Genomic DNA, 72,089 nt, shown 5'->3' with positions numbered 1-72,089 from the left:
TCTTAAACGAACCAAATAGAAAATTAGGCCATACTCCACCTTCTGTATGGAATGGCATACACATCACAACAACCTCTGAGAGGCAATAATTTTCACCAATTCCATTTTAAAGGTGAGAAAAATCAAAGTCAACTAATTTATGTCAAGCTAGACAACAAAGATGTACAATCCTGGAGAAAGACTTGTGGTTTCTGGCATCCAGAGACAAATCTCCATGAGTTCTCCTTCCCCGCTCTTTATCTCCTTGGTTCAGTCCTTTCCCCCACCCGCTCACTGATATTTAGGCATCCCTGAAGCTCCTCTCTGAAGCTCACTTCTCTTTCCCTCCATCAAATGATGTTGTCAAGTCCCCCTTATAGTTTCAAAGACCACCTCTGTACCTTGTTGTTCCTACTACTTTGGGGGTCAGTGCTGTAAGCTCAAAACTGCTCCTCTGCATCTGAGTCATGGACTCTGTGGATCTCTAAAAAGCACCTGGGTGACTCATGCTTCCAACAGGAGGAGCTAGGGCCAGCAGAAGCAGGAGACCAGAAGGCCCAGCCCTCTGAACAGGGCCTGAAGAGCAGGCCTGCACTAGGAGGGTCTCTATGGAGTGACGTGAGCAGAGAGAGGTTTATCACACATTCTTACTGCACCCTCAAAGATTTAAAGATGGTAAGCGTGGTGATCTTTTTATTATTTAATTTATATATATAGTTTCTGCAAAAGATAGATAGATGTAGTGGGTGATAGTGGACTATTATAAACTAAGCCAAATGATAGTCCCAACTGTAGTTGCTATGCTGGACATGATATCTTTACTGGAAGAAACAAACACAGCCTCAGGCACTAGAGATATGGCTATTTATCTGGGCAAATAAGTTCTTTTCAAACCCACCAGTAATGTGTATAAAAAGCATCTCACCTTTACATGAAAGGACAGGAATACACATTTACTGCCTTGCTATGTTAATGCTCTTGGTGTGTTTCAACAGAGCTCTGGGGAGCTTGCTTATCTTAGCATTCATAAAACATCACACTCATCCACTATATGGATGACAGCATACTAACTGGACCTGATGAGCAGTGTTATGGTCAGATATAGAATGTCCCCTCAAGAGCACAGTATTGAAACAGCTAAGTCATGAGGGTTGTGATCTCATAAATATATAATAGAAAACAAATCCATCACAATGGATTTATCTGGGTGGTGATCTGGGCAAGTAGGGTATAGCTAGAGTACGTAGGTCCCTGGGAGTGTGGCTTGGAGATTATATATGGTCCCTGATCCCCTAGCTTGTTCTCTATGCCTTCCTGATGACATGCCCTGAACTTGGAAGACCCAGCCTCATACAGACAAAACTCTGAGATCTCCAAAACAATGTGAACAAATGAATCTTCTTCCCTCTAAGTTTTGTAGTCATTCTTTTTGGATATAGCAGTAAGAATGTTGATCAAGAGAGAAGTTAGTACCAAGAAGTGGGCTCACTGCCACTGCTATAGCTAAGTCTGACCATGTGTTTTGTGAATCTTTGGAACTGGTTTGTGAGAACAATATGGAAGATCCAGAATGTGGCTAGAAAGGCAGATGGTAGAGACTGTGCTCAGAAGATTTTGGAGGGCAAAGAGGACTCCGTAGAAAAATATAGTAGAGGCCACATGAATTACATTTTGACAAATAATTTATTGGCATTTTCCCCATGTCCTAAAACTTTGTGATGAATTTAAAGATAATGGACTGAGCCAGGCACAGTAGTGCACACTTGTAATCCCAGCATTTGGGAGGCTGACACAGGAAGATCGCAGTTTAAGGACAGCCTCAGTTACTTAGTGACATCCTTTGCAACACAACAAGACACTGTTTTCAAAGAATAAAAAATAGGGCTGGAAGTGTAGCTTGGAAGTAGAATGCCCCTAAGTTCCATCTCTAGTACTGCAATAAAATAAAATAAAGATAATGGACTGATCAAATTGGCAGAGGAAATCTCAAAACAGCAAAATACACAAACTTCATTATGGATATTGATGTCTATATTTAGCCAATTGTACACCAAATTTTGGGAACAGAAAGCAAAGCAGAAAGGCTGTATAGACATGTAGTTTAGCCAGAAAGACAATTGTAAAGCTGGAGCCCAAAGAGATGGTCTTGTGAAAGAAAGTATGATGGCTGAAGTGAGGTCAAATATTTTGCATAGGAACAAAGAAAGTAATGTGGTCAGGGAAGTTCAAGACCAAGTATAGGACCAATGTAAAGAGGACCTGACAGCAAAAGCCAGGATTGAGAGAAGTCCAGTGGCAAATATTAAAAAGGGTATGGCTGCCCTTGCAGCACCAGGCCCCAGAGAGGAGGGGTACTCAGAACGGAGCTCAGAGCCACAGAGGAGATATGCCAGCCTCACGCCCAAGGACACGGCAGCAGTGCCTTACTGCCGGCGGCAGCAGCGAGTTCACCGGACGGCTCCAGACCAACGCACTCAACAGCCCACCAGGCTCCAGAGAGGAGCAGGGGACAGCGAGCTGAGGTGAGCCCGCTGCAGAACAGCCAGGCGGAATTCGGCAGATTTTTCAGCGCAGGGAGCATCTAAAGCTCTCAGGAGCTGGGCTCAGCACACCCTGCAGGGACTCAGAGCGGAGCTCAAAGCCAGAGAAGAAATACGCCAGCCTCACGGCCAAGGGCATGGCAGCAGTGCCATATTGCCACCAGAGGCAGCAGCAGCAAATTCACGGAGTCCACTACAGCTCCACCAGCGCATTCAACAACAGTGGGTCAAATTGTGGCCCCTAGAGGATAAATCCCAGTACTGCAATCCCAGGGACTTGACCCAGTGGGGGAGTGGCGGTAGCAGAGATATCACACCATAGGAGAATGCCCAACCTGGCACCCCCCCACCATGGTCTAAAGCAGCCTCGATTGACTCTCTGGGTCTGAGACTCTGCAATACAACCCAGTAAAGGAGTAGTGGGGACTGAGATACCACAGACTCGAGATCCACAGCACCTTAAGTGAAGTCGTAGTGACCCAAGGGAAGAACCCAGAGAAGGCACAAACTCCAGAAACCATGGGAAAGAGGAATAACAATGGAGCAATGAATGCCCACAACCCCACAACATCAGAATCTGATAAAACAGAAATTCAGAGATTTCTAGAAGATCAAATCAGGAAAATAACTGTAGAAATAATAGAGGTGTTTCAAAAACAATTCAGAGAGAGCCAAAAAGAGATAAAGGATGCAATAAATGAAGTAAAGGCTAAAATTCAAAGTACAAACAACCAATTAGACCACATGGAGAATAGAATCTCCCTCTTAGAAGATGATCACTTCAAAAATGAACGCATAGTTTCTAATTTAGAAAAAAAAAAAAATCCGACAGCAGGAATCTGACATTGAAGAAATATGGGCCCATTTTAAGAGAACTAACCTAAGAATAATTGGAATAGACAAGGGAAAAGAAAGTGAAACCAAAGGGATCAATAATCTCTTCAAGGAAGTAATAGCAGAAAATTTTCCAAACATAGAGCAAGAGGTCGATACACAGGTCCAGGAAACTTATAGAACTCCCTTTAGAGAGGATCAGAGAAGAGGATCTCCATGCCACATAATTGTCAAAATGACCAATGTGGAAGCCAAGCAGAGAATCTTAAAGGCAACAAAAACAAAGGGCCAAGTGACATTCAGAGGCAAACCAATTAGAATCACTCCAGACTTCCCAAACCAAGTCATGAGAGCCAGAAGGGCTTGGAGTAACATATTCCAAACTCTGAAAGAAAACAACTTCCAGCCAAAAATTTCCTACCCAGCAAAACTTTCTATCAAATTAGATGGGAAAATAAGAAGCTTCCATGACAAACAAACTGAAGGAATTTATGTCTTCAAAACCAGCACTTGAGAAAATACTCAAAGAGATTAACTACAAAGAAGAAATAGGTAACACACACAAGAACCAGAGAAACAAGAGTTTCCATCCAACAGACAACTAAGATTGATTATCTTGGAGATTCATTATTTATGTTAGTCTTTTACCTATCTCTATATTGTATTGTTTGCTTTTATTGTTGCTAATTTTTAGGATTTCTAATTGGAATATTAATATACTTTCAGATATAGCATTTGGAAATATTTTATCCCACTCTATCAGTAACTTTTAACTCTGTTTACATTGTCTTTGGATATACATTTTTTTTTTAGGGAGTTTGTTTACCCTTCTGTTGCCTGTGCCTTTGAAATTATATCCAAGAAATAACTGCCAATTTTAATATTGTGAGGTTTTATGACCCAGATTTTCTTCTAAAAGTTTATAGTCTTAAGATTTATATTTAGGTCTTTTATCTATTTTGAGTTAATATTTGTATATGGTGTTAGGTAAGGGTCCAATTTTATTCTTTTTCATGTAATTATTATTTTTCAACAATATTTAGTCAAAAGATTATTATTTCCTCCACCAAATGTTCGTGGAAACCTTGTCAAAAATAACTTGACAAGCCGGGCGTGGTGGTGCACACTTGTAATCCCCGCGCTTGGGAAGCGGAGACAGGAGGATCGCGCTGGTTCGGAGCCAGCCTCGCTGGCTTAAGAGTCCCTGTTTCCACATAAAAAAGTTAAAAAATAGGTCTGGAAGTGTAGCCCATGGGAGTGTATCCTGGAAGTAGAAGGGCTTCCAGGAACCCCAGTACCACATAATAATAATAATAATAATAATAATAATAATAATAACAACAACAACAACAACAACAACTTGAAAATATATGGAAGAATTTATCTCTAGGCTTTTATTTAACTCCAATGGTTTATATATCTGCCTTTATAACAGTACTACACTGTTTCAATTATTGTAGCTTTATATGGTTTAAAATCAGAAAATATACATCTTCTAGCTTTGTTCTTTTCGAGATTGTTTTGTGTATCTAGAGTCCATATTCCATATTAGGATAGATTTTTTCTGAAAAATAAATAAATAAATGTATGACAGTTTCACCTAAAAAAAACAAAAAATATATTCTCTGGTAAGAAATAAAGCAAAAAGAAATACTGAAATGTTATCTTAAAGTCATCAAAAGCTTGGTATCAGACAAATGAAACTGTTATGTGAGATTATCATTGTTAATTTTGGATAAATTGCTATAATATTAGATGTCAACCACTAAGCCAAGCATGGGAAGGAGGGATGGGGAGGGAACGGGTGGGGATCAGGTGGGGGCTGACTGGGCGATGTGTGCATGTATGTCTACAAAAGTATTTTTTATCCCATTATGATGTATGAATACAGTGCACCAATAAAAAATAAATAAATAAATAAATAAGAAAAGAAAAAAGTTATGGCTACCTTCCCTGCTGGCGTTCAATTTGGGAGCTCATGTAATGCTGACTTTGCTGAAGAAGGTCGGGGGAGATCATGGAGTCTTTCCCCAGATATCAAAAGAAGGCCTGGGAAGCCAGGTTATGTGTGATAGGGTCGGAATCCCTGAAAACATGCCCAAATAGGACAATTTGTGAAGTTGTTAGGGTGAAACCAAGGTTGCAAGAAAAACTCTCATAATTTAGAAATGCCAGAAATGTGAAATAACCTCGAAGAAAGACCACAACCTGCCAGTCATGGAGCTACACTGGAAGAGCCAGTTTGCCACCCATTGCAGTCAACCAGGCTTCAGGAATGGGGCTCCCAAGGCCCCTCGGAGATGGCATGTCACCACCATCTCATTTGGCCCTGGATGCCAGAATTAGAGCTGAAGGATCAAATGCTTGTCCTGCTGGATTTTAATAGTTTGGGCCTCATTCCTTCTTTCTATGGTCCTGTCTTTCCCCTTTGGGATGCAAATGTTTTACTCTGTGGCATTGTACATTAGATGCATATAACTTGCTTTTTGTTTTCTTTTTCTTTTTCACAGCCAAAAGTTTATCTTGAGTTTCAAAGGAGACTTTGGACTTTGAGACTTTTGAATTATGCTGGAAGTATTAAAATGTTGGGAACTCTTAGAGATTAAATTAATGCATTTTGCATTTGTGTGTGTGTGTGTGTGTGTGTGTGTGTGTGTGTGTTATTAGGGGTGGAACCCAGGGGCTTTCCTACCTCCGGGCTATACTCCCAGACTTTTTTTATATTTTATTTGCAAACAGGGTCTCATTAAATTGCTGAGAGCCTCACTAAGTAGCTGAGGCTGTCTTCGAACCTGTGTGATCCTCCTGTCTCAGCCTCCCAAGTGTGGGATTACAAGCGTGCTCGACAACACCCGGTGTCAACTTTGATATTTTAACTTGTAGCTGATGGCTAGCTTTTCTCCTCAGGGATCCTGGTGCTTGGGCAGTTGCCTATGAGTAAAGAAGCTGCAAAAAGAGGGATATATGTTTCAAATGGTCCCCATGGTATGAGCTTCCTCTCACCAACACAACCTAACTACCACAGCAGCTGCATAACTGCTCTGTCCCTGGCAGGCTTGTGCTGAGCCCTTGATATGACACCAGCCATGAAGAAGATGACCAGCCAAATAGTAGCAGGATGATTACAATGGCCCCCTCCACTTTAAAGGGCACAGTGACTCATTCTTACTGGAATTATCACCTAATCCATATTGGCAGTTGGATTACCTACCTACTGAAGCCTCTTCCAGCTCCTAATGCAAGGATTTACAACTGCCTGGCATAGAGTCTTGAACAATATTACTTCAGACCAAGGGAAACATTTTATGACAAATGAGGTGCACGTGTATGGAAAATACCAGCCAGGAAAACAATGGAATTTTTTGATAGTTTTAGCATAAGTGCCAAACTGGGGAAAATATCTGTAGAGTTGGGGCTCTTTCCTCTAGGATACAATATATCTCCAATAAACCCATGCCTTACCTGCTGCCGTGACCCTACTATCCAGAATGTGCATTTGTTCAGGAACAAAGAGGCAGAGGAGCAGTAACCTCTCCCATCTCTGATGACTTTCTTGGAAAATGTGCGCTTCTTGCCTCCATAAATCTAAATTAAGCTGAATCATAGTTTGTGATCATCAGTGTTATGGTTGGGATACAGAATGTCCCCTGGAAAAGATCAGCAATGCAAAAATGTTCAGAGGTGATATAATCGAATCATGAGGGTTCTAACCTCATCTGTAGATAAATACGCTGGTGGATTTATAATTTGATGGATTTGTTGGATGATAATGTAAGCAGGCAAGCTATGATAGGAGGAGGGAGGTCACTGGGGGTGTGACCTTGGGGTCGATGTGTTTCTGATTCTCTCCCTCCTTCTCTCTGCTTCTAGCCTCCATAAAGTGGGAGCGGCATCTCTCCATGTTTCTGTTTATGCCTTGGAGTCAGCCCTATGTTCTAAAAGCTCAGAAACCAGGAGCCCAATTTAAATAAGTCTTTCTTCCTATATGTTGTGGTCACCAGGTACTTAGATCACAGTGCTGATAATGCTGACTGAAGTACCCAGCAAGGAAGAGCTGGGAATGCAGTAAGGTTCCACTAAACTGGAAACTATAACTACCACCTGGTGATTTGGGGCTTCTCATGCCAGTAAGCTAGCAGGCAAAGAAAGGAATTAACAAAGAGAACTGTCCTTGATTGTCACTAGAAACTCAGGGTCCAAATATATAGTGAGATTAAAGAAGGATATACACAGACACCAGGGACACTCACAGATATTCTTTGTATGTTTTCACCCAGGAATAATGGTAAAAAAAAAAGCAACTGTAACAACTTCCAGCCTATGTAGTAAGGGAAATAAGAGCCCAGAACCCCCTTGGGATGAAGTCTAGATCACCCCAGCAGCCATGCAACCAAGACCAGCCAAACTTCTGGATCAGGGCTTCCAGAACACCAGGCAGTGATCTAGGTTGTAACGATGTGAAGGTGAACAAGACAGTCAACATCTCTGTCTTCACAGCTCCTACATTTTAGTAGGGGAGATGGACAAGAGATAACTAAGATGGACAAGAGATAACTAAAGACAGTCATAGGTGAAGCAATTACAAATTATCAAAGAATCCAGAAAGAAAATAAACAGGTGCTATAACAAACAATAACAGAAATGACTTACTTAAGTATGGTGGCAAGGGGTTGCCTCTTCGTGGAAGTGGTATTGAAGCTGAGACTTCAAGGAAGGAAAGAACCAGGGCTGTGGGGAGTGGAAATAGAACAAAGGACATAAGACTGGAAAGAGAGTAACAGAGAGAAAGGAGACTGCTTTGGCTGGAGCATGGTAAGAAAGTCCGGAGAGAAAGGCAGGAGCCCTGCCCGGGCTTGAGGCAGCTTAGGTGAGTAGGCTGTATTCCTGAGCAGTCATGGCTGTTGGGGGTGGAGGTTGAAGGAAGTAATTCTTGACTTGGTATGTCTTCTAAATCACCCTAGTTGCCAGAGAGGCACCATGAGCTGTAGATGGAGTTTAAAGAGTGTGGGAAGCCCTGCACCCATGGTAGCACATCCCAGCCTATCTGGCTTGGATCCCCATCCCTATTTTCAGCTGTCACTGCAGATAAGAGCAGGATTACATTTGACAATTCTCACAGATGCAATTTTTACTTAGCATTTTCAGAGCCCATTTAGGTTGGCATTTGAGTAATGAATACCAGGAGTGTTCTGCCCACTCTGGAGAGGCAGGTCAGAGACCTTTCTAAAATGCAAAGCCGATTGTGTCTCTCTTTTGCTTAAAACCCTTCATTACGTGCTGGATAAAGGACGCATTGCCTGGGATGGATTTCAAGTCCCTTCCACATGTGGACTCTGCCGTCACCACTCCCTACCTGAACTCCCCAACCTTCCAACTCCTCATTCTAGGGAACCCATTATGTGGTTCCAAGTGCCTCAAATTCTCCTCTCTTTTACCCTCTTTTTTTTTTGTCTTTCTGAACTCATGCAAACATAAGGTGTGCTGCCGGTCCCAGAATTTTTCTAGTCTTGACAATGGAAGTCCCAGGTTGGAAACCCTTGACTCTGGACATACCAGTTCAGTCAGTTTGATGGCTTACTGCATGTGTCTACCTGATGGGCCACAGGGAGCCCATATATTTGGTTAAATATTATTTGGGGTGTTTGTTAGAGAGTTTTTTAAATGGGATTCACATTTATATTGATACACTGAATAAAATAGATTGCCCTCTTTTGTGCAAGCAGCCAATCCATTTGTGATAGTTAGGTTTAATGTTGTTGTTGTTGTTGTTGTTCTTGTTGTTATTCATTATCATCATTGCATTGTAATCATGTTATGATGAAATTCATGGTGATAGAGTTATACACGCACAAAGCACTAGCTGAGCCCTACCCCAGTCCCCACCCTACTCCCTCTTCCCTGCCCAACTTTCCATGGACAGCAATAAGATTGGCATTGATAAGTTTATTGGTAACTCAACTGGGCCAATGGAGGCTGCTGTCTTTTAAACACTATTTCTCTTCCTTGGTGTCTATGAGGATGTTCTCTGAATATATTAGCATTTGGATTGACAGATTAATTAATGCAAATGGCCCTCCTCCATGTGGGTGGGTACCACCCCATTTAAAAAAAAAAACTGGTAACTGATCCCAGGGGTATTCTATCTCTGAGCTAGACCCCAACCCTTTTTCTATTCTTTATTTTGAAACAGGGCCTTACTAAATTGCTGAGGTTGCACTAAGTTCTTGAGGCTGGCCTTGAACCTGTGATCCTCCTGCCTCAGCCTCCAAAGTACTGGGATTGCAGGTGTGTTTCACCACTCCTAGCTTTGTCCCATCTTTTGAAGAGCAGAATGAAATAGAAAGGCAGGGAGAGGCTGATTTGTACTTTGCTGACTGTTTGAACTAGAACCTCAATCTTCCCCTGTCCTTGGGGCTTCTAGTTTCCAAGCTTTCATCCTTGAACTGGAATCTATAACTAAGGACTCTGACTCTCAGGCTTTCAGACTACAACACTGGCTTTCCTGGGTCTGCAGCTTGCAGGCAGCAGGTCGTAGGACTTCTCAGTCTCCATAATTACATGAGTCAAAACCTTATAATAAGGTGCAAGAGCAAATCATTTGGTCCTGTTTCTCAGGAGAATTTTGACTAATACACAATTGAATGTTGCATAAAATGAAAAGGTGACCTTTTCTCTTCCTGCTTGACTGCCTTCTAACTGAGCATTGGTGCTTTCCTGCCTTCAGACTCAAAGTGCAACATCACTCTGTCTGGGTCTTAAGCCTCTTGCCTTCAAAGCCCACATCATTGGCTCTCCTGGTTCTCAGGCCTTTATACCTGCACTGGGACTAAATCCTCATCTGGGTCTCCAGCTTGACCGGTCACCTTGCATACTTGGGACTTGCCTGCGTCCAAATTGTTATAATCATGGAGGCAATTCCTCATAATAAAAACATCTATATATAGATAAATAGATCTTTAGATCTATAGACATTGATCTATAGCTCTATGTATCTATTGAAATGTATATGTAATATAGATATTACATAGATATACATATAGATCAAGAGTAAAATCTATATAGATAGATTTATATGCATGTAAAAATAGATAAAACTTTACATGTATATGCACATATATGTACAGTTCATGCAGTTGACCCTTGAACAACATGGGGATTAGGGGCACTGATCTCTCTGTACAGTCCAAAATCCATATTTAACTTCTGACTTCCACAAATTTACCCAATAGCCAGCTGTTACCCAGAGTGCTTGAACATTAAGGAAAACAGTTGATTCACACATATTTTATATGGTGTGTGTATTATATGCAGCGAAAGATATATGAGAACAATCAGAAATCACTTTCCACTACAATATACAATAAACTGAAGATGCAGAGACAATTAGCCACACACTGTGAACACTCTGCAGAACTTGGTCATGTAAGCAGAGATGAAAATTCTAAAAGAGAAGAAATAACACTAAAGATAAAAAAATATACAAATAAAGAATGTCTTTGATGAACTCATGAGTAGACTGGACCTCTCTCGACTTAGAGATTCATGGAAAGAACCTCTAAGCTTGAGGATTTCTGGGCAGAAAGCTCCAAAGCTGAAAATAAAAGATAAAAGAAAAAGGGAAGGAAGGAAGGAAGGAAGGAAGGAAGGAAGGAAGGAAGGAAGGAAGGAAGGAAGGAGATTCAAACTGTGGAACAACCACAAAAGGTGCAACATATGCATAATGAGCGTGCCTAAAGGAGAAGAAAGAAAAAAGGCAACAAAAGAAACATTTAAGGCCAAAATAATAGAATTTTTCCCCAATTTTCAGACACCACACTACAGATTCATTAATCTCAGAGAACACAAAAAAGGATAAGTGCAAAAAACAAAACTCTATATTTGGACACATCATATTCAGATCGCAAAAAATCAAAGATTAAAAAATCTTGAAAGAAGTCAGAGAGGGGAGAACATATCTTGCCTATAAAGAAGCAAAGATAAGACTTATATCCTACCTCAACTCGGATACTGTGTGAACAGGAGAGAGTACAATGATATATTTAACTGTTGAGAGGAAAAAAAAAAACATACCAGCCTAAAATTATGTGCCCTACAAAATTATCCTTCAAAAGTAAAAAAGAAGCTGGGTGTAGTGGTGCAGGCCTGTAATCCCATACTTGGGAGGCTGAGACAGGAGGATCACAGATTCAAGGACAGCCTCAGCAACCTAGTGAGGCTCTCTTTAAAAACAAAAACATAATAAGAGCTGGGGGAAGCTGGGCATGGCCGGGCATGCCTATAATGTGATGGTGCAGTCCTGTAATCCCAGTTCTGGAGGCTGACAGAGGATGATCCTAGGTTGGAGGCCAGCCTTGGCAACTTAGTGAGGCCCTAGGCAACTTAGCAAGACTGTTTCAAAAAATTAAATAATAGAGCTTGGAGTAGAGGTCAGAGGTAGAACATCCCTGAATTCAATCCCTAGTGCTAAATATATACACTCACTGGGGCTGTAGCTCACAGGTAAAATGCACTAAATAAATAAATAAATAAATAAATAAATAAATAAATAAATAAATAGTAAAAGAGAAATACTTTCTCATGCAAGCAAAAATTGAATTTGTTTCCAGAAGACCTGCCTTGAAAGAAATGATAAAAGAAGTTCTTCAGAGAGAAGGAAAATAGGACCTGTCAGAAACTTGGATCTACATAAAGAAGGTAAGAGCAAAGAGAATAAAGAAATGAGGACAAGACCAAAACATCCATTTTTATTATTCTTAATTGATCTAATAAAGATTGTTTGAATAATATAAGCAAGCATGTATTTGGTTATGTATATTTCTACACTATATATGCACATGAAACAAATGACAGCCATGATGAAAGTCTTGGGAGGGAGGAATTAGGACTATTTTAAGACACTTGTGCTGTTCAGGAAGCCGTATATTATTTTTTGAGAATGTGCTTGAATTCATTGTAAATGTACATTGCAATCTATAGGACAATCATACATACACACATAATGTTTAAAAGAAGTGTGATTGGAGGCTGAGACTGGAGGATCACAGGTTCGTGGCCAGCCTCAGCTACTTAGTGAGGCCCTCCACAATTTAGTGAGACCCTGTTTCAAAAATAAAGAATAAAAGCTAGGGCTATAGCTGGGAGGTAGATTGCCCCTGGGCTCAATCCCCACAGAACAATAGGCACATCGCGTTTACAACATATTTACTCATAATTTACAATCGTAATTTGGAATCAGCCAAGGATATCAGCTAAGACGCCCTTCAATAAGTAAAAATTACAACAGATAAGCTTGTGGTGTGTCCAGAAAATGGGTTATTCAGGGCTAAAAATAAATGAGCCACAAGCCATGAAAAGACATGAAGGAACCTTAAACTACTCTGACTAAATGCAAGGAGCCAATCTGAAAAGGCTATGTACTGCATGAATCCAAACATAGAACATTCTAGAAAAGGAAAGCTTTGGAAATAGCAAAGGAATCCATGGCTGCCAGGGATTGGAGGGGGAGGAGAGGTGAATGGGCAGAGCACAAGATGTTTGAGATGAGGAACTTATTCTGCATGGTGCACATGATAGACACGTCATTATACATTTGTCAAAATTCATAGAACACACAACACCAGGAGAGGATTCTGACGTAGCTCTGGCCTTTGGGTGATAATGATGTGTTCATGTACATCCATCATTGTAAAACAGCCCCACTCTGGCGCAGAAGGTTGCTGGTGAAGGGGGCCGTTTGTGGGGCTGTGAGGAGAGGACATATATGGGAGCTCTGTATTCCCCACTCAATTTTGCTATAGACCAAGAACTGCTTTATCTAAAAAATAAAGTTTAAGACTATACTCTCAATTCTGGTACAAAATGGCTTCTGACTAGAACTCCCAATGCTGCCTCTCCTGACTCTTATTAGTAAGGCAAATGTGAAAATGCTTATGTATATTGACTGACTAAGAATTTGATTCAAGAATCTGAAAGAAAAAAAAAAAACCTGAAGCAAAATGCAAAGCAGATGAACTAAGCAGAAAAAAAAAATGTATCTAGGTCCACTCAAGGCATACCTTGTTTACCTACCTTTCATGAAAAAAGAAACACCAATGATCAAAGACAGGCCTTCATTTTTATCTCTGTTTTCATCTATCTCATCTCAGATTCCTGGGGCCGGCCAGTGGTTGGGCATCCAATTCTCTGTTCTCTCTTGCTCCTCCACAAGGAGAGAAAGAGGCTGTTCTGACCTGTTTGCCATTTCTCTACTTCCAGGTGAAAACTCAAAAACAACTGAGCAGAAGGAAGGAGGGTGGGCAGGTCAGTGTGCACACGATATGTTCTGAAAAGCATGGCTCTCGAAAGAAAAAAGGTTTTCCTTCCCAAGAAATTAAGAATAGATTGCCTCTGGAAAATAGGAACGGAAAGTTCTAGGGAGACAGGAGAATTAGATGAAAAGATAAAATGATAAAGACACAAGAAAAATAAATAGAAAGATGAGTGAAAAATAAATGAGAGTTGAGGAGTGCTAAGCAGTAAATGGAAAACACACTGGGGTGGTTTTATTATATTTGTTTCATTTTGGTTTATGTATATGGTATTAGGAATGGAACCCAGGAGCATTCTGCCTCTGAGCTACACCTCCAGCCCTATTTTATTTTTTATTTTGAAACAGGATCTCACTAAGTTGCTGAGGGCCTCACTAAGTTGCTGAGGCTGTCCTCGAACCTGTGATCCTCCTGTCTCAGCCCCCCAAGTACTGTAATTACAGGTATGTACCATAGTGCTCAGCTCGGTGATTTTAAAACACAACCAGAAATGCTTTGGTACATTTGGTATATTTCCCTTCAGGAGTTGCAGTCTGGGGCTGAGGGTAAGGTTTGCTGGTAGAGTATTTGCTAAACTAATCCCTAGCATTAAAAAAAAAGCAGAAAAAGAAAAAAGAAAGTAAAAGATTTAGTCTGTGTTCTCATCTATTAAAACTGAATGAATGCTTTACCCAGAGCTGTTTAACATAAACATAATGCAAGTCACATATGTAATTTTAATGTTCCTAACAGCCACATTGAATTCTTTTTAAAAGGCAGCTAAAATTGATGTTACTTAACTAAATTCATGCAAAATATTATTTCAACACATAATAAATATTTTAAAATAACATCTTTATGTCTTTCTGAATACTAAGTTTTCAAAACCTAGAGTATATTTTATACCTATGGTATATCTCAATTTGGACTGGCCACAGCTCAGTGCTCACAGCCCCGAGCGAACAGTGTCAACCATTTTAAACAGTGCAGGTTTTGACAGAGTGTGGCAGAATAAATGCTATAAATGCTATGTGATTTCCAAAGATAGGTCATTAGTGGCAGTAAAGCTTGTGAAGGACACTGTCACTTAGAGCCCTGAGAGGTAATGTAAGAAATTCAACTACCCTGAGGTTACCACATTTGAGGAAGCCCAAGACACGTGGAGAGGTATCACATACGTGTTTTGATTGACATTTTTTTTTTTTTTTGGTGGTACTGGGGTTCCTGGAAGCCCTTCTATGTCCGGGCTACACTCCCAGACCTATTTTTACATTGTATTTGGAAACAGGGTCTCCTAAGCCAGCAAGGCTGGCTCCGAACCAGCGCAATCGTCCTGTCTCTGCCTCCCAAGCGCGGGGATTACAAGCGTGCGCCACCACGCCCGGCTTTGATTGACATTTCTACTCAGCATGGCCACTAGTCATCCCTGCCAGGTACCAGACATGTGAGTAAAGATTCTTATACCCAGTCATTCAGGCTACCCTCAGCCATTCAAGGTTTTCTGGCCACGGCCCCAGACACAGTGGCTCCATGACAAGTCATTCCCCAGGTGTCCTTTGTAAACTCCTGACTCAGAATCTTCAAGCATAGTAAAATGGTCATTGTTTTTCCAAAACTTAATTTTGGGTTTGGGTTTTTTTTTTTTTACACGGCCCTAGATATCTATCATACACAAATAAAAGTTACTGCCTCATAAAAAGGAGTTAAAGAGTAGATATAATGGAACAAGAAATAAAGTAATTGTTGTGGAAGGAAAATTAGAATCTGTTTTAAATTTCGGAGGAAAAGAAAAATCAAATGAAGCATAAAAAGTGGCCAGACCTTGAATTAGTCAGCTTTCTGTTACCATAACAAAATAGCTGAGATAATCAACTTATAAAGAGGTAATGTTTGTTTTGCATTGTGGTTTGAGAGGTTTCCGTGCACAGTCAGGTGGACATGTTGCTTTGGGTCCCATAGCAGGCAGTAGTACATCATGGCAGGAGTGCATGGTGAAACAAAGCCATTCACCTCATGGTTGAGATGGAAAAGAGCAAAGGAGGGGCTAGGGTCCCACATGCCCCTTCATGGGAAAACTTCAATGACTATAAAACCACGCCCACACCAGGCCCCATCTCCTAGAGCTTTCCTTCCTTCCAGTAGCATTAAGCTGGGGACCAAGCCTTTAACACATTGACCATTGTGGGACATTTAAGATCCAAACCATAGCGGCCATGGGGGTCAGAAGGTAAAGAGATCGTTTGTTTTTGTCTCATTGAGGAGTTGCCTGAATCAACACAATATTAAAGGAAACATTAGAAGAAATATCCCAAGCATTTAGACTGACCAAGGCTTATCCACAATTGAGCCAGAAGAAAACTAAGTGATATATTCAAAGCAACACTGTAAGTGGAGCCGCTGTCCCCACAGGAGGACACCCAGCACAGCACCCCCAGGGATTCATGCAGCCACAATAAACTCCCTGGGTCTGAGACTTTGCAGTTTAACTCAGAGAAGGTGGAGATGGAGTCTGCTGTTGGATATAGCAGAGGCTCAGACAGACTCAGACTCTGCATCAATGAAAAGTGTGTGGGGAGATCTATACTTAACACTAGTAGGACCCAACTAGTAGGATTTCTGGGATCATCACAGACTGCCCAATAATGGTGAATGGGGAGAAGTCAGACCATACCAGCCCTATCTGTGGAGAATAGTGACTCTTACATAGAGTTTGGTCTCAGAGGCATTTGCCACCTATAGAGACAGGAAGAGATCGAGACTCCATCTCTGTGGAAAGTGTGGAGGGTGACATGTGCTTAACACTAGATCCAGCCCCAATGATACTGGCCATCATCATAGACTAAGGAAGACTCAGAGAACTAGGCTTGCAGCAGGAAAGGTGCTGGTGGTACTTGGTGTCTGCACAGAGAGAGTCTGCAGAGGCCCAGTTTGCTGCATATTCATTTATTTGTAGAGTTGCATTAATTTATTGTTGGTGTTGCTTTGGTTTTTTAGTGTGTGTGTGTGTGTGTGTGTGTGTGTGTGTGTGTCTGTTTGTTTCCCCTCTTTCCAAACCCTCTCCCTTGTACATACCTACTCTCTGCTATTTATTTTCTCTCTTCTCTCTTCCTTTTCTTGTATTAAATCCACTTTATATCACTATACAAGAAACTCTACATTGGTTACTAAATACTACAACAGATTCACTTTCTCTAATCTCTAATATATACTACCTAGCCAAACTCATATTCTCATTCTATTCAGTCCTATCTGAAGCTTTACCCTATTCATGCATTTACAACTTCACTTCCCTCCTCACTCAACCTTCACTGTTAAATACAATACAGCTTGCCCTTGGATATACCAGCTGACACCTAGAGACTGAGAGAAACCTATCAAATGCATCAGACACAAACTTCTGAAGTCATGAAAAAGAGGAATAACAAGAAAGCAATGAGCTCCCACAACACCACAATAACAGAACCTGACAACACAGAATTACAGAGATCTCCAGAAGGCCAAACCAGGAATGTTAACTGTAGAAATAATACAGGACTTCCCAAAAGAATTTAGAGAGAGTCTGAAGGAAATAAAGGATGCAATAATCAAAGTAAAGGCATCAATTCAAACTAAAAACAATAGATTAGACCACATGGAGAAAAGAATTTCACGCCTAGAAGATGATCACTCCAAAAACGAATACATGGTATATAATTTAGAAAAATTATTATTTTCTACCCAGCAAAACTATCTCTCAAATTAGACAGAGAAATAAAAATCTCCCACAGCAAACAGAAAGTGAAGAAATTTATGTCTTCCAAACCAGCACTAGAGAAGAAACTCATATGGATTAACGGCAAAGAAGACATAAGTAATACATGCCACAACCAGAGAAACAGAATCTCCATTCAGCAAACAACAACAAAGAAGAACAAACACTACCTCTTACAGAAGTTAAATCTCAATATGTTAGGAATTAAAAATCATCTCTTAATAATCACACTGAACATAAATGACCTCAACTCCCCAATAAAAAGACATAAAGTGGCAAAATGGATTAAAAACTAGAATCCATCTATCTGCTGTCTGCAAAAAATCACACCTTACAAGTAAAGATAGTAAAAAAAAAAAACTTAAGGTAAAGGGCTGGAGTAAGGTAATCCATGCCAACAGAACTCAAAGACAAGCAGGAGTAGCATCTAGGATATCAGACAAGTTAGTTTTCAAGCCCAATCTTATTAGAAGAGACAAAGCAGGTCATTTTTTTACTGGTAAAAGGAAGAATCCAGCAAGAGGAAATAAAAATAGTCAACACTTATGTCCCAAAGATAGGTGCAGCTACTTTCATAAAACAAATTCTTTGTGACATTAAGTCACACATAAATCTCAATACAATAATACTGGAAGACTCCAATACTCCTCTCAAACCATTAGACCAATCTTCTAGACAAAAGGTCAGTGAAGATGGCTCAGACCTAAAGAACACCATCAACCAAATTGACCTATTTGACACATATAGAATATTCCACCCAACTACAGCAAAGTTCACATTTTTCTCAGCTGCTCATGGAACCATCTTTAAAATAGATCACATCCTGGACCACAAAGTGAGCACTAGCAATTCAAAAAATGTGACATACTTCCCTGTGTCTTTTCAGACCATAATGGAATGAAACTAAAAATCAACTATAAGAAGACCCAGAGAAACCACATAAACATTTGGAGACTGAACGCCACACTGCAGAATAAAGAATGGGTCAGAGAAGAAGTAAGGGGTGAAATAAAGAAATTTCTAAAAACAAATGAAAATAGAGATCCAACATAACAAAACCTCTGGGACACTTTGATGGCAGTATTGAGAGGAAAATCCATACCATTGAGTGCCCACATTAAAGAGCAGAAAATCACCAAATAAATAACCTAATGACATACCTCAAAGCCCTTAAAAGCAGGAAATATCTAACTTCAAAGCCAGTAGAAGACAGGAGAGTATTAAAATCAGAGCAGAAATCAACAAAGTAGAGAATTTTAAAAATAATTCAGAGAATCAATAAAACCAAAAGCTGGTTTCTTGAAAAAAATAACAAGATAGATAAACCACTAGCCAACTTAACCAAGAAAAGAGAGAATCAACCCAAATTACAAAGATAAGAGATGAAAAAGGAGATATTACTACTGACAGTGTAGAAATCTAAAGGACTATCAGGAACTACTTTGAAAAACTATACTCCATTAAAATGGAAATTCTGAAGGAAATTGACAACTTTCTAGATAAATACAACCTGCCTAAACTGAGTAAAAAGGATAAAGAAACTTTAAGTCAATCAATAGCAATCAAAGAGATTAAAACCGCAATAAAGAATCTATCATAAAAGAAAAGCCCAGGACTGGATGGTTTCCCAAATGAATTTTATAAAATCTGTATAGAAGAGCTAATTCTGATACTTTTCAATCTATTTCATGAAACAGAAAGTAATGGGACTCTCTCAAATACATTCTATGAAGCCAACATCACGTTAATATCAAAACCAAATAACAACAGCTCAAGAAAGGAAAACTACAGGTCTATATCTTTGATGAACTTGGATGCAAAACTGCTAAACAAAATACTAGCAACACACATTCAAAACCACAAAAAATGATACATAATCCCAGTGAAGCAAGGCTGGTTCAACATATGAAAATCAACCTATGTAATTTATCACATAAACAGAACCAAAGACAAAAATCACATCATCATTTCAATAGATGCTGGAAACGTATTTGACAAAATCCAACATCCATTTATGCTAAAAGCACTGTAGAGAATCCGAATAGAAGAAATATGCCTCAACATCATAAAGGCAGTACAATAGGCTCCCCAGTCAACATCATATTAAATGGGGAAAAACTGTAAGAATGTCCCCTAAAAACAGAAACAAGACAATAATGTCCATTATTATCACTTCTTTTTAATGTAGTACTTGAGACTACATTTGAGGAAATCAAAGGAATACAAATAGAAAAAGAATAATTCAAACTTTCACTATTTGCAGATGACATGATACTATACTTAGAAGACCCAACAAACTCAACCAAAAGGCTTATATAACTGATCAACAAATTCAACAAAGTGTCTGGATACAAAATCAATATTAAAAACTGGAAGCTTTTCTGTATACTAACCATAAATCCACTGAAAAAGAAATCCAGAAAACACTTTCACACAGGATTTCCCACAAAAAAATAAAATACTTAGGAATAAACTTAACCAAGGAGGTAAAAGACCTCTACAAAGAAAATTATAAAACACTGAAAAAAGAAATCAAAGAAGGCCTTAGGAGTTAGAAAGATCTTCCATGTTCATGGATAGGCAGAATAAATATCATCAAAATGGCTATACTTCCAAAAGTGATCTACAGATTCAACACAATACCCATTAAATTACCAAGATCACTCCTCACAAACATAGAAAAATCAGTCATTAAATTCATTTGGAGCAACAAAAGAATCAAAACCAAACTATCAAACTAATGCATGCATATCTATGTTCAAGCTGCACAATTCACAATTGCTAAACTATAGGACCAGCCAAGATGTCCATCAACAGATGAATGAATTGTAAAACTATAGGATATAGCTTGAAAGTCTGTAATAATATAGTTTCTTATACTACGTTTGGCAACATTTTATATAGTAAAATTATAAAAAGTATGCATAAAATAATACTTGAATTCATGGCAGTACTTACATTTGACAAAGAAAAGAGCATACTTTTGGCAAGTACTGGAACACAGAGGGTCTCAACTTCTCTGGAATGTTTGATTTCTTTAAACAAAGCTCAATCAAATAAGATATTCTATTAAAATTTGATATAAAAATTAGGTGGTAGACACAGAGGTATTCATCTGTATTCTTAGCTGCATGCTTGAAATATTACCAATAAAATGAATATGGCAATAGAAAAGATACAAGACCTTTTCTATATTTGTAGCCCTATCTTTGTGACCAGAGGAGGCTGAACTGAATGGAGCCTGTAATGAGGGAGATTAAATCCTCCTACTGATATTTCACTAGAATAATGAAAAATCAGACTTGCATGAGAACCTGTGGATCTATGAATTGCTGCTCCATTGGGTATTATGGTGCACACATGGAATCCCAGTTACTTGGGAGGCTGAGATGGGAAGATCTGAGGTTTAAGGTTAGCCTCAGTAACCTAGCAAAAAATCAGCAACTTAGAAAAACCCTGTCTCAAATTTTTTTTAAACAAAGGACTGGGAGTGTAGCTCAGAGATAGAAAAAAAGGTCCTTGGGTTCAATAACCAGCAAAAAAATAAATAAATAAAATAAGGCAAGGAAGGGAGGGAGAAAGGGGAAAAGAAAGAGAGAGAGGGAGGGAGGGAGGGAAAATAAAGATAAAAACTGTTAATTCAGTAACAATTAGACTTGGAAAAGCAAAATCTGTTTGCAAACTTCCCTCCCACTGTGTATTTTGGGGGAAATTTGGACTGCCAACAGAAGTATGAGTCAGTCTCTCAGCCTTCTTAGCCAGAGATGTACCAAAGCCAAGAGAAACATGTCACAGAAAACACATGGGCATGGCAGGCATGGGGCAGGAGCAGGCATTCCATAAAGACTCATAGTGCTGGCTTTCTGGCAGTCTGGGAAAAAAGAAACTCCTTTAAAGTATTACATTTTCAGTGAGCTTGTTAGCGATGATGCAACCTTGTTAATACATTACAGGATCATCATTTGGTATTAAATGTGATCTGATGTACTCTATAGCTCCCATCCACATTCCAAACCAACACATATTCATGTTCTAACACTCCTTATCCCTCTCCTGGCCATTCAGACCCCTCTCTGGCACTCAGCACTTCAACAGCACAAATACACTGTTTCTTTGTTTGTCTTGTGGGTTTTTTGCTGTTGTTTTGGTAGTGGGGATTGAACCCAGGGATGTTCTACTTCTAAGCTACACCTCAGCTGCTTTTATTTTGAAGTGAGGTCTCACTAAGTTGCTGAGGGTCTGTTGAGGGCCACTCCCTACATTTCTAGTATTATGATTGGGCTCCCAAAATGTTCAAAAGTACTACAAATAAATTATTAGAGTAAATAAGAAAGATTGGCAAAATTGTCAGGAAACAAAATCAATTTTGCTTCTCTATGCCAGTGAGAAATAGAAAATAAAAATTTTAAAGCTGGGCATGGTGGGCCACACTTGTAATCCCAGCATTCGGGAGGCTGAGACAGGAGGATCTGGGTTTTCAGCCAGCCTCAGCTACTTAGTGAGGCCCTCTGCAACTTAGTGAGACCCTGCTTCCAAAAAGAGAATAAAAAATAGGGCTGGGGGTGTAGCTTAAAGGTAGAATGCCCCTGGGTTCCATCCCCGGTACCGCAAAAAAAAAATTATGTACTACTTATTTTAATATAGTTTTTAAAATCCATTTATTGGTGTATTGTAATTGTGCATCATAGCGAGGTTCAGAGTGACAGAAACAGGCCTGCACACAGCATTCATTGTGGGTTTCCCTCTGGGTCCCTTCCTGCTCCCACCCACAAAGGTGATATTTACATTAATACAAATAACTTCATGTATGAACTAAGGCTTATTTGAATAGTTTCCATCATCGGATCTCCCTTTTCTCCTCCTCACTTCCCTTCCTTAGTGCCCCTCCCTTATTCAACTAGTGTGTTTCCTCATTTATATAAAATCCTCTTTTCTCCATAACTTCTACTTATGAATGAAAACCTTTGGCCCTTCACTTTCTATGATTGGCTAAGCTTACTTAGCATAATATTCTCAAACTCCATCCATTTTCCTGAAAATGACAGGACTGTGTTCTTCAATATGGCTGAGTAAAACTCCATTGTGTGTGTGTGTGTGTGTACACTCCCTAGTGGCCACACTAATTTGCCATCCAACCAGTAGTGTATAAGTGTTCCTATTTCCCCACATTCTCATCGGCATTTCTTAGTGTTTGTGTTCTTGATGATTGCCATTCTAAGTAGAGTTAGATGGAATCTCAGATTGTTTTGATTTGCATTTCCCTGATAATGATGTTGAACATTTTTTCATGTATTTATTGGCCATTTGTATTTCTTCTTTTGAGAAGTATCTATTCAGATCCATTGCCCATTTTATTAGGTTCTTTGTTTTTAGTATTGAATTAAAAATTATTTATATATTCTAGATATTAATCCTCTATCAGAGGAGTAGCTGGAGAAGATCTTTCATTCTGCAGGCTCCCTTTAGACTCTTGATAGTTTCTTTTGCTGAACAGAAGCTTTTTAATCTGATTCCATTCCATTTACTGATACTCATTTTTCTTTCCTGAGCTTTGAGAGGTCTTGTTGAGGAAGTCTCTACCAGGCCTATACGTTGTAGAGTTGGTCCTTTTTTCTTCTAGCAACTACAAGGTCTCTGGTCTAATTTTTAGATTTTTATTCATCTTGAGTTGACCCTTGTGAAGGATGAGAGGTTGGGGTTTACTTCGATTTTTCTACATATGGTTAACCAGTTTCCCCAGCACCATTTGTTGAAAAGGCCATCTTTTCTCCAGTGTGTGTTTTTGATCCCTTTGTCAAAGATCAAGTGGCGGTAGGTGTGAGGGTTTGTTTCTGTATTTTCGATTCTGTTCCACTGATCTTTGTGTCTATTTTTGTGCCAGTACCATGTACTTTTTTTTTTTTTTACTGTGATGCCTCCAGTGTGTTTCTTGTTACTAAGAATTGCATTGACTATTCTGGGTCTTTTTGTTTTTTTATATGAATTTTAGAACTTTTTTTCTATTTCTATCAAGAATGATGTTGGTATTTTAATAGAAATTGCACTGAATCTGAATATCACTTTTGATGATATTTATTCTACCTGTTCAAACGTGGGAAGTCTTTCCATCTTCTAAGGTCATCTTCAGATTCTTTCTCTAGTGTTCTGTAGTTTTCATTGTACAGATCTTATCTTCAAAATACTTTTATTGTTGTACTATCAATACATTATTGTGAGGTTCAAGGTGATACAAACATACAGCAGGCAGTTGCTGTTTCCCTCTAGATCCTTCTCTACTCCTCCCACCGCTCCCCATATAGGTTAGTGAGATTGGTAGTGATACCTTCATATATGGACATAACATTATTTGAACTTCATCAGGTCTCCTGTCCCCTTCGCCTCTTCCTTCCTCCAGCCCCCCTCCACCTTTCTACTGGTCTCTCTCATTTATCTGGTCTTTTTTTTTTTTTTTTTTTTTGGTGGTACTGGGGTTCCTGGAAGCCCTTCTACCTCTGGGCTACACTCCCAGACCTATTTTATATTTTTATTTGGAAACAGGGTCTCTTAAGCCAGTGAGGCTGGCTTCGAACCAGCACAATCCTCCTGTCTCTGCCTCCCAGGCGCGGGGATTACAAGCGTGCGCCACCACGCCCAGCTATCTGAAATCTTTTGTTTCCCATTTTCTGACTTCCACGTATGAGATAGAACATAGGATCCTTGACTTTCTGAGACTGACTGATTCCACTTAACATTATATTCTCTAGTTCCATCCAATTTCCTGCAAACGACATAATTTTGTTCTTCTTTATGGCTGAATAAAGTTCCACTGTGTATATATGCCACATATTCTTTATCCATTTACCTGTTGATGGATAACTAGGTTGGTTTCATAATTTGACTAATGTGAACTGTCCTGCTATAAGTGTAGTTATACATGAGTCACTATAGTATTCACTCTGCACAAGAGTCAACTCGAGATGGCTCAAAGTCCTAGAAATTAGACCAAAAATTTGCAGTTACTAGAAGAAAACACAAGACCAACTCTCCAACAGATAGGCACTAATAGAGACTCCTTCATGAAAATCTCCTAAAACCAAGAAATAATAGAAAGAAACAATAAATGGGATGGCATTAAATTACAAAGATTCAGAATAGCAAAGGAAACAATCAAGAATCTGAAGAGAGGCCGGTCATGGTGGTGCATGCTTGTGATCCCAGCATTCGGGAGGCTGAGACTGGAGGATGGCAGTTCGCGGACAGCCTCAGCTACTTACTGAGCCCCTCTGCAACTCAGTTAGACCTGGTTTTAAAATAAATAATAAAAAATAGGGCAGGGGGTGTAGCTCAGAGGTTGAATGTACCTGGGTTCCACCCCCAGGCCCGCAAAAAAAAAAAGAATCTGAAGAGAGAGCATACAGAATGAGGTGAAAAATAAATCTTTGTCAGCTACTCCTTTGATAGAGGTCTAATGTGTTGAATATACAAAGAACTTAAAAAATTTAACACTAAAAAATAATAATCCAATAAAAAATACACCATAGAACAGAACAGAAACTTCTCAAAAGAAATATAAACAGCCAACAAGTGTTGGCTATTTATGAAAAAATGTTAAACATCATTAGCAAGTAGGTTGTATAATTCTGAGGAGTTCTGATCCAAATCAGCTTTTTCTGTTTCTCTTCCTTCCTTCCTTTCTTTTTTCTTTTTTTTTTTTTTTTCATGTGTGTGGGTAGGGATACACTCAGGATTGAACCAAGGGCATTCTACCTCTGAGCTACGGTTTTATTTTGAAACAGGGTCTCACTAAGTTGCTGAGGCAGGTCTCAAACCTGTGATCCTCCTGTCTCAGCCTCCCATGTACCAGATTTACAGGCATGCATCCCATGCCCAATTGCTAATCCCAGAGAGAAAGTGTACAGTACAATCCTTGTAGGAAAGGACAATTGGAGCTTGCAGTTCACCTCCCGAATCCTTCCATCACAGCAGTCTTTGGCTGTCACTCATAACCTTCCTTTAATGCTTTGTCCCAGGTATTAGCACACACTCTCTAATTCTCAGAAAGCCATGCCCACTGTGTACGTATAGGAGGCCAACAAGTCATTGGAACAGATACATTCCAGATGCTGATCACACTGGAACACTTCAGTGGTTTGTGGTGGTCTTGGTTTTGTGAAGCACCAGTGCACATGGAGAGAAACAAAGCCTCATGGATGCCCTAGCAGTTGCTTTGGCCAACAGGAAGAAGAAAGATAATCTTTTGGTAGGAACATGGGTTCAAGATGCCATGAGATATAATATTAAAATAAAACCTCCCTGGCCTCATGTCTTAGCATTCTTGTTGCTATAATCCAAAGACTTGCCCACATAAATTAGAAGAAAGGAAGATTTATTTGCTTAGTTTCTTTGGAGAGTTTGGGGTTCAGTCCATGTGAGATCAAGGACTAATAAGGATCTCAAAGCCTGACTGTGGGAAACAGGAGAGAGCGAAGCTCTCCTCTCACATCAAGGAGGCTGGAAGCAAGAGAGAGGACACGCGAGAGGAGGAAGGACCACATGTGGTCCCCAAGGTGCAGCCCCCAGGGACTCACCTTCTCCACCCACACCCTACCCACCCAGGCCACCACTCAGGGATATCCATTACAGTGGATTAGCCACTGCTGATTACAACTCTCAGGACTTCACTCTATCAACTGTAAATATTAATAAATGAGCTCTTTAGGGGACATTCCATATCTAAAAACACTACCCTCTAAACAGATAATATGACCAAAACTCCAGGATTCGGGGTGGCAGGCAGGTTAGGTGGCTGCAAAGCCACTAGCAATGCTGGTAGAAGCTCAGAGTATAGGAAGGTTTCAGATGAGAGATTTGGGAGCCAGAGAGAATCAGCTTTGAAACTAAAAAAGCTGAGTACACAGAGGAACAATGGAAAGCAGACGCTAGTGTCTGGCAGCCGGGAAAGCGCGGCGGTCCCCCAGGGGGCAGGTGCTGCTGTTAGGAAGCAGACATCACAGGCAAGAAGCCCCTCTCCCCTCAACATCCTCCACTCTGTATATCTGGCCTGCTGTTGCTGTGGGCCTGGCCCCCATGGATCCTGCGCTGTGGCCTTCATGTCCCTTTCCTTGGCAGGTGTGACCTTCAGGGTGTATTGTCAAGGGGTTTTGATGATCTTTATGTCAGTATCTACAGTGCACAAAACCAGGAAGGGAGGAGACTCCTTCCTGCAAAGCCCAGAAAAAAATCTAAGCTCTGGCCCTAGGAGGAGGTGTTGAAAATGGAAGCAGCTACCTTTGTAGTTTCTGCTAAGTGTGCATCTCCCAAGCTGTGCAGAAAACGAGACTGAGAGACATTCACCGTAACTTCTGTGCATTGTGGGCTTTTCTCCATTTGGTCCCTGGGGTTTGCATGCACTTTGCCTTGGCTCAGGCCCATCTACTCCAGGCTGTTAGATTAGAATTACCAAGGTTTCTTCTCCACCTGAAGGCTCTCAACAACCAGGGTGGTCCTGCCCCCTAGTGGTACAAATCAGACTTCATGCGAATCTAACCCAATGGGATCAGATCTGTACAAAGATTTTGCAAGGACTTTGCTGAATTGTGCATTGACCCCTGCAAGGTGCCAAACAAAGGGACAACTTGAAATACTAGCTGGGCATGGTGAAGCACACTTACAATCCCAGTACTTGAGAGGCTGAGACAGGAGGATCCAGGTTTGTGGCTGCCTCAGCTAGTTAGTGAGGCCCTCCGCAACTTAGTAAGATCCTGTTTCATAATAAAGAATAAAAAATCGGGCTGGGGCCGGGCGTGGTGGCGCACGCTTGTAATCCCCGCGCTTGGGAGGCGGAGACAGGAGGATCGCGCAGGTTCGAAGCCAGCCGTGCTGGCGTAAGAGACCCTGTTTCAAAAATATAAAATAGGTCTGGGAGTGTAGCCCGGAGGAAGAAGGGCTTCCAGGAACCCCAGTACCACCAAAAAAAAAAAAAAAAAAAAAAAAAAATCGGGCTGGGGGTGTAGCATGGAGGTAGAATGCCCCTGGGTTCAATCCCCAACACTACAAAAATAAAAATAAAATAAAAAAATACTGTTTGGGGGAGCAATTTCTTCATGACCAATCAAAGCACTATGGGCTTATCTGCAGCTTTATCTCTGTCTGCAGGGTGGTTTCTGTTCTGATGTGGGGTACATTTATTGTAAAGTAAGGTAGTATGTGCAAAGAGTTTCATCTCTTCCATCACCCAAGTATTGCTGAATCAAGCATCACTCTTGAGAGACAGTCCCCTGAGAAGAGAAAAAAAGCACCCAGAAAATCCACCCGGCCTGAGTATTTAGAAGTAAGCCATTATTTGTAGACCTATTTATTCCCAAGAACAATGGAGTGGAGCTGATTCTTTTAAGCATGATTAGAATGTTTTCTGAACTACTGGAATTCTCCAGTGTACACCCACTGGCTCCTGCAGACAATTTGTGATCTTTTAGATGTGGAGTGTGTCATTGAATAAGGTAATTAAAGTCTATTTTGATAGTCATATCATGAAGTGTTTATTTCAATTAGATTCTGCCACCAGCTTGTTCTGTTAGGTAGTTAGATTACAGATGAGCAGGACAGGGGAAAATATGGAAAGTGAGGATCCGGCCAGCCTTTCTGAGAAGAGCTAGGGACATTGCTCTGCCCCCAATCGGAGACCTACAGCCTTTACATTGCAGCTGTAAACACCGGCAGAAAATTCCAACATGGCGAATTTAGCACAGTTACACTAAGCTGTGGCATGAATCCCTGAAGTTTCTGCCCCAAATTACTATGCACAAGGAGAGCAGGATGTCTAGGCAAGGAAAGAACTCACCACATGGCAGATTTGCTCTTTTTCCACTCCTGGTCCAACCAGCTCTGTGACCTTCCTGGTGAACTCACCCAATAAACCCTTTATGCTCCCCCAAATAAAATCTTTCTTTTGAGGTGACAAGAATGGAGGAAAACTTGCTACCCTGCAATAGTTTCATTTCATAGAATGCTTACAGTTTTCTATCTCAGTTTAACAAAAAACAGAGTTATAAGCTAGTTATCAAATCAATTCTTTTTTTTTTTTTTTCGGGTTTGGGGATGGAACCCAGGGGCATTTGACCTCCGAGCTACACCCACTGCACTATTTTTTATTCTTTATTTTGAAACCGGGTCTTTGCAGAGGTCTCACTAAGTAGCTGAGGCTGTCTGCAAACCGCTATCCTCCGGTCTCAGCCTCCCGAATGCTGGGATTACAAGCGTGCGCCACCACCACGCCCGGCTAAATCAATTCATTTTTAATCTTTCATTTAAGTATATAGGACAAGTTTGATCCTGGTATCTAATGTAATTAATCATTTCTGGGTTTTATAGGTGATTCTTATTTGCTCTTTTAAAAGAAGTCACCAAAGCCGGGTGTGGTGGCACACACTTGTAACCCCAGCATTTGGGAGGCTGAGACAGGAGGATGGCGGTTCGCAGACAGCCTCAGCTACTTAGTGAGGCCCTTTGCAACTCAGTGAGACCCTGTTTCAAAATAAAGAATGAAAAATCGGGCTGGGGGTGTAACTTGGAGGTAGAATGACTCTGGGTTTAATCTCCAAAATATCTTCAAAAATATTTTGAAGTTATGGTTGATGTCTGTGTGTGATACCTGGGATTGAACCCAGTGAGGTTCTTTATTTTGAAACAGGGTTTCCCAGGCTGTCCTTGAACTTGTGATCCATTCTCCTGTCATAGCCTCCCAAGTACAAGTGTGTGCCATGCTACACAGAGAGGTTTGGGGTGGTATTAACTCAATATGCCAACAGATCAGTGAGACGACCAACAGTTAATGCTCTTCTAGGAGCATTGATGAAAGAAAGAGTTGGGGCCAGGACAAAGGGCAGGCGGCTTTTGATGTATTTGAATGTATCAGATAACAACTGCAGTAGACCTTCTGTTCTATGTGCTGTACTCTGTTAAGTGGCCTGACAAACTGACACTTCCTGAAAAATTACCTCCATCACCTCCATACAAGGACCTGACTAGCAATGGATTATACTAGGGTGGAAAAGAGTGGAGTGGTACTGCAGATGTTACTGTTAGCCTCAAATTTACAAGGTTTTTTTTTTTTTTTTTTTTGGTGGTACTGGGGGTGGAACCCAGAGACATTCTACCTCCAGGCTATACTCCCAGACATATTTTATATTTTATTTGGAAACAGGGTCTCACTAAGTTGCTGAGAGCCTCACGAAGTAGCTGAGGCTGGCTTTGAACCTGTGTGATCCTCCTGTCTCAGCTTCCCAAGCTTGGGGGTTACAAGCATGCGCCACCATGCCCAGCTTACAAGATCTATTGACATTGTACAACCCATGAAATTTGATATACAAAATGACAATACTTGTTTTCAGTGGCCTCCTCTCTGCTAATCTGAGTTATCCAAGAGTACCAAAAGATACCAAACAGAGATCCTGACCTTCATAGGATGATCTATAGAAATTAAAGAGTGCTTAATTTTTTTTGTAAAAGTAATATACCAGTATTGGGAAGAGGCTTCAAAATGTATTAATGTACCAGTATTGAGAAAGATTTTCAATTTTTTAAATATATCTTTTTTAGTAGAAGAAGTCAGGAGCTTCAAAGAAAGGGCTGCAGGATTCCAGGCACCAAGGGTGATTAGTAAGACAACAGAGATAGTCCCAGGGACTTTTTCATTATAAAGATAAGATTTCCCAAGGAAGTGGGAGGATACCATAAACCTTCAGGAGATCCCAGACTTCAATAATCATGGAAGGACACCATAGACTTCAGGAGATACCAGAATCCAATGATCAAATAACACATTTTGGGGGTGTAACAAAAGGCTTGGGGTCTGTACCAGAAACAGGACAGACCTACAGGAAGGAATCCCTCACATCAAAAGGGCTGGCCCTAGGGGGGGAGGATCTGGTTGGGTCAGAAGGCTGGTTATGAAATACTCTGTATCCAGGAATTATTGGTGACTTAATTCAGGCCACCCCCTCATGCTATCCCTGGGTAGCATGGGGCTTTAACTGTCTTCTGTATTTCTATCTTTGCACTAATAAACTCATTTAACTCTTCAGCAAGAGTCCGGACTATTGCATATCTATGAGTAGTCTGGACAAGAACCCGCGGTTTTATGGGAATAGTCTTCGGGAGCCTAACATAGGTCCCCGGGGACAGTTCTCCCAAACCATAACAGTTCAAACCGTCACAAGTAAGTTTTGAGATTGTGAGTTTCCTAACTTGAAAGTGATACAAGGAGGAGTTATCCTAGAAAGACGTGTGACTGGGTTAAACAACCCAACTCCAACTAAGGCTTCCATATTTCTACTTTTGACTTTGAATATAGGGTGAGAGGAAAACAAGCCTGACCACCTTCCTTCTCTGAATGGCTTCTGATGCCACTCAAAAGCACACCAAGAAGCTCTCCTGATGACATCACCACTGACGACCCCATGCAGTCTACCCTGTCTTCTCAACCAGCACATAGGCCCTAGTATTATCCAAGAAGCAAGCTGTATAGATTTAGGGAGCTTGGGCTGTTATTGAGACAGAATGTCACTGAAAAAGCATGGAACACCATGCTACTTGATGGCATGGGACCATAGCCCCTCCTCTCCTCCTGGGTGAAGTCTAGCATTGGAGAATTGGACCCGGTATGACAAATATTAAAATATTAAACTGGCATTTTCTGTGCTCCTAAAATTGGCCTTTTGATCCTTTGGGATGAGACACTTTTTCAGGACTATTTGGAACTCTGAAGGTCATAAAAACACTGACAGGCTAGCATGTGGAAGCATAGGATTAGCAGTGTACAGTCGACTCTGCTGTGGAGACTTAAAAAGGAGAAAAGAGACCTTCTTGTATCTGCCTGGTTTCTCTGATCAGCGACAAGGACAATGAGAAGGGCTAACCATTGAAGAAAGTGCCCTCTCCAGGAACAAAGTCTTTGGTCTGTATAAACATCTCCTAGACTGTGTTTCTGGGGGTCCAGAATCCAGTGGGCAATTTGACCCAAAACAGTTGGTCCATTTGCCCTGGTCTATTTGCAAATCAGCCCAAACAAGGAAACCCTTATAATTAGCCATGTTTCATCCAGAAATATCACTAAATTCCTAACTCTCTATTAATTGGACAGATAACTGAGTAGACATACAGCAGAGAGAGATTGGGATGGAGAGAATGCATTTGCGATTTCATCTATTTCTATATTGGTTTTATTAAATTTTCCATGTGGGATTTTCAGTTGAATCCAAGCTAACCTTTAAGTAATTTCTAATAGCCCAAACAGACCCTGAAAAATCATCTCACTTTAGTAAGGGTTTCGCACCAACTCTAGCCCATGAAGCCCAAAGCGACAGCAGCTCAGAGGCTGCCTGCCCTTGTGTTTTATGTGGAGTATGTCCTCACACCAGTGCTTTATCTTCTGTTCATTTGCAGAAGTGAAAGGGACAGGTGATTAACTGCTGCGGGGAGGCATGGGGAAGTCTTTGGAAGATAGGCTTGCTCACATTAAACCATATTTATGACCTTTTACAGTTGAAGACAATTGAACAGCCAAAGAAAATAACCCAAGAGGGAAACCAAAGAGATTTAACATGCCTTGACAGAACATTCTTGACAAAGTTCCCAGATCACTGTAATCTTGTTTTAAAATGTAGCTTTTTCTGTCCCTTACCAAAAAGTTTCTATGAGTAAAAGAGAAAACCATCCCAGAGTTGGTCTTATCTCAAGATTCGTGGTGTTTACAAAACAATGACTCATTGGATGGCAAGAGAATAACTAGTACAAGCGTGTTTGCAGGTGTAACAATAAAAGAGAATCTGCTAAAGTCAGACACATAAAGGCTCCATTCTCTTTTATCTCTGTTTGATTGGCCTAAGGCTAGTGTGAGCTGAACCTGGAAGAATCCCATATAAATAAAGAAATCAGTGGATAGAAAGCTGGGCATGATGAGAGAAGGTGAGACACAAAGATTGCAAGTTCAAGACCAGCCTCAGCAAAGGAGTGAGACTCAGCAACCAAGCAAGACCTGTTACAAAACAAAAAATAGAAAGGGCTGGAGGTGTATCTCAGAGGTAGAATGACCCTGGGTTCAATCCCCAGTACAAGGAGGGAGGGGAGGGAGGAGGGAGAAAGGGGGGGAGGAGTAAGGGAGAGAGAAAAATGGAGGAGAAAAGAAAAGGAAAAGAAAAGAAAAGTGGATAGATGCTTTAAGTTGATTGAACAAATGAACTGAAAGCTCATTTTGCATAGCCTGGAATTTGATGTGAGAAAACTGAGCCTTATTCTAAGCATAGTTGGAGTGCTGATAAGAAAGGGCAGTGGAGGCCCTGCTCTTACTGCACCAACCCACAGGGTGCAAGGAGTCTGCACCTTGAGGAAGTGGCAGAAGGCTAAGATCAGCAGGTGGTACTCCTGCCAGAGTCTAAGCTCTGAGCTGCTGCTGCTGCTGCTGCTGCTGCTGCTGCTGCTGCTGCAACTTCCCTGCCTGAGTAGATCCCTGGAATCCTGCACTAGCCAGTAGCTGCTATCATCACTGGCTGAAGGTGACTTCAGATGCAGGAGAGAAAAATAAGGAGGAGGGAGGAGGGAGAAGGAAAAGGAGGAAAAGGAGGAAGAGGAGGAGGCGGAGGGGGAGGAGGAGGAGGAGGAGGAGGAGGAGGAGGAGGAGGAGGAGGAGGAGGAGGAGGAGGAGGAAGAGGAGGAGGATCTCTTCCTTCTGAGAAAGAGCAGAGCATAGCAGCTCCTTCTAGCCAGGAGCTGACCTGGCACAGCTGGCTCTTGTTGAAAATAAACCATTTTACAGAATGTACACATCAGACAAAGCCACTCAGGACCAGCAATGGAGCAAGACAAAAACTAGATCACAGCATGATCATGTGTATATACAGACAAACCAACAGCACTGATCAAACCACACACATCACCAAAAACACCCCCATTCTGGCTGATAAGACTGGCCGCTGCACTTTTATTGATTATGTTTTGGAACTCACCTAGTCTTCCTCCTTCTATATTTGATTAGGATATTCAATTGTGACTCACACATATAATCCCAGTGCATGCTTGGGAAACTGAGGCAGGAGCATTGCAGGATTGAGGCCAGTGTGCAGTAACTTAAGAGAGACCCTCTTGCAGTATAAAAAATAAAAAGGTCTGGAGACCTAGCTCAAAGGAAGGCCCTCCCCAGGTTCAATTCCCAGTAACACACACACACACACACACACACACACACTCTCTCTCTCTCTCTCTCTCTCTCTCTCTCTCTCTCTCTCTCTCTCCATATATATATATATACCTGATCACAGCAGTGACAGATGCTACAATCATAGCATTACTCTCTATTTGGCAGCATCTAATATCTCTTCCTAAAACTTCCCCAAAACCATCTAACACGAACTCAAGCCCTAAATGGGTTTCTTCTAACACTTTCCTCCACAGGCATCCCAAAGCTGGTACAGTATGCAAGCCCCTCTCTGTAGCAAGTGATAAAAGCCCACCTGTCCCTGGTGTCTTTTGGATGCAGGACGTGGACACTTCCAGTCATAGGTCTGTAAATGTGATCCCAAAAAAGAGTGCATCTGGTCTAGTCTGCCCAATTGAACAAGCACTGAACAAAGGCCAATGTTAAAAAGTTATTGCTATGTCACCACCAGATTACAAAAGGGAGGGTACTAAATGTACATGGTGATTTATTAAACATTCCTATAAGATGCCTGGATTGTCCTCTTATTTCCTCTCTGCTTGCCTTAGTTCCTCTTCTTTTCATCTCTTTATTCTTTATCTTTTACCTGAGTACAGGAATAATTTCCATCTCCCTAATTCAGCTTTCTAGAGTATGTAGTCAACCATTTACCAGCTCTGTTGTGGTTCCTACATAATATTGGACTTCTTTTTTATATACTTTTATTGGTGCATTGAAATTATACATCACAGTGGGATTCAAAGTGATACATTCATACACACACATTACTTGGTGCATCTCCCCTCCAACCTCCCCCATGCCCTCTTCCTCCTCTTTAGTGATATCAATAGTTATGTCTTCATATATGGACAGAACATTATTTGAACTGGTCCCTTCCTCAAACCTCCTTTGTCCCTCCCCACCTCCCACCTCCAATCCTCTTGCACTGTTCCACAAGTCCCTTTCTGTTTATCTGAAGTCCCTTCTGTTTCCTATTTTCCCTCTAGCTTCTGCCTACGAAAGAAAACATATAACTCTTGACTTTCTGAGACTGGCTGATTACACTTAGAACAATATTCTCTAGTTCCATCCATTTTTCTGCAAGTGAGGGAGTTTTATTCATTCTTTTATTTTCTTTTTCTTTTTTCTTTTCTTTTTTCTTTTTCTTTTTTTTTTGATTGAAGATAGAACGCAAGAGTATTCTACCTCCAAGCTATACCTACAGCCCTTTTTATTATTTATTTATTTATTTATTTATTTATTTATTTGCAGTACTGAAAATAGAATACAGGGGCATTCTACCTCTGAGCTACACCCTCAGCCCTATTTTGTATTTTTGGGTTTTTTTAAACAGGGTCTCACTAAGTTTTAGAGGGCCTCACTAAGCAGCTGAAGCTGTCCTCAAACCATGATCCTCCTGTCTCAGCCTCCCAAATGCTGGGATTACAAGAGTGTACCACCACACCCGGCTTTTTATTTTTTATTTTGAAGTAGAGTCTCACTAAGTTGCTGGGTGTCTCACCAAGTTGCTGAGGCTGGCCTTGAACCTGTGATCCACCTGTCTTAGCTTCTCAAATACTAGTATGTATTTCCAGGTGTGCACCATCATGCCTGGCTTATTTTTCTTTAGGGCTGAGTAAAACTCCATCGTGTGTGTATACCGCATTTTCTTTATTCATTCATCTTTTGATGGACATTGAGGTTGGTGCCATAATTTGGCAATACTGCATACATGCATACCCATATTTATAGCAGCATAATTCATAATATTGGACTTTTTTGGGAAATAGATGAGATGCATTTGGTTAAAAATACTTCAAGTTCTCTTACCCAGAAAGAAGACTAGGAAGCTGTATGTTACAATTCTGAATGACTAATTTAGTCTCTAGCATCTTGGGTCAGATGAAAATGGATCCTGGACTGCGGTCAGCTGCACTTCAACCACATGGACATGGAGTGGGAAAAGATGGTTCCCAAGAACAGTTAGGGGCGCTGTGAGTAAACTAGAGAAAAGATTGGAGCAGGAAAAACCCATGATGCTTCCACAGTACCCAGCATCTGCTGCTATGTACATACCTATGTTGGACAAAACCTGGGGTTTCCTGAGTTCGTTCTTTCTTTCTTTCTTTCTTTCTTTCTTTCTTTCTTTCTTTCTTCTTTTTAATTTTCTTATTTATTTTAATTTTTTGCTGTACTGGGGATGGAACCCATAGGCATTCGACCTCCAAGCTATACTCCCAGCCCTATTTTTATTCTTTATTTTGAAACAGGGTCTCACTGAGTTGCAGAGGGCCTCACTAAGTTGCTGAGGCTGTCCGCGAACCGCTGTCCTCCTGTGTCAGCCTCCTGAATCCTGGGATGACAAGCGTGCGCCACCACGCCCGGCTCCTGAGCTCTTTCTAAATGCTGCTACTGATGCTGGAGAAAGCCCCTCCCATGCCAATATTCTGCTTGTCATCGTCACCCATGTCAGCGCTGACCCAGGCCTACCCTGGTCATTTACACAATCTAAAATCCATGATGTGATCCCTGCCCCTCTCCTATAACAGGGGGAAGCAGGACCTGACATGGGGTTTGACATATATTTTTCTTTCAGATATTTAATATTTGAGTGGATAAATCAGAGTAGGGTAAGAAACTCCAGGAAAATCCTGGAATGTTGAGGACCAATGAGAGCGATTTTTTTCTCCCTAGATGACAACATTAAAATTCCCTCTTGGCATTTCAGCATAGGCTAGTTGGAACCAGGAGCCTGTACTAAATGATCTACACAGGAACATGACATCTGGAAGCCTTTATTTTTGTCCACTTAACACACAGAGAAACGACAGCCATAATAACATTTGATCATTACCAAAATATTAATGCTAAGAGCCTTCCTATGTATTTCTCTAGGGCCACGGGCTACCGAAGGGATGTAAAACGAGGCAAAGCACTCACGCACTAGGCTGTTCCGAATGTTGTGGGTGCCTAGAGCTGTTTGGGGATGGATCAAATCCACCAGAAGATCACTTACTCATGAGGAGAGGTGAGTGAGGCCAGCCACCCCGTCACTAAGAATGGGCATAAGGGACAGATGTTTTGGGGAAAACACAGAAGCAGAGAGTTGGAATAATGAGGAGCCCCTGACCTTTCCTCATCCACAAGCCAGGGCACATTTGGCTAGACCATGACTCTGCCAGATAGCTCATTTCCAGACAAGCTGAGGAAGGTTCCTGGGATCATCAGTAGACAATTATGCCTGCTTCTCCACAACTTACACCGCACAGATGCATCTCCGACTTCTCCTTAGCAGAACAATTAAATAATCCATTCATCGTGGGAGTGCAAGTACGTCTCAATGGAGATCACTTTGTGCTTTTTGAAAACAATGACGCAGCCATCGTTATTCACAGCAACTGACTTGGAAGTTTCTATCTGCTGAGTTTTAAATCAGCCACTGGGAGATTGATGAAAGTAAAACACAAAAAGAAATTGCACCATCATGTGTAGCCATACATACACAAAGGGATGCTGGACTGCAAGAGGCGTGATCGACCCTATGTCTTCCTCAGAGTCAGCCAATAGGACATTACCCATCATCTTGGAGAAGTAGATTTGCAAAGCAAGCCCCCCGCTTGAATGGAAATGCGCCTTCCATTCAAGCAGCTACCACCATGAGATCGGCTTTGGGATCTGAATGACCAGGCCGCCCAAAGATGTGGATGATAGGAAGGTGCTTAGAACACAGAAGTCAAAGGTGCTTTTGTCTTGTGTGAAAACTGCAGAAAATCGAGAATTTTCCTTTAGAAGTATTGTTTTGCTGCCAAGTTGTAAACTATCTTGTTGGTGTTTTAGTACATATTATACATTATGGGATAGGATGAAGTTGTTTGTAATTTACTGGACATTTGTATTTCCTCTGTGAATAATTTTTCTCTCCTTTGCTGCCAGTTTTTTTCACTAGCAATGGTTGTGTGTGTGTGTGTGTGTGTGTGTGCGTGCGTGTGCGTGTGGTATAGAGGATTGTACCCAAGGGCACTCTATCTTCAAGCTACACCCTCTACCCTATATTATTTCTATTTTGAAACAGTATCTCTCAAGGTTTCTGAGAGTCTCACTACTTTAAAGAAGTTAATTGTAAGCATTCCTTACAATAGTCATTAACTATCCCTTGCAATACAGTTTGCAAGGACTTTTTCATGTTTGCTTATTGTCATTTTTAATATGATATACAGATGTTTTAAAAATTCTTAGCTCTATGAATTGAATCATTTTGCTTATTATTTCTACCTTATTTTATGATTAGGGGGCCCTTTTCAAAAGTCGTGCAAATAATTATCAAGATTTTCTTCTAGTATTTTATAGATCTTTTAAAACATTTAAGTATATCTACAATTTATGTTATTATGTAGTATAAAAATGAAACTAATTTTTGATAGCTGCCTGATGATCCTTAATTTATTTTTTAACTTTTTCTATCCTTTCTATCCAACATAATCTTTTCTTATTTAATCATATTCTTCTATATACCTGGATCTGATTCTCAATTTCATAAATTTTATTGGACAGTCTGCACCTGATAACACAATATTCATACTATAACTTTAAAATGCTATATTATTTGGGAGCACACATCCCTCATTTTTCCCAAAATATATTCATCTATTCATATGTAAAAATAAATATTCTATATGACTTTGAATAATTTGATTAAGCTCCCTTAATTGGCTTCAATTTATTTAAGTTATAGTTCATGACCTCAGCAAAGTTTTTTTTTTTTTTCTTTGTGGTACTGGGGATGGAACCCTTCTACCTCCGGGCTACACTCCCAGACCTATTTTATATTTTTTTATTTGGAAACAGGGTCTCTTAAGCCAGCGAGGCTGGCCTCGATCCTGCACGATCCTCCTGTCTCTGCCTCCCAAGCATGGGGATTACAAGTGTGCACCACCACACCCGGCGTTTGTATTTCTTTTTATAAACCCTAAATGGTTTTGTTACCATCCCTTGGTAGTCATTGGTCCTAGACAAATAAATAGGAAGGCTTTTAATAAGTATTAATATTTTGGTAATGATCAAATGTTATTATGGCTGTCGTTTCTCTGTGTGTTGGGTAAGGAGGAGAACAGGCCAGTCTGTCTCCCCCGAGGAGTGCCCTACTCTGATCGTGCACCATGAACAAATTCCTCTCGAGGGCCTGCTGTCTGTGCTCATGTGGAAGCTGAGCCCTTAGAATGGTGTTGCATCTCTCAAGGATTTCAGTACAGAATTTTCAAAGAGGACAGCTGGAGATGTTGACTCACAGGACCAAGGAGCCTTGAGGGTGACAGCATCCAGTGACTTTAGAAATTGTGGAGACCAACACATGCATTTCCCAGAAGGAGACGCTGAGCACAGAAGAGGGAAGTGACTTTGGCAACACTTTGCATTTATTAAGAAATACAGTGTGAATATATGTTGTTGTTATGTCATTGTCAACATGATCTATATTATGATGTAAGACTATAATACACACACACACACACACACACACACACACACACACACACGACCAACAACCTCAGCAGAGAGCCAACAGAATGGGAGAAATTTTTTGCCAACTATTCCTCTGATAGAAGACTAATATCTAGAATATACAGAGAAATCAAGAAAATCAGCACTAAGAAAACAGCCCAATCAAAAAGTGGACAAGTGAACTAAATAGACACTTCACAAAAGAAAAAATTCAAATGGACAATAAGTGTATGAAAAAATGCTCAACATCATTAGCAATCAGAGAGATACAAATCAAAACTACCCTGAGATTTCACCTAACTCCAATTAGAATAGCAATCATTAAAAACACAAGCAACAACAAATGCTGGTGAGGATATGAAGAAGTAGAAACTCTAATACATTGTTGGTGGAATTGCAAATTAGTGCAACCACTTGGAAAACAGTATGGAGGATCCTTAGAAGAGTGGGAACAAATCTACCAGATGATCCAGCAATACCACGTCTGGGTATCTACCCAAAAGAATGGAAACCAACCTACCAAACTAATGCATGTGTATCTATGTTCATAGCCACACAATTCACAATTGCCCAACTATGGAATCAGTCAAGATCTCCAACAACAGATGAATGGATTACAAAACTACTGGATATGTACACAATTGGATTTTACTCAGACATAAAAAGGAACAAAATTATGTCATTTGTGGGGAAATGAATGGAACTGGAAAACGTTATGTTAAGTGAAATTAGTCAATCACAAAAAATAAAAAATCAGTTGCTCTCCCTAATATACAGAAGCTAGAGAAAAATGGGGCATAGGAAGAACTCTAGACAAAGAAGGAAAAAACAGAGAGAGAGAGAGAGAGAGAGAGAGAGAGAGAGAGAGAGAGAGATGGAGAGAGAGAGAGAAATGGAGAGAGAGAGAGAGATGGAGAGAGAGAGAGAGAGAGAAATGGAGAGAGAGAGAGAGAGAGAGATTTTCTATTAGTTCTCTGGGTGCAAAGTCTCCAGCTGTTGGCTTCCTGCTACAACTGGAGTCCCAGAGCACGCTGTGTACATTTGTTGTTCATTTGTTCTTTCATCCTTTCACTAAATAGACTTTGAGTACTAATTATGTGTCAACACTGTTCTAAGCTCTGGGAGACATAAATTACATGCAAAACCCTGCCTTGCTGTTAAATGAATGAGACGGGTTCTTCTAAGGGCAAGGATACTTGGGCTGGAGACATTTTAAACTCTTTAAAGTAAACTCTGTTTCTTCCCTGGTCTAAAAAAATTCCTGTTAAATTACCACATCCTTGTGGGAAAACATCCATGACCCCATATTGATACTGAGTCTAGAGGCAGTTTTCTTCCTGTGCCTGCTGCTAGCCAGGACATGGACTGAGAGAGAAGCAAACAGATCATCAGAATGTCCCAGTAAATCCAGTTTCCTTAGCTAATGAGGAAAAGCCCGATGAGAGGACTATGACTTCACTAAGATCTCTGGCATTCCGTTTATGATAATGATGTTTATCTGGGCCAAGCCATCCAAAATTAAACCTCTCTGTTAAAACTTTAAGCAAATTGCAGTTTCTCAAACAGTCAGTCCATTAAATGGGCATGATGCCGCCTGGAATGCTACAGGTGAAAAAGACTCTGAGAAGGAGAGGACAAGCCACAGAAGGAGGGTAAAGGCTGCTCCTCAACGCAGGAATCATCAATGGCTCACACCTGCTAGGATATTCACCCACAGCCCAAGCCTTGCCCAGGCCCAAGGGCAGAACTAGAACCGCTGTCCCTCTCAAATGTGTCATCTCTGTGTTTTCAAAGCCAGGGGTGGATGCTTAGAGTAGTCAGAGTGTGTAGAAAACCAGTTATGGTAAATATCTGGCTTGAAATTACAGAACTGTCAGCATGAGAGCCCTGTGTTTGAGGCAAACTGGTTTTCTTTTTTTTTTTTATTAATTTATTTTTTATTGGTGCAATGTATTCATACATTATAGTGGTATAAAGAAAATACTTTTGTAGACATACATGCACATATCGCCCAGTTAGCCCCTACCCGATCCCCACCCCATTCCCTCCCCATCCCTCCTTCCCATGCTTGGCTTAGTGGTTGACATCTAGTATTATAGCAATTTATACAATATTAACATTGATAGTCTCACATAACAGTTTCATTTGTCTGGTACCAGACTCTTGATGCCTTAAAGATAACATTTCAATATTTCTTTTTGCTTTCTTTCTTACCAGAGACTATTTTTTTCTTTTTTTTTTTTTTTAGGTAAAACTATCATACATTTATTTATTTATTTTTCAGAAAAAATCTATCCTGATATGGAATATGGACACTAGATACCCAAAACAATCTCAAAGAAGAACAAAGCTAGAAGATGTATATTTTCTGATTTCAAACCATATAAAGCTACAATAATTGAAACAGTGTAGTACTGTTCTAAAGGCAGATATATAAACCATTGGAGCTAAATAAAAGCCTAGAGATAAATTCTTCCATACATTGTCAAGTTATTTTTGACAAGGCAAACTGGTTTTCTGAGGCTCTGAAAACATTGTCCCTGGCCACACCCTCAGCAACTAAGTCCTACTTCCAATATGACTGCCTTATCTATGGCATGAGGTCTAGGAGACATTTTAAATACAAACTATAATAGAGACCCAGGGTATAAAAGACTTGCTCTTAGCAAAGGCTAAGAACCTGTCAGAGGCTCTGGAGCCCATGGGAGTCCATAAACCTGGGGGCTTTTGTTAGGGTCTGGGGGCAAAGAGTTGGGTGGTACCAAAATAAGAATTTTCTACTCTTGCCTGCCAAGCCAACCCTACACCCAGGATCTGTCTAGCTGGGGTTACTGGACTTGGGTGTTCTATATTCCAACCACTTTTTCCCAATTGCCTTCAGAGAACAGCCAAATCCATAACCCCCATTCCTAGAACTGGGTGGCAATAATCCTGGGAACTTTAAATCAGGCAAATGAAGAGTTTAATATATTTCTCCCATCTTAGGAGATCTGAGCCTCAATTCTTGAAATTCCAACAAATGCATCCCAGATTTTTATGGAAAGTCTTTTTCCTGCAATTATTAATATTTTTTTATTTCAGTCTGTATAGGAAAAATGAAGGGATCCACCCACAATCCATTGCATGCAACTGCTGGCTTTGTAATCTAAAACGTATCTCATAATTGCCTAGACAAGGGTCTCACCGGATGCTGAAGTCACTCGGCCCTCCTTGAAAGTCAGTAACTACATAACAGGAAAAGGCGAATGACAGTGTATGAATTAAGGACAGGCCAAACTGAAGAGTGGTACCACTGAGCCTCACTGAAGGGAGTGTGTCCTTTCTTCTCTAGATTTTCTTTATTATATAACAATATATATTTGTTTTTCAAAAAGTAGAAAATACAGATAAGCAAAAATCTATGTAAAACCTATAAATCATGCTTGCTCTGCCATCCAGAAAGAAACTGGATGATTTTATGGTGATTATCTTTCTGAAGTGTGTGTGTGTGTGTGTGTGTGTGTGTGTGTGTGTGTACCCCAATGGGATTGTATTGCAGATAATATTTATAACCTTTTGGGAGGCTCTTAGGAAAGGCTCTCAGGAAAGCATTTTCCTCATAAACTTCCTGCACATTTAAAATGTGGTTATATATATATATATGTAATTTTCCCTCTAATGGTAAAATACATAATTTTGTTGCCATAGTCATTGGGACTTTTTTTCATTAAATTTTCCAACCAGCTATCATTGGTTTGTAAGAAAATAATGAAAATATTTTCAACCAGCTTTCTTAACTGTACTCTTGTTAGTTCTAATAGATTTTTAATTAATTATCTTGGGCTTTCCCCTTTGGAAATAGTCTTACCTACCAATAAAGATTATTTTGTATTTTAATATCTTTTTTATATACTGTGGAGCGAACCCAGGGATTTTTTCTACCTCAGAAATATATCCCCAGTCCTTTTATTTTTATTTTGAAACTGGGGCTCACTAAGTTGCTGACACTGGCCTCCAGCCTAGGATCCCCCTGTCTTAGTCTCCCAAGTACTGGGACTACAGGCCTGTGCCACCGTGCCCAGCTTATTCTGTGTCTTTTAAAGTTATTGCTTTTATTTTATTTTTCTCACAGGCTTAAGATCAGAAAGAACCCCAATTTTTAAGAGGACTGTAGTGCATTAGTAAATGTCTTAAGCCTTCCCCAGCTCTGCTGCATCTGAAATCTTTGACCCACAGTTATGTGCCACAGACCATTAACTCTGGCCACTTGACCTGCCTACCCCATCACTGGGCTCTCCCGAATGCACCAGGGAAGGTCAGCATTTGAATGAATCATGCTTCAGTCCCTGGTAAGCATTCAAGCCTGTGAGCCCACTCTCACAAGCTCATGGCCATTTTTTTTAAAGACAAACTGTGCAGCCAATCCTGTGGGTCTAATGAGGCTGTCACTATGACTTGAGAAACAGCTTACACTGAGGAATACTTAAGACGTTTACAAAATATAAAACAGAAGATTTTTCTCTTTCTTTCCTTTTCTTCCTATGGTATGTCTTTGTCACACTCAGTGTACCCTCTCTCTTCCGTCTGCCTCACTAACGGCAGCCCCGGTGATCTCCTGACAACCTGCACCCATGTGTTCCCTGCTGAAAACATGCCAAAGGATGGAGCCCAAGCCCCTTGGTAAGGTGATCTCTTCGTGTTCTCCTAAGACTCAGAGCCGGCCCTTGCCTCAGCTCCATCATTACTGATCATCACATTTCTCTCCCCATTTCTCCTCCTCCATGGCCCAACCCTGCCCCCAAGCCCTTGCTTCACTGAGCACTCAAGGCCAAGTGAGACATCTGCACCTTCCCTCACTCATCCCAGGAGGCCCCTCCTCTAGCAAGCCTTCTCCGATCCCCTCACTCCAATGACCACACCCTGCCTTGAGCCAGAGCCTTTATCATACACTTGATAAGTAGGTAGGTATGGATATATCAATAATGAATAGACATAGGAATAAATGGTTTATTTTTCTTTTTGATGTTTTCCTGGCCAGCAGTCTGGCTTATTGAAAACTGAATGAATGAATGAACGAATGAATGAATGAATGATATCACTTTCAAGTTATATCATAATCAAGATGAATGTGCTTAATTTTTTTTTTTTTTTTTTTTTTTTTTTTGGTGGTACTGGGGTTCCTGGAAGCCCTTCTACCTCCGGGCTACACTCCCAGACCTATTTTTACATTTTCATTTTTGGAAACAGGGTCTCCTAAGCCAGCGCGCGCGGCTGGCTTTGAACCTGCGTGATCCTCCTGTCTCCGCCTCCCAAGAGCGGGGATTACAAGCGTGCGCCACCACGCCCGGCGCGAATGTGCTTAATTTTTTAAAAAACTGGAAAAATCGCTTGGGAGGCTGAGACAGGAGGATTGCGCAGGTTCAAAGCCAGCCTCGCCGGCTTAAGAGACCCTGTTTCCAAATTTAAAAAAAAACATATAAAATAGGTCTGGGAGTGTAGCCCGGAGGTAGAAGGGTTTCCAGGAACCCCAGTACCACCAAAATAAATAATTAATTAATTAAAAAATAAAAACTGGAAAAATAACTTGTTTCCATTCAAGAGTCAGCTAAATACAGTTACAGTTAACATTCACTGACTGATTACCACCTGTCCAGGGTTTTAGTCATCTTTCGTTGAATAAGAAATTATGTCCAACATTAGCAGTTCACAGAAACAAATATTTATCATCACTGTTCCCATGAGTTAGGAATTCAAGAGAGGTCCAGCTGGGTGGTTCAGGCTCAGCCTCCCTCCTAAAGGCCATTATGAATGTGGGCTAAGCGGGTTAAACTGGATGGCTCTCGGTAGGAATTCAGTCCCATGACACACCACAACACTCGAACAGCCCTGGAGCTCCCTCACCCTGACTTCCTCTAGGCACACACTTCTGCTGTCCCTGAGTGGACACCATGATTTGCCACCACCCGATGCTTGAGGGACAGTTGGGTTTTATTGATGCTTCTCTGCTGTCCTCTTGTGGCTATTTCTCATATTGCTGCAGCTCAAGAAAAAGATGGAATTCACCAATTATTTACAGAAAAAGCTAACCATGGTAGGAAACGCAATACTTAGAACAGTGTGTACTAGGATCAGTGGCAGAGACACATCCAAGCAATTTTTCTTTGGATGGTTGAGTCTTACAAGAGGTAAGACATTCACCCCCAGGATTGTACTGAATTATGTGGTAGTGCATGGTATGTCCCAGAGCTAAACAGAGGTCTAATTCTATTCCCTACATATCACTTTTAGAACCACTGTCACTATTGTACTATCACTACCACTACCACCACATCAGCACCATCACCACTTATATCACCATTGCAAATACCACCATCACCACCATCACTTTCACCCCCACCACTTTAAACACCATCAACACCAACCACCATCACTATCATCACCACCTATCACTGTCACTACCACAGTCATCACCACCACTGCCTATTCTACCACCATCATCACTGCCAGCATTGGAACCATTGCCAATATCATCAGGACCATCACCATCCATACCACTACCACCATCACCATCACCACCACAACTACCACCATCCTCACCACAACTGCCACCATCACCACCACCATCATCATCACCACCACCACCATCACCACCACCACCACCACCATCATCATCACCACCACCACCATCACCACCAACATCACCATCACCACCACCACCACCACCACCATCACCACCATCATCCTCACCACCACCACCACCACCATCACCACCATCATCCTCACCACCACCACCACCACCATCATCATCATCACCACCACTATCACCATCACCACCACCACCAATATCACTACCATCACCACCACCAACATCACCACCATCACCACCACCACCATCACCATCATCACCACTCTACTGTGACCACCCCCTCCCATCATCACCACCATTCACTAGCAGCAGCACCACCACCCTTACTGCCATTCTCAGTCATGACCACTCACCATCAGGACCCCTGCCAATGCTACCTAGAATCTGAAGCTGTCAGACAATGTGGATTTTTGAGATGGAAGTTAATAGAATCAAGAGCAAATGGAATAAGCCCCGATGTTTATAATAAGGTTTTCACTTTGCTAAGAACTTTCGCAAACATTTCATTATTGAAACTGCAACAGCTCTAGTAGGTGAGGCAAGTGGTAGCACCACCATTTTATTTACTTTACCTTTTATCTTTTTTACATAGGAAAGTATGAAGGGTAACAGAACAAACATGCACATCTCTGCCACTAACAACTAAAGAACTAATAAATGCCAATATTTTCTCATGCATACTTCAGATTTTTTAAGGAGAAAAAAGAACACTCCACAGATAAATTGGAAGTTCCTTTTATACCCTCCCCATTTCCATTTCTCATGCTCCATTTCCCCAAAGTAATACATTTTATAACTTTATACTAACATTTCTATAATTTTATTATAATTTCTATTTTACTATATATATTTATGGTATATTTATATAACATTAATATGCATGCACACACATTTTTCTCATAAGCTATACAGAATACTATTTTCTCTGTGTTTTCAGTAAGATATAAGTGGTTTCACACTGGAACATTTTGCAATTTTTTTTCAATCTACAATATGTTTTCAATATCATTTCATGGTGCTGTAAAGGGAGCTATTCCATTTATTTCCAACTGCAATAAAGTATTCCCACATATAAGTATACTACACTTTGTTTATCCATTTCCCTGTTGATGGGTATTTGGGTTGTATTCAAAGATTCATCCCCATACACAGAGCTGCAGTGAACATAAGTACACATATCCCTTAATATTACATCTAATATTAAACGAGGAAACTGAGGTTCAGCAGGAAGAGACCATGTGGTTTGCCCATCCTCACACACCTCCCAGATGACATGTCCCTGCGGGTACTGAGATTACTATCTCACTAAAGAGATAAGAAAAAAGGTAACTAATATAAAGCATGAAATACCCCATCTTGATAAAATGGTGGTTCTGGGTGGCATACATTTGAATTTTTAATGTAGTGTAAGTTGAGATAGCTGGGTGGCATTTATCCAGTACCATCTGTCATGGGCTGAACTCTGTGTCTACCGAAATTCTTATGTGGAGTGAAAACCTTGAAAGGACACAGGGAAAAGATGGCAATATAGAAGCCGAAGACAGAAGCAGCAAAAGAAAGTAACCCTGCCAACACCTTGATCTCAGACTTCAGGCTGTGTTGTGAGAAAATGGCTATGTGTTGTCTTAGCAACCCAGACGGTTTGGTATTTTGTTATGGCAGCCTGAGCAAATTACTGTAGCTTGCAAGAGAGAATGGCCAAAGGGGATAGAGACACTGGATTTCCTTCAGTCAAGACAAGGACCTGAGCAGTAGTGAGACAGCTCTTCAGAATTCACCAAGGTCCAGCCAGATCTATTGAGCTTTCAACTCCTCTTACTCTAACAACAGACACACGAGCAACTTCTGATCATGATTATTTCACCTTGATACTTGGAATTTGGGTGTGGTAAGAGTCCTAGGCATCTCTGGTACTGGAAATGTTTATGCCTCTCAACTTTGTAAATCAATGAATTCTGGTGGGTGGACTTGTCAGGATGCGATTCACTTAGAGTAAAAGTATTATCTCAGTTGTGTATTTTAGTGGATGAAATGTCTGTTCAACACCTTCCCTTTTTATAATGTCTTCATGCTTTCCCGGGCTTGCTAGAGCTTTCAAGGGTGCCCTATCACCCGAATTCTTTCAGATTTAGAATGTCTTCCTGTTTCCTTTAGACTTTGAACCACAAGTTCTTAGGTCTACATTAGGTTGAGGTCCTTGTAAACACTACTTCGCAGCCTTCTTCCAGTAAATGTCATGCAAAGGTATAAGATCACATGATTTTCTTTCTCTGCTAGATTATTTGCTTTTTGTCTTTTCTGTTGTTTTTGTTGATCATTTCTTCACTTTTCCCTGAAGTCCAGCAACTTCACCAGGATGTGTCTGTACTAATGATTCTGCTTCCATTTTCCCTACAATGCAAGGTGCCCTTTTAAATGGAAGACTTAGGTCTTCATTTTCATTAAAGCTTTCTTTCATATGTCTTTGAAGTTGCTTCAGGAACACCCGTTATCTGCAGGATGGATCTCCTTTGTGGTACCCATCTCTCAGGCTATCCTTAAGAGTGTTCAGCCCTTTGTTCTTTTCCCATCTTCTTCTGGGCCATTGTCTCACCTCTCCTTAGTGTTCCTGCCTATGATTTCAGTGGTGCCTCCTCGTTAAGGCATTTTCAAATTGACTATCATTTCTGTAATATTTTTCCACATATTTCCTGAGATTTGACAACGCCTTTTCATTTCTTTTGTTGTATTATAACCTACTCTATAATTCTTTATGACCCTTTTCTGAGTCTCGTTGCCTTTTTTCTCACTTTCTTTCCAAAATAATTAAATTCAAAATACTATAGTGATTCATATGTATCCATGTTTATGGCAGCACAATTCACAATAGCCAAATTATGGAAGCAACCTAACTGTCAAGAGCTGAGTGAATAGATATGCACACAATTAAATTTTGCTCAGTCATAAAAGAGAACAACATTATTCCATTTGCAAGACAATGAATGGAACCAGAGGACATAATGCTAAGTCAGAGATCAGCCAGACTCAGAAAGTCAAGGGTCAAGTTTTTTTCTCATATAAGGAAGCTAGAGAGGAAATAGGAAACAATAGGCGACCTCGGATAATTGAGGAGAGAGACCAATAGAATGAAGGGGGCTTATCTGCTCTCTCAGTCTCTCCATCATTTCCCGTCATATCAGTGTATCCTGTTTCTATTTAGTGTCATGGTTACCTTGCACTCTATTGTGTTGGATGCTATGATTATTGTATCTGTTTGATATTTTCCTGGAGAGTCAATTTTCATCCTTTTCTTGTCAACGCTTAATATGTTTTTAAGTGTGTCCCTGTAAGAAAATACGCTATTGGATTTTATGACTTTATCTGATTCGGATTCGAGAGTCTTTGGATTTTAAATGGTTTCACCTATCACAATCATTCCTTTGTTAGAAATGCACATAACATACATCTAACAAATGTACATGCATGTGTTTTGTTTCCTATCTTCAGTTACTCTTCTGACTTTTCAGCTTCTTTTCTGTTTTGCTTTGGATGGATTTTCTTTTACTAACTTCAAAATTATCTTTTCCAATTTTGTTCCTATGGTTATTGTTCTAAATATTAACTTACTTCAGTTAATATCTCAAACTCATCAAGATCAGTATCTCTTCCTAAATGAGATGAGAACTTTAGGCACCCAACCTATAAGTAAACTTTGTTAATCTTGTTCAGCATAATGGTTTTTAATTGCTATATGTGAATCTTTTTTCCCCCCTTCTGGTTCTAAATTTCTTTTGGACAGCAATAAACATCAAGACATTTAGTAACTCTTGCTTCTCATCTGTCTTCACCAGTCTTCTAGCTTTATTTCTCTTATTCCTTGCTGTTACCCTGAAAAGATTTCTAGTGGGCTTTCAAATCCACAATTTGACAAAACAAATTTCTAAAACCAGGGGTTATTTTATTTTGGCCCTTTCTAATATAAAAATATTCTTTATATTCTTTTCCTGCCCACCATTCTGCTATTGTGAAGTCCTGTCTTCAGTCTGACTCTTTCTCTCCGGAGGCATCTGGAATTTGGAATTTTTCTCTTTGTCTTTGGTATTCTTACATGTCATCATAACGTAATCTTGTGGGGTGGTTTAACTTGTGGATTCTCAATCCTGTTTGCCATTCTGTGAGCCTTTTTGCTCTGAGATCTTTTATACCTTCTTAACTCTGAGAAATGTTTTGCTTTTTTATCCTGCCTACACACACACACACACACACACACACACACACACACACACACACAGAGGTTACCTTCCATCCATCCCACGACACTTCATCTTTCCCTTCCCGCTCTTGGCTTTTCTTGTTCCCATTTTCCCGTCTCTCCTGCTGCCGTCTGGGACAGTTCTTCAAGGAGTCCGTGCTGTCTTTGTCTCCTTTGGGCAGCTTTCACTTCTATTTTTGTTTCCTATGTTAACATTTCCACTTGATTCTTGTAACTTCCTGTTATAGCAAAAGATTATTAAGTCTTCTCTTTGACCATATTTATTGTGTTGTTTAAAAACTGTCATCCACGTGTCTCCACAATTCTGCTTCAAATGGCACATGGTGTTCACTTCACTGTTTTCTTCTAGGGCATCCTCTAGGGTCTAGTCCTTGTGGTCTGTAAGTTCATGGCTCCCTGGGGTCTGGTAGTGGGTCTTGAGAAGGGCTAAAGGCCAGTTTCTGATTGGTGTCTCTCCAGAAAGTTTAAGGAAAGAGAAGGGAGGAAGCCCCTAAGTCTTGGGACAGAGAATCACTATGAATAACGCTCATTTGGTAATATTTGACAAATTTGTTCAAAGCTCACTTCAGATTCTTAGAAAGAACAGTTTTGGAATAATAAGTGCTCTTAGCTGTTTTTGGTTTGGGTACTGGGGAATTGAGCCCAGGGATATTCTGCCTATTATTATTATTGTTGTTGTTATTATTATTATTATTAATTATTATTTTGGTGGTACTGGGGTTCCTGGAAGCCCTTGTACCCTTGTACCTCCGGGCTACACTCCCAGACCTATTTTTTACATTTTCATTTTGGAAACAGGGTCTCCTAAGCCAGCGCGCGCGGCTGGCTTCCAACCTGCGCGATCCTCCTGTCTCTGCCTCCCAAGCGCGGGGATTACAAGCGTGCGCCACCACGCCCGGCTGTTTTTTATTTTCAAACAGGGTCTCACTAAGTTGCTGAGGCCAGCCTGGAATCTGTGATTCGCCTATCTAAGCCTCCCAAGTATTGGTTTTTTGTTTGTTTGTTTGTTTGTTTGTTTTTAGTTTTGAAACAGGGCCTTGCTAATTTACTGAGGGTCTTGCTAAGACTGGCCTCAAAATTTGGGTCCTTGTCTCAGTTCCCAAAATATTCAGCTAACAGGTGTGTGCACCACCATGCCCAGTAGTGTTCTTATGTTTTTAAACATCCCCCTCCCTAGGTGTTAAGAACGGGAGACAAGGAAGAAATGCCCCAGGTGGCTGGCCAGCTTGTTACTGTTAACTGTCCTGTTTTCATACCTGAGCGCGTCCATCTCTGTGCTCTAAGATCACCCAGCCCCTCCCCAGAGTTGCCCTCCCCAGGGGTAGCTATCCATTTGTATTTATAATTTTTTTGTTACCATCCTTCTTAAGAGTAGTAACCTGCTTGGGCCGCTGTGACAGGACACTGCAGACAGGGCTACAGAGGTTTACTTCTTATCCTTCGAGAAGGCTGGAAGCTTGAGCCTGAGGCACTCATGGTTCTGTGTCTGGTCAGGTCCCCCTTCCTGGTTCATGGGACACTGTTGTGGACTGTTGTGGACTCCCATGGCAGAAGGGGCAAGGGTCCTCTTAGGCCTTTTTTACGAGGGCACTGATCTCACACATGAAGGCTCCACCCTTGTGACCTAATCACCTCCCAAAAGTCCCGCCTTTTGGTAGGTAGGATTTCAACATGGGAACTGGGGAGGGCAGGACATACGTCATCTGTGGCACCAATCTTTCCTTCTTCCCTCCCTCCTTTCTGCCTATTTTTAAGTGGAGGAGAGTTTAATAAGGGACTTCCCACAAAGACTGGGTGTGGTTAAGAGAAGCACCCAATGAAAGATTAAAACCAATTAAATCCCAATATTTAAATTCATTCCTGTGAATATTTCAATAAAATTGGCACAGGTGCATTAAAACAGTTTGGAAATCATAACCTAAAGTTTATATATATACACACACTTTTATAACATAATTAGATTCTTATATAGTCTTATAATTATATATTATTGTATACAATTACATATTATATAATTATATTACATGTTAGATACCATATTTAAGTCTATATAGGAGTTTCACATCTGGAATGATGGGACAAAATGAATTAAGGTAAAGCCCTAACACTAGGGATAGCTGAAATCTGTTCCTACCCCAGGTCTAAAGAGGCTGTGGATGAGCCTTTATGGAGCCAGAAAGAAAACGGAACAGATGGTTTTGTTAATTAAATTGGAAATCAATGCTGCTCCCCAGGTGGTGTGACAGTGACCATTCAACAGCCCCTTTTGAATTTGTAGAGACAAAACCAAAAAACAAACAAACAAACAAAATAAAAAACCCTGCATTCCTAGACACATCTTCCTGGCCATCTGATTCTGCACTTTGTATTACATTTCCAACCTAGTGTTTTCTCCACATAGCCTGGTTTAATCTCTTTCAGCCCGATTGAGCCTGTTTCACAACTCGTACGGATATGTCCTATGAATCCTCTTTTGAGCCATTATGACATCTGGGTCCCCCATTGATTAATGGGCAAAATAATATTCATAGCATGTGTTCATTTGATACCTGTAGGAGGCTTATGATTTTACCCTTTTTTGAGAATTATCTTTTAAGAAAGCAAATGTCCCCATCCCCTTGGGATTTTCCTGTCTGTGGAGGGTGTCTGAGAGGTATTAAGCTCTTTCATACCCCACATAGTCATTTGACTACCAGATGGTTGCATCACAGGCAGCCAGAATTGGTTTTCTGTGTCTGGAGCCAGCATCACATACCAACTCCCAGTCTTTGGAATCACACCCAGCTTGCCCACCCAGACTCCTAATAGTTTTAGGGGAGATTTCTTCACAGAAGAAGCTCCACGAAGCCAGACAGTAAAATTCCAGTACTTAGGAGGCAGAGATAGGAGGATTTCAGGTTCAAGGCTAGCCTCAGAAACTTAGCAAGGCCCTGTTTCAAAATTAAAAGGGCTTGGGGGTATATAGCTTGGAGGTAGAATGCCTCTAGGTTCAGTCCCAAGTACCCTTCCCCCCCAAAAAAGAAATCTCCACTGTCTTGAAATCTATAGTATGGAGCAACCCATACTCCATTAGATATCTTTTTCTTTTTTATCAAGTCCTCCCCCCCCACTTAATAATCCTGTACCTCAGTAGGATTCAGACATCCTCTCTCGCTTTTCCCAGGATTCTCATTCACTTAGGCAAGTTAACAGATGTCTCCAAACGTCACCTGTCAGAGGCATCCAGGCCTTACATTCAAAGAAGTTTTACTGGGGAAAAGATGAATCCTAATTCTGCTCAATGATACATAAACCCTGCCCGGTTAGATTACCACGTGTTCATTTTGCAGAAGAGGAAAGGAAGGTTTCCGAGTTCAGTGCCTTGCCCAAGAAGACACAATCAACATATGGCATATGGTAGACTCAAACTCCAATCCAGAAGTGTCAGGCCCAAGCCAGGACTTCATACTCAGAGACCAGCTGACACCCTTTTCCCACCGCGGTGCCCAGACTCAAAGGGAGAAAGAGGCTCCCGGGAGACCTGGCGATGCCCAAAGAGGCATCTTCTATTTCTTTTCCTTGAATATTCTCTAAGAGAACTCGAGGAACTAGAAAGCCTCATACATTTTTAAACTGGCAACTAAGACTTTTCAACTTGAGTTTAAAGAGTTAATTTCTGGCACATTTTAAGCACTTTTTTCAGTTGCATCCCCATTTTAATGGATTCAAATAGTTGAAATTACTTGATACTCATCATCATTCACAAACATATGCTCTGAAACTTCCATTTTTCTTTTCCCTTCTTAAATCCGTATTTCCAGTTCACCTCTCCTACAGAACTGCATAGTTTTGTTTGAAATTCCTCAGTCTCTGATTGTATTTCTCTACCAGAAATCTTTAACTTTAAAACTTGCTTCATATGCTGGAACTGAAGAGCTGTTAAGTGCTAATAAAAACTTACTTTGGATTAGCTAATTATTATAATTACTAGTAGCACATAACTGACTGAAATGCATTTGATAAATAGTAAACGTAAGTAAATTTTTATTATAAACTCTATCTCCTACCTCAGTGAATAGGGCTAGGTTTCCCTAGTCTGTTTTTTGTGTTTGTTTGTTTGTTTGTTTTTTGGTGGTACTGGGGTTCCTGGAAACCCTTCGGGCCACACTCCCAGACCTATTTTATATATATATATTTGGAAACAGGGTCTCTTAAGCCAGCGAGGCTGGCTTCGAACCAGCACGATCCTCCTGTCTCCGCCTCCCAAGCGTGGGGATTACAAGTGTGCGCCACCATGCCCGGCCCTAGTCTATGTTTTCAAGAACAAATGATTGTGAGGTTTTATGAACACAACAAGGAACGCCAGAAATTTTTTTTGCTTTTTATTTCCAGTTTGGTAGTATCTTGTTTTCATATAAAAAGGGGATCGTGGTTTGGGTTATTTGAACGATGTCCTTCCATTCTTTGAGGTCCTTCCTATTGACTGGTAAACACTATATTCATGTTGGTGAGGGAAGAAAAGCACTGGTGAAGAGCAGGCAGCTAGGCAGCCTCTTAGTAGATTCACGCTTGATGTTAATCTAGGTAGTGACTACACAGGGATTTGTGCAGTTTTTATTAGCCACAGTTCCACCTCCTAGGAGACAGTTAATCGGGACCACACCTAGTCACCATTTGGGTCCTTCTTGCATGGCCAACACCATCACTTCCCTGGGATGGGCCCCCTTTCTTCCTTAGACATAGCTCATAAATAATCATACACACACTCAGTATCCCTAAGTAGGAGACAAGAAAGAAAAGCCATCAAGCACATAGGAAAGAGCAGCAGTAGCTACCTTTCAGTCCTGCTGAGTCGGTGAGGCTTATGAAGTACCCTTTCTAAAGGGTTCAATTTGTTCCCTTCCTTACAATGCATTATTGACACCTGCCAGACAGCTCAGGATTTCAGATGTTTGGGTGGAAATCTTGGTCTGTTCACTTTAGTTGGACGTTAAAGCTTCCCTCCAGACCTACTACTCTGACACTCATCAGGTGCATTAATTTCTTCCTAATGGGAAGGCGGCTGGAGCAGGTGAGATGGCGACACCTTGATTACAGTGTCACTGATGAGGCGACAGCGGGAAACGACCAAGCAGGCTGAGCAGGCTACACAGGAGCAGGCTAGGAAGGCTGTGCAAACATCTGGCTGAGGAGTCCTCACAGAGGAAGCAGCGTTTGCAAAGACACTGTGCAGCCTGGTGAGTGACAGGAACAGCAAGATGTCCTCCTTCCCCGTTTCCATTCACTGGAAGAAGAGTGATTTGCTGGCCTTTCTACACATCTCTGTACCCAGCACCCCACCATACAGCTCCAGGCCACCCCTGGCTCTCTCGTGCTCTCTTCATAAACACACCCATGCTCCCCATTAAGCCGTGAGCTCCTTTAGGATAACGAAATGAAGACACACCTCTGCAGAGTGCTCACACCTAGTTTTTATTAGCCCCAGTTCCACTTCCAAGAAGACACACAGCTAACCAAGGGCACCAAGTCACCATGGAGGTTCCTTCTGTATGGTGACACCACTGCTTACCTGGGCGGGGCCTGGTTTCTCCAGGGACAGATTAACCCATGGGACCAGAACCGAGCACTCATGTCCTCTCCATATGAGAAAGGAGACACAAGCCAAATGATCCACGTGTCACAGAGCAACGGCTGAGCCCCAAGCTACCCTGGAGGCCCAGGCACTTGGGGCTCCCCTAAGAACCAGGCAACTGGACGGCTCCCTGCCTGGCCCACTATAGTGGCCAATCCCTAGCCTGACTGCAAGCATTTCAGGGTTTAGTGTCACACATATAATGCAATCGGACGCCTTTGGGTCACTGGGCTCTGTGAGCTCCAGCTCTTGGGCACAAGAGTCAGGTGTGTGCATGGAAACAAAAGTGCTGGGCTCTCCACACAGTACTGCCTCCACCCTGGTTACATGGCTTACTGGAAGGAAGGAGCCATGACCTAGGAGAGCTGCTCCACCCTGGGGTGCAAGGGGCCCTGTGCAGGACGCCTCAGCTAGGAATGCACTGCCCTGTTGGCCGGTCGTTTTTCTGTGAAGAAGCTTTTGAGCAACAGCACCTGGCTGAAGCTGACCACAAACAGAGCAATCGTCTCGCCGACAGACCAATAAGATACTCGGCTGTTCAGGTCTTCTGCCCGGGCTCGGTCCTGGGCCTCGCGGAGCCGGTAATGTGTCTGCGAATCAATCACCATCTTCAGCGCCTCGTGAATGGTCACACAGGCCGACTCCATCTGGGCAGGGAGACAAGAGCGTCATTCTTCTAACCCGGAGATAGACCGAGTGGAATCCAGCACACAGCCAGCACTGTCACCAACATCCTAGGTCACATCTGCTAAATGCCAACGAGGCATGTGTGTGGAGGGTTTAACGTGGCTCCAGTCGCCCCTTGGATTAAGCCTAACTGGGGCCCAGAGAGGGTGAGTCACCTGCCCAGTCGCACAGTTAGTATGCGGCAGTCAGGATTCAATTCGACTGAGTCCCAAGCACGTGCAAGCTGTGTCCGGCACTCTCTCATTTCTCTCAGTGCCCCGAGAGGCATGATACTTTATCCCCACTGTGAAGGAGGGCTGAGTGATTGCATACCCCATTTACTGATGAGGGAACTGAGGCTCTAAGAAGCTACATAAAACACCCAAGGTCATTAACTAAAAAACTACAGTGAGAAGTAGACCGCAGTTGTGTTAGACTCTGCATCTAGTGCTCATTCTTTGTTTGTTTGTTTGTTTTTTGCAGTACCAGGGATAAAACCCAGGAGCATTCTATCTCCAAGCTATACCCCCAGCCCTATTTTTTATTCTTTATTCTGAAACAGGGTCTCACTGAGTTCCAAAGGGCCTCACTGAGTAGCTGAGGCTACCCGAGAACCGCGATCCTTCTGTCTCAGCCTCCCAAATGCTGGGATTACAAGCGTGCGCCACCACGGCCTGGCTTCGTGCTCATTCTTTTATGTAACTGATGCCTACAGTTTTATGAATAAACACAAACACACAAGACCATACACTTTTCATGTACATAAACACATGCACACAAACACACAAAGACACTGACATGCATATACGTATACACACATGCTCATACACTACCTCACAACCTGCTCCCATATTCTGTGTGGTAACAGAACTCTGAAAATGTCCCCGACTACCACCTCAAGATTCCTTGCTCTGCTCCCAGGAACTTGTGATTTGATGAGCCGACTGACCTCAAGATGGGGAAAAGCTGGGCGTGGTGGCGCACGCTTGTAATCCCAGCATCTGGGAGGCTGAGACAGGAGGATTGTGGTTTGTGGACAGCCTCAGCTACTTAGTGAGGCCCTTTGCAACTCAGTGAGACCCTGTTTCAAAATAAAGAATTAAAAAAAAAAAAAAAAGGCTGGGAATGTAGCTCAGAGGTAGAATGCCCCTGGGTTCGATCCCCGGTACTGCAAAAATAAGAAGAGATGGGGATGATTATCCAGTGTCCTGAGCCACTCACACAAGCCCGTAAAGAGGAAGCTTTCTCCAGCTGGTTAGCAACCAGCTGCAAAGACCAGAAGACAAGCTCAAGCAGCCCAAAGAAAAGCAGCTGGCAACTCTCTCAGACAGCAGCCTCGCTGCTGTGCTCTAAATACCTGACAGTACAACCAAGATGGAGAAAGACTAGTGTGGGGTTACAGTCTGGAGACTCTAGTCCATGTTAGGGCAGGTCAAGTCTGTGGAGAGATGAACGAAGGACTATCCTGGGAAACGGGGCTGCACTCTGTCAACCTGTGTCAAAGATGACTTAAGACATTGCATTTCCAGGGCTCCCCGGGTACCTCCCAGGCTGCATCTATGACTGTGACACAGGGAGACAGGGTGAGTCAAATCAGTCCCATGTTTACATCACCCTGAAGATCCCTGAAAAATCACAAGCACTAAGGCTGGAGGAATTTAGGATACCTGTACAATGAGGCTACAAAATTTTCAAATAACTCTTACTTTTAGCATTTAAACCCCTACTGATTTGCGGCCTGTAATCCCAGGGCTTGGGAGGCTGAGACAGGAGGATCACAGGTTGAAGGCCAGCCTCCACAAACTTTGCAAGGCCCTCACAACTTAAGGAAACACTGTTTCAACATAAAAAGAGCTGGGGGTGTAGCTCAGAGGTAGAATGTCCCTGAGTTCCATTCCCAGTTCCCTCCCAAAAAAAAGAATATACTTCCACTAGTTCATTCATTCAAACGAAGGGGTATGTAGAATTATGGTAATTCTCGGGAGAAAGCTGCTAAAGAAAAAAAGAAAAAAAGAAAAAAAAAGTGGGTTAAAAACCAAGACCACCTTCTTAATTCCAAGCCAGAAGAAATGAAGGAGAACCCAACGTGGGAGATGGTATGCCCGGCTCCGACGCACAGGCAGGACGTCACCAAGCGGAGATGGGAGGGCATTCCTGGAGAAAAGCACACGCAGGGCTCAGCCAGGGATCAGGGCTTGACATTCTGGTGGTGGCGATGTGTGGAGAAGAAGTTGAAAGTCACAGGAAAGGGCCAAGATTTTATCACATGGCTCCATCAGCAGGTGAATGTGGCATGAGGATCCCACATAAGAGGGTCTGCCTCTACTAGCTGTGATACAGGAAGGGGTTTGTGGGAACCAGTCAGCAAAACACTTGGGCTGCTATAATTTTATTGTGTCAAGAAAAGATGAGGCCTCAATAAAGTGACTATGTCAGGGAAGAGCGGGTTTGGGGGACACTGAAGGTGCTGAAATCAGAGGATTTAGTAACAAAGTAAAACATTCTTGAAATCAGTAGGAGGGACAAATACACACGTTTGTGTATTATGGATGTGTTTTTATCATGGTCATCAGTTTAGTGTAATATATATATATGTATATGTATACGTATATGTATATGTATGCTCATACATACACCAATGTTTTATTTATATATATCCATACAGATTGTTTTCTTCTTGGTACTGGGAATTGAAACCAGGAACATTCTACCTCTGAGCTACAGCCTCAGCCTTAAAAAATATATATATATATTTTGAAACAGGGTCTCAATACGTTGCTGGGACTGGCCTCGAACCTGCAATTCTCCTGTCTCAAATATTGGGATTACAGACATGTACCACCATGCCTGGCTCACAGAGACTTTGTGTTTAGCCGCTAAGAAAGGGCTGGATTGGTTTTCCAGGCTAGAAATCCGGTCTCCAAGTTTATCTCTCACAAGCATATTTAGAAACTCAAAAGTGCACACTGACCTCACTCTATTTTCATTGCTGCACTGCCTCTCAATACTGCTCCTACGTAAGACTCATACTACACTAATGCTGCACTGAAGTCCAAGCCTCGAGAAGACAAAGTTTTAGAGTACAACCCATATCCATCTTTAGGACCTGGCACAAGCCCTACACAAGACCCCAAAGCAATACATCACCCAAATCACAAATACTTGGAAGTATCCCCTTCCCATAAAATACATCTTTCTCCATCTGCTGGGATCTTTCATTTATGCTAATCTAAAAGAAACCCCTTCAGTTACTACAAAATTTCAGGTAGGCAATCCCTCCTGCCTGTTCTGGGGGAACAGGAGGCAGCAGCAGTGCCTGGCTAAAAGTGAATCCATGCCAAGCAAAATAAAAATGGACTGTGGAAAAGGCTCTAAGTCCCACTCCATAAATGTCACCTGCTCTTCTCTCCATCTGGGAAGCCCTTCCTCCTCCTGTGATGGACAAACTCCCAGGCAGCCTGTACATGTTAACTTTTATGCTATAGCTCTCCCAAGAAGCCTTCCTACCCTTCTTGGAAAAATTAATGGAGCCCTCCTGAGACCCCTGATTGAATGCTGACTCAATCACACCTGTGACCAAGGCACCCTGGGCCTAACTGGGCTGAAGTCTACCAGAGGCCAAAAAGAGCCCTTGGAGGCAGACAGAACTCCTCTCCTGGTCCAAGGCAGAGGAGTCAGCACTACAGAGGTAGAAAGAAATGCCTCTGCTCAGGCAAAGAAGAAGTTCTGAGAGGCTAATGCACTCCCTGCGATGGAATCGAACTCTAACACCCAGGGTCCAGGAAAGAACTGCCCGATAGACCTAGCTCATTAAGGCTTTCCTCTACCAGTCTGTTTTTTGTTGGCCTAAGAGGAAAGTGCTTTATCTTAGACTTACAAAATCTTCCCAACGAAGGCTGTTTCATCAGCGGCCAACATAACTCTCAGTCAAGATCTTACACACAATATGCGCCTTCAGCCGGATCTTCTAAAGGGAGTCACGTTGCCTAATTCAAACCCAGTGGTGTCCAGTGGAACTTCTACGTGGCCATTAGTCACCTGTGACTACTGAGTACTGCGTGTTGCTATAATGCAAATGAGGAAGTAAATTTTCTATTTGATTCTAATTAGTTGAAGTAGTCAGTTGTAGCCAGTAGCCAGTATGGACAATAGAGTTCTAACCACCAACTGCTCAGGGAAGGGGAGAGATTGGGCAAACCACCATATTTCATCAGTGTGGCCAAAGCCACAGAGGAAGCAAGTACTTGGCCACTTTGGAGGGCAACTCAGAAGGTAACCTGGCCTCCCCAGAGACTCAAGACACTCTGGTTTTGGTTCTAGAACAAGTGCCGTCATAGATGCTCATTCCTGTCTTACAGGTTTCTCTAGGCCCAGCAAGTCATATGACAAATATTTGGTAAGCTCCTTTCAGTGCCACACCTCATGCACTGGGGCACCAAGGACACAGAGACAAGTATCAGAGTCCTGGCCCCCAGGAAGCCCCCAGCCTGCATATGGGAGGGATTGAGGAGCTTGAATAGCAAGAGGGAAGTCTGATGGAACAGGCTGCTGATAATTAACCCTGAGTCATGGGGAACAGAGATGACTATTCTGTCTTCTCTTCCACACTGCAAAGCTGTTACTAAAAGTTGACTCCCTCCCCAGCTGTACTTAGACCCCCTTTCATCTCATTTGTCCCACAACTGGTGTTCACCACTAGGCTATGAGTACAAGTGATATGTGTGACTACTGGGGCAGGGCTTTTAACACGCTGGTGGCTCTTTCTCATTCTCTCCTTCTTTGTGGCTAGTATAATGGTTTCAATTTAGAATGTCCCCTTACCCCTCACAAAAACAAGGTAGCATTGTTGGCAGAAGGGCTTGGTTGCTAAGGTGGGGTCCCTGGGGTGTGATGTTGGGGATTATATGATTCTTCCTTCCCCTGCTCACTCTCTGATACAATGTGAGAGTACGATGTCTCTGCTTCTCTTTCTCTCTCTCTTTCTCTCTTTCCACTTCCTATCATCATGCCCTGAGCTCCACAGACCCAGCCTCACATGGACTGAACCTTGAAATTTCCAAAAACTGTGAGCAAATAAATCTACCTTCCTCTAAGTTGTGTGGTCGGTTGTTTGGGATTACAGTAGTGAGAATGTTGCCTAAGACAGAAATTGGTAACAGGAGTGGGGCTGCTGCTGTATCTGAATCTGACCATTTGTTTTGTGAGAGTCTCTGGAACTAGTTTGTGAGAGGAAGCTGGAAAGACTATGGCTAGAAAGCTGGAAAGTAGAGACTGTGTTCAGGAGATTTCAGAGGGCAAAGAGGACTCCACAGAAACAGAGTGGAGGCCACACAAGTTACATTCTGGTAAAGAAGTTATCAGCAATTTGCCCATGTTTTGAAACTTTGCATGAGGCCAAATTTAATGATGATAGACTGATTAAACTGGCAGGGTTTTTGTTTTGACAACTCAAAACAGCAAAGAGTCAATACTGCATTGTGGATATTGAGGTCTGTGTTCAGCAAATTGTACACCAAATTTGGGGAACAGAAATTAGAGAGAGACTTTATAGATTTGCAATTTGGCCAGAAAGGCATATGTGAAATTGGGGTCCAGAGAGATGAAGTTGTAGAAGAAAGATGAATGAAAGGAAAGAGAAAGCTACAGTGGTGGAGGTGGGCCCAGCTGCTTTAATGATAGAGGGGCGGGCCCAGGGGCAGAGATTAAAGAGCTTAAGATTTTTGTGCCTGTGGTTGAACTAAAAGCACATGCTGGCTTTGACGGAAAAAAAAGGGATCATGGAGTCTTCCTCCCAGATTTCAAAGGAAGACCTGGGAAGACAGGCAACATGTGGCAGGATCAGAATCCCTGCAAGCAGGCTCAAATGGGGCAATTTGCGAAACTATGAGAGTACAGCCAAGGTTTCAAGAAAAACCTCTGGAGATTTAGAGATGGCAGAAATGGAAATGCAGGATTTAATACTTGCCTTGGTGGATTTCAATACTGCTTTGGTCCCATTTTATCTGCAGTGTCCCTCTTTCTTCCTTTTGGAATGCAAATGTTTAATCTGTGTTATCATAAACTGGGTGTATGTAACCTGCTTTTTTTACTTTTATACAGGCTCAAAGCCAAAAGTCTGAGACTAGACTTTGGGACTTTTGAGTGATGCTAAAACTGTTAAGATTATGGAACTCTTGGAGATGGAACAAATCCATTTTGCACTATGAGAAGGCCATAAAGTCTACGGGGTCAGGGGTGAAGTATGATGGTTTGGACCTAGAATGTCCCACTACCCTCATGGAAACAAGGCAGCAATGTTGGAAGCGGGGCTGGGTTGCTAAGGAAGGGTCCCTCGAGGGTGTGGCTTGGAGATTACAGTTTCAAAATGTGAGAGTGGAGCCTATATTCCTCTCCCTTTCTCTTCTTCCCACTGCCATGTCCTGGGCTCCACAGTTCTGTCCTCACATGGACTGAGCTTGGAATCTCCAAAAACTGTGAGCAAATAAATCTGCCTTCCTCTGAGTTGAACGGTCAGTTGTTTGGAATTACAGCAGTGACAATGTTGATCAAGACAGCAAGAGAGGACTCTGAAGCCCTAGAGAAGGCAGAAAGAAAGAGCCTGGATTCCTGAATCTCACCATAGGAAAGCTCCCCAATGGCCTTCCCTAGATTATCATGAGTGAGAATAAACTTATCATGAGTGAGAATAACACTGTGGTGTTAAGCCATTAACGTCTGGAGTTTATTTGTTAGGGTAACTTGCATTACCTTTGCTAATAAGATCATGCAAAGTAGGAGTTGGTCTTTAGGATGTATGCATACACAGTAAGGCACATGCCAAGTACTACATGAAAGAGAGACTGAGTCAGAATGAAGTAGAAATGGGAATATCAGATTCTGCAAGGATATGGTTAAAGAACAGGAAGAAAAAAAAAAAAAAAAACAAGAGTGTCCTTTAGGACTGGGTAGAGACTTTGCCCTTTAGCCATGACAGGGATCAAAGAAAAATATATGCTGGGGAGATCCCATTGACCTGTCACTGTTAATGTCCACTCACCTGGGTGAGAGCTGTGACCTTGTTTCCCATGTCTGGGAGAATGGGGGGCTCGTCACCCACTTGGAAGTCAAAGTAGACAGTCTTGTGAGAGAAGGTAGAAAACTCATTACTGAAGCAAAACTGATAAACTCCCTTGACCTCCGCTCGGTATGTGAAGCTGTCGTACTGTTTCTTGGTTTCCCTGTAGATGATGTTCCCCACGGGGTCCTCCACATAGCAGTCAACATCATAGTGACCTCCAGTGATAACCTGACAACCAGAAAAAGCCTGCTGTTATCAGATGGTCAACCAACACTTACACTCTATTAACATTCCTGTTGTTTAACCCTTCACAATTTTCCGAGGCAGATGCTGTGACACTTCCCGTTAAGAGTAAGTAGAGCCAGACGTGGTGGCACATGCTTGTAGTCCCAGCATTCAGTAGGCTGAGATGGGAGGATCATGGTTCACAGCCAGCCTAGCTACTCAGTGAGGCCCTTTGCAACTCAGAGAGACCCTGTTTCAAAATAAACACTAAAAAATAGGGCTGGGGATGTAGCTCAAAGTTAGAATGCCCCTGGGTTCCATCCCCAGCACCGAAAAAAGAAAAGGAAAAGAAAAAGTAGATTGGCCACAGTCACTCAGCTGGAAGGTGCCAGGGCTAATATTTGAAGCCATGCCTGCCTGACTCCAAAGGCTTTGTTCTGCACTAAAATGAGCCTCATTCTCCCCATTATAGAAAAGAGAAAACTGAGGCTCCAAAGTTAAGTAAATTGCTAAGGTTACGTAACAAAGTGGTAGAGCTGAGATTTGACCTACAGGCTGTTGGCTCCAACTCCCAAAATGCTTAAGCAAGGCACTATTCTGCAGCATTGGTGCACACTCTCCAGGAAAACTGCCCCTCACAGGACGGAGCTCACAAAGCTTCTGGAAGTCAGGGGAAAGATTTAGGGAGGGGTGCCCAAGAGATTGTCCCAAGGCAATTAGAGGCCACCACTTCTTTTTTATTTTTATTTTCTTGTTTTGGTGGTACTGGGGTTCCTGGAAACCCTTCTACCTCTGGGCTACACTCCCAGACCGATTTTATATTTTTATTTGAAAACAGGGTCTCTTAAGCCAGCAAGGCTGGCTTCAAACCTGCATGATCCTCCTGTCTCCGCCTCCCAAGCACGGGGATTACAAGCGTGCGCCACCACGCTCGACTTAGCCACCACTTCTTTATCTGTCTTCAATCCTTAACTCAAGATATGGGGCAAGTGACTTCTTTAGCTGTGTGACTCCAGGCAAGCTACCCTCTGACACTGTCTTCATCTGAGGAAAGAAGATAACAGTAGTACCAACTTCATAACGTTGTGATGATGATACCATGAAGTTTCATATCTAAAATGCTTAGCACAGGCTGGGAATGTAGCTCAGTGGCAGAGCACTTGCCTAGCATGGAGAAGGCCTTGGGTTCAATCCCCCAGCACTGCAAAATATAAAACAAAATAAAGTGCTTAGCACAGTGTCTGACACAGAGTTCAACAAGTGCCAGCTGATTACAGGGTGACCCTCAGATTGCACACTTGCCCTCTGGGGGTGATGGTGGAGAAGTGGGATCTAACTTTGAGCCACTCTGGGGCAAGAATAGATGGAGCACATGTTCCACCTACTGCTTTTCCATTCCAGTTAGAGCCAGGAGTTCCCAAGTGCTATCCTTGCCTAGCTGAAGGACCTACTAAGTTTTAAGTGTTATTACTGATTGCATGAAAAGAGAAGGCAAATACAGACTGAAGCACTGATAGAATCAGTGAGCATAAGAGGTGGGAGAGACCTCAGGGATCAGTTCAAATTCTCCTTCCACACAAGGAAAGTAAAATTGGCAGAGGACGAGGACAAAATCACACAGTAGTCAATTGCTGTGACGAAGGTTCCTCAAAGGACACAGTTAACAGCCTCCATCTGCTTCCAAATGTAAAATGTCCTTTTGCCCATATAAAAGTTACCAGACTTCCAGGCGTGGTGGTGCACGCTTGTAATCCCCCTGCTTGAGAGGCGGAGACAGGAGGATCGCGCAGGTTCGAAGCCAGCCAGCCGCGCTGGCTTAAGAGACCCTGTTTCCAAATAAAAGTATAAAAATAGGTCTGGGAGTGTAAACCGGAGGTAGAAGGGTTTCCAGGAACCCCAGTACCACCAAAAAAAAAAAAAAAAAAAAAAGTTACCAGACTTCTTCAGCAAGCTTGTGTAACAAAGTGAGCATCCTGCTGGGGGTGTTTAAACCCAGGATAGAAGCCCATTGGAAGGGGATCCTGCCCTAGGCAGTGACAAGCTAACCTCCCATTATCATGTTTTTGTTGTTGTTTTGTTACCGTACTTTGCTAACACAAACACATGCGAAGGTCGAAAAATCAGTGGCTCTATCACACATAAACTGTCCCCCAGCACAAGCCCCCTTCGGTGCCTCCAATGAGAGGGGGCCACTCAAAAGGCTCTCCTCCTTCTGGATGGCCTGCCAGCCTGTGCCCACTCAGCTCTCCAACCCCGGATCTGCTCACCAAACCCTGGGGGCAGATCCCTCCCCAAAGACCTCATCCGGGCAACAGAAGCTGGCTTTTCTGAGCCATATGGCAAGAGCCGAGTCTTGCAGCCACGTCACTGTGCTTGGGAACATGGCCAGGGCTCAACAGCAGCGCTGAGCCCTCCTTTCAAAGCGCTCCTTCTCACTTCTTTCTTGCCCATCCCGGCTCCAACTTTAAACATTGGCCAGGGGTCCGGAGGAGCGGGGTACAACTTTCCACTTCTTTCATTTGCCATTTTTTCAGTACCTGCAGGGATCAGGCAGCCCCAAAGAAGCAGACAGAGAGCCAGCGTCCAGCTGATCGGTATTACCATTCGTTAGAGTCTAAGGGACCTGAGGAGGCCGTTCCGCCCCAGGACCGCACCTGCTTCTCCATCCTAAGCACGCAACTGTGGCACCTGCCAACTCGGTGCCCCGCGGGTGGAGCGGGGGTCTCTGACTGATCCAAACGTTCCTTCTCAGGGGAAGTCAACGGGTCCCTGGTGATTCCCACCCCTTGCAGCCTCTTCGACTAATTCCCGCCAGGCCAGTCCCGGGTGCACCAGGACCCCGAAAGCCGCGGAAGCGGGAGGAGGAGGGGGCGCAGCCGGGCGCCGGCCTCACCTGGTAATCCAGGGAGAACTTCACGCCCTGCTCCACCTCCTCGTGGAAGCACTGCTTGGCGTTGTCGGGCAGCTCGAAGGTGAGCTCGGCGCCCCGCGGCCGCTCGGCCCGCAGCAGCACCAGCAGCAGCAGTAGCGGCAAGGAGGCGGAGCGCGGGGCCGCGCTGCCCATGGCGCTCGCGGCCTGGTCCTTCGGCTCGCGGCTTGGGCGCTGCGGCTGCAGGGACCTGGGAGGCTGCGCCGGGATAGACGTGGCGCCGGCTGTGCATGGCGCTTCCGGGCGGGCGGGCCGGCGCGGGGGGGGGGGGGGGCGCCAGTGCGCGTGCGCGCGCCCAGTGTGTTTGCCCCCCTCCCCCACTGCGCATGCGTGCGACCTGTGGCCTTGCCCCTCCCGCCCTCCTATGCGGTGCGCATGCGCGCCGGCTGAACCCAGAGGGGTGTGCCGCGGTCCTAGCGGAGCGAGCTGGGCGCTGCTCCCCAGCTGGGTCCCCTCCGAGACTCCTGAGCCCCTGCCGCTGAGCACAGAGGCTTTCGCTCCACCTGAGTCCGGCTTTTTACTATCACTTTCCTCCCACTTCTCTGGAGAAATCAGCCTTCCTGTCTAGAAGTCAGTGTGCCCAGACCTAACATACCCCGTGGTTGTGAGGATGAATGAGGATAAAGGAATCGGTGCGTTGAGGGCCCCGTTACCATCTTTCTTCATCCCCTTCCCAGGGTGGCAGTGTTGGAGGGGTGGCGGGTAGGAGCGGGGAGAGAAATAAAAACCCATCGTTACACCTGCGCTGGCGAAAACACAGGCATGCTCACACACCACGGTCTTATGGAATATAAAGAAGATCTCAAGAGTCTCCAGGTGTGTTTTAATTCCTAGGGGGCAAAACTGTCGCTCTCCCCCCTTTTGACTTCTCAAAGGCAAAGAAAGAAATGAATGGATTTATTAATTTGTGACCATTCATCTAAGAAGATGTTTGTGTAATTATAACTATAGGGGTCTATCCAGTTTTATACCCTCTGTTATCCCACTAAACAAGGGGAATAGCACATTGTGGCATTGCTGCTCAATAAAGAATTTTTTAAGAGAGTATTATTAGATGTGTATATCTTGATTTCAGCAAATGATTTTACTGCCCACAGATACTTCCAGATGGATAAAACTTGGCACATTCGGTCCTGGATTAAGGAAGAACCTAATGTACATCAAAGTAATCTGTGGGCCATGAAATAACACTTACATATAATATAGTTAATAATACGCACTAGACTTGGAAGAGGTGTTTAGTGGTGCACCTTGAGTTTTCTTCTCTGTCTCCTTCCAATTTAACATTATTTTTAGGGAACTGATAGAAAAAATGGAAGTAATAATCACCTGATTACATCAAGTGGAGAAACAAAAAAACAAATATAAGACCAAGATTACCTTGACTAGCTAGGCTTAGACTAACAAAACGAAATTCATCCAGGTTAAATATCAAGCCCTGTACTTAAGTTCCAAGCAAACACCTGCCCAAGTTCAGGTGAGGGGAGCCCAAGTTTCCCAGCAGCTAGAGTCAGAGCAAGCAAAATTATAGCAGCAAGCTGGATGTGAGTCAAGGAGCATGGCTGAAATTAAGAAAAAGGAGCCCTGTCTTAGGCCGGGTGAACAAAAGGACAACATTGTATTGGCACCTGTTGATGGATGGTGTTTTTACCATAACAGACAATGACCAGATAGCATCTGTCATACTATTTTAGGAAAAGACATTAATTAAAAACATAGGAAAAAATAGAGGAAGGTAATTAGAAGGATACAAGATGAACTTGTACTTCATCTTCTCAAACAAGATGAAGAAGGTAAAGGAAGAAGAACTCACCCTGGAAAAGTAACGAGTAATGAAGAGAGCCTTTGCTTTTAAAAGTTTGCATTAAAACAATCCTAACAGCTGCCATTTATTTAGCAGTAACAGTGTACCCTTCATGGTGCCTCCTACTTAAACAGTTCACAGACTTTATATTAATTAGTCCTCACTAGCTACCGTGCCAAAACAAAGTATTTTTTTTTAACATTTGACAAGGAAGAAACAGAAGCTCAGGAATTTTAATTAAATAACATTTGGTCTCCATGAGTTTCTGTTGTGTTTCAATGGCTTAAACCAACAATGATTTATAGTCAAGGGCTTAAACCAACAATGGTTTAGAACTTCTCATGGTTTTGTGGGTTACCTGGGTGATGTTTCAGCATCAGTGGCTCTACCTAGGCTCCCAGGCTGGTGCATTTGGCTGGAGGGTCATCTGAGCAGATAGGATCAAGATGCCCCATGTGTGAACATTTGGCAGTAGGTAAAGGTTGTTAACTGGGGTTCCTCGTTTCTCCTCAAAGCATCCTCCCATCTCTAGTAGGAGAGAGTACTTCCCTACATGACAGTCTCAGGGAAGCCTCCCAAGAAGACTGAGGCAAAAACCACAAGGCCCCTGAGATCTGAGTTCCAGAACTTACCAAGCATCACTTTCTCTACTTTCTATGCCCAAAGCAAATCCCAAGGCTGGCCCAGATTCAAGGAGGTGGAGAAATACTCTGCCTCCGGACGAGAGGAGTTCCAAAGTCTTACTGCAAAGGAGGAGCCCACTGAGATGAGTAGAATTTGTGGCTATTAAACAATCTACCGCAGCACCTAAACTCACTCAGTTTGTGGCGAAGCCAGGAACTGAACCCAGATCTATACAGTTCCACAGGTCAGATGCTCCCACCAAACACAAAGCCTCCTCCTCTGAGTTTATGAGCTCTCCATGTTCCCTGTGGGAAAACTTGGCTCTGAACATGAATCTGAGGCTGAGGTGTTTTTCAGCTCAACATAAGAAATATCTTTCTGAAACTAGAGCTTTTCAAGATGATAATGAACAGGGAGGGACATTAAATTTTTCATTTCTGCAAATATTCAAGCAGAAACCGCCAATTAAGATGGTATAGAGATGATTCATGAGCTAGGGGTGAAATGGTGGGTGACCACTAAGTTTCTTTTATGTGTAATAGAAAGTACTAAAAGTAGGAAACCTTGGAAGAAAAACCAAAAATGTTAGCTGTTCACTTCAGTCCTGAGGTAACATCTGCGAACGTCTTTTTAAAATTTTTATATTTTGGTAGTACTGGAGATTAAACCAAGGGCCATCCTACCTCTGAGCTATACCTTTATCCCTATATTTTTATTTTGAAACTGGGTATCACTAAGTTGTAGAGGGCCTCACTAAGTTGCTGAGGCTGGCTGCAAACCTGTGGTGCTCCTGTCTCGGCCTCCCAAGTACTGGGATTACAAGTGTACATCACCATGCCAGTCTGTGAAAGTCTTTTAAAACAATAAATAAAAATAAAATGATTATCTTGATAATTGATTTAAAAAGCTTTTGACAAAATTCCACATCCATTCATGATAAAAATTCTTAGTGAGGGCCGGGCATGGTGGCGTACGCTTGTAATCCCCACGCTTGGGAGGCGGAGACAGGAGGATCGCCTGGTTCGAAGTCAGCCTCGCTGGCTTAAGAGACCCTGTTTTCAAATAAAAATATAAAAAATAGGTCTGGGAATGTAGCTCAGAGGTAGAAGGGTTTCCAGGAACCCCAGTACCACCAAAAAAAAAAAAATTATTAGTGAACCAAGAATAATAGATAACTTCCTCAATGTCATAAAACTATTTATTAAAAACTTGGATCAAATTTCTTGATGAATGATAAACATTGAAATCCTTCCCTTTGAAGTTGTAAATAAAACATAATTACCTGCTGTCACAATTGCTATTCAACATTGTTCCAGAAAATTCTAGGCAAATGAGGCAGTAAAAAGAAATAAAAGAATAGGATATAGTGCTTATCTTAGCCAGGTATGGTGGCACACACCTGTATCCCAGCATTTAGGAGGCTGAGAGAGAAGGACATCAAGTTTGAGGACAGCCTCGGCAACATAGTGCAAGCTTGTTTCCAAACAAAAAATAAAAATGGCTGAGGGTGTAGCTCAAAGGTACAATGCCCCTGGGTTGAATCCATCATAACAAAAATAAAAAATTGCCCTTATCTCTAAGGAGAAGGAAAGGCCAGAGATTTAGAAATGTTTAAGTAGTATACAAGGGTGACTCATGATTTTTTTTTTGTTGTTGTTGAACTGCACACATATGCTCTATTACTTCTCTGTGCACTACTTTATCTCACAATTATAAAAGGTTTAAGACTGAAAAAGTAAATTAGAATGGCATGGGTAGTAGGAGGTGGACTCACCTTTATCTCAGAGCAGAACTTCTGTTGTGTTTTGTTTTCATGTATCATTCGTTTGGGGGTTTTGTTTGTTTGTACCAGGGATTGAACTGGGGTATTAAACCTCAGAGCTACACTCTACTCCTTTATATATTTTTTTATTTTCAAATAGGATCTCACTAAGGCTGGCCTCAAACCTGGGATTCTTCTGTCTCAGCCTCCCAAGTACTGGGATTACAGGTATGTGTCACCATGCCTGACGTAAAGCAGGACTTAATTACTGCTCCATACAACAGGAGCACTCTTCAACATGCTGTTAAAATTTTGAATCAAAATCAATATTTATCCATCCCTCATATACACATTTCATGGTGAAGAAAGAGCACGGTGTCGTTGCTGTGTGGGATGACTAAAGCAAATAGCAAGTTTGCAAACCAGATAGCATTGCCATGGAGCGCTAGGCAACACCAGCCTTTCCCTGAACAAAGCGACCAGAGAAAGGTGCAAATGCTATCCTCCTCAAAACTTGCCACCTTCTCCGGAATAGTGGCTGTCAAGCATTTAAACATCCTTCCCACCAGGGAAGATCACCCTGCCTTCATCACCAAATGAAAAATGGCAGCTATTCTCTCTTTCTGTTTCCTGACCCTGAGGCATGTGAGTGTGTGCCCTAAAACTGGTTTCATCTGAATTTTGAAGGGGGTGGGGAGTTATGGTTTGGGTTTAACTATCCCCCCTAAAGGTTAATGCATTCAAAGCTGACAGGTTGGGTTCCTCCCCGCAGGGGCGGGACCTTAGAAAAAGAGGAGACTCTGCTGGGCAATATCGCGAGACAGGCAATATCGCGAGAGGGGTGGAGTTTCCACCTGTAGCCCCACCCACAAGACGGAAACTTTAAAAGGAATGCCATTTCCTTTCCTGCGCTGGAGGAGCTTGGAGGTCTTCAGGAGCTGTCCAGCTCCTATCCTCGAGAGGACGTATTAAAATTCTTTTTGGCGCACCAGTCTCTCGCACCTTTTTTATTGCGCCAAAAAACTTAACAAAAGCATGTCCCCAATGCAGCAATATTCAGAAGTGAATAAATCTACTGACAGATTAATAATTTGAATGGATTCACTAGATGGTAACTTAGCCAAGCAGAGTATGGCTAAAGGAGATAGCATGGGGGTGTATCTTGAGGACTCTATTCCCAGTTGTGTCCTGACTCTCTATTTCCTGCCACAATTGAGTTGAGTTCAGCTTTCCTCTGTGATGACTGAGCCATAATGTCTGTGTTAGAGTCAGCCAACCGTGAACTATACCTCTGAAACCCTGAGCCGAATAAACTTTTCCTCCTCCGTGTCGTGTTGGATATTGTGGTCATAGCAATGGAAAGGAGGACTAAAACAGAGATGTACAAAGACAAGGGGGTTAGAGGTGTCCGACGGCCATGCAAGTATGTCCTGTGGTTATGAGAGTCCGTGACAAGGGGCAGTGGTGCCAGCCCTGCATC

At 42.1% G+C, this 72,089-nt stretch overlaps 1 protein-coding gene across 1 annotated transcript; it reads right to left on the bottom strand.

Annotated features, from left to right (window-relative positions):
• Nucleotides 1-55,952: 55,952 nt before the first annotated feature.
• Nucleotides 55,953-66,554, bottom strand: TMED3 (transmembrane p24 trafficking protein 3; the record flags this gene model as incomplete). The annotated part of the gene is made up of 3 exons (XM_080690463.1): nucleotides 55,953-56,189; nucleotides 63,245-63,493; nucleotides 66,384-66,554. 3 exons carry the CDS (start codon nucleotides 66,552-66,554, stop codon nucleotides 55,953-55,955), a joined length of 657 nt encoding a protein of 218 aa, XP_080546589.1.
• Between the last annotated feature and the right edge of the window lie 5,535 nt (nucleotides 66,555-72,089).

Source organism: Muscardinus avellanarius (assembly GCF_963383645.1).
Source record: "Muscardinus avellanarius genome assembly, chromosome: 3".
Taxonomy (NCBI): Eukaryota; Metazoa; Chordata; class Mammalia; order Rodentia; family Gliridae; genus Muscardinus; species Muscardinus avellanarius.
Note: the sequence above shows the minus strand (reverse complement) of the source record. Positions and strands in the feature narration are given on the sequence as shown.